Source organism: Loxodonta africana, chromosome 12, assembly GCF_030014295.1.
Source record: "Loxodonta africana isolate mLoxAfr1 chromosome 12, mLoxAfr1.hap2, whole genome shotgun sequence".
NCBI classification, from domain to species: domain Eukaryota; kingdom Metazoa; phylum Chordata; class Mammalia; order Proboscidea; family Elephantidae; genus Loxodonta; species Loxodonta africana.
In genome coordinates, this window is record NC_087353.1 from 22,447,332 (window position 1) to 22,519,420 (window position 72,089).

A 72,089-nucleotide genomic window follows, 5' to 3' on the forward strand; every position below is an offset into this window, starting at 1 on the left:
CAAAGTTGTCAAGGATTTCATTTTACTTGGATCTACAATCAACAGCCATGGAAGCAGCAGTCAAGAAATCAAAAGATGTATTGTACTGGGCAAATCAGCTGCAAAGAACCTTTTTAAAGCATTGAAAAGCAAAGATGTCACCTTGGAGACTAAGGTGTGCCTGACGCAAGCCATGGTATTTTCAATCTCATCATACGTGATTGAAAGCTGGACCATGAATGAGGAAGACTGAAGAAGAATTGATGCCTTTGAATTGTGGTTGTTGGCAAAGAATATTGACTATACCATGGACTGTCAAGAGAATGAGCAAATTTGTCTTGGAAGTACATCCAGAATACTCCTTAGAAACAAGGATGGTGAGACTTCGTCTCACATACTTTGGACATGTTATCAGGAGAGATCGTCCCTGGAGAAAGACATCATGGTTGGTAAAATAGAAGGTCAATGAAGAAAAGGAAGCCCCTCAACGAGATGGATTGATACTGTGGTTGCAACAATGGGCTCAAGCATAACAGCAATTGTGAGAATGACATAGGACTGGGCAGTATTTCCTTCTGTTGTACATAGGGTGGCTATGAGTCAGAATTGACTGGACGGCACCTAACAACAACAAAATTTTATTGAATTTTTACTAGGCACCAGGCATAGTCCTAAGTCCTTTAATCTTCAAACAGTATTATGAGGTGGGCACTATTATTTATCTTTGTCGTACAGATGAGGAAACTGAGGCTAAGAGGTGTTAACAGACAGACAGCAAGCATATTCTCAGTTATGTCAATTCCAGAGAGGAAGATGCCAGAAGGTGACAACCACATTTCCCTGTAACTTTTCCCTGGGGTCTAAGGGTTGGAAGAGATCATTAAGGTTACTTAATACAACCGATTTCTGATTCTGTCCCCAAATTTTGCTTTATGCCTTCTTCTGGGTAAATAACCGCTTCAACTATGACCAGTACAATGACAGACTTCTATGACCTCCTCCTGGACACTAGAATATATTCCCAACTGATGGTTAGATATTTCTACTTAGTATCTAACCTCAAACATAACAAAACTTAAATGTCTTTTCTGTCTTATAAAGCCTCCCCCTTGTGTATTTCTTTTTCTGATTGATGGCACCACTGTCCATCTGGCACTAAAGTCATAAGCCAGAGTCTTCCCGTTTTCCCCTTACTCCCTAAATCAAGCCAATAAAAAGTTTCTCCTTAGCATCTCTCCTCTCCATTCCTTCATCCTGCCCTCCACTTCTCTATACTATGAGGTCGTTATTGTTTCTCCACTGGTCTCTGACAACAGTATCCTCATTGTTCCTTTGTCCCTAATCTTCTGTCCTTTCCATCCCCCCCTCCTACACCGGTCCTGAACAGCAATTCCATCCTATAGTCCAGTGTGGTTCATGGACTAGCAGCATCAGCATCAACTAGAGCTTGTTAGTAATGGAGCATCTTGGGTCTTCCACAAGCCTTCTGAATCAGAATCTCTGGGTGTGGGCTCCAGCAATCTGTGTGTTCCCACTCTCCAGGTCATTCTTTATGCACACTGAAGTTTGAGGAGCCTGCATACAACCCATCCTCCAAAGAGCTGTTGAATGCAATATAGCTAAAGAGTAAATCTTCCCTGTCGCTGCTGGGCATTGGCTCAGTGACTCCTCATTTGCTTTAAGATGAAGCCCAGACACCTTCATGTGGTGATTTTGTATTACTTACCATATAATATTATGCTTATCTCTTACATTACTGTCTTATGCACAAGACCATGACCTTGATGGAAACAGATACCTACTTTATCCTCCTAGATCTTAGTGTCTGAATTACAGCAGACACTTGGAGAGACCTTTGTTTTTCTGTGCCTTTTAATGTTCCCTTTACAAGGCTAAGTTTACACAAACAAATCTGATCAGTGTTGCAGTAGGGAAAGTGGAGAGTTAGTAGGAAATGGGTTTAGGGACCCAGAGAATCTGAGTCCACAATTCCAGGTCTAAAGGTCCTTATGTATAACTGCTTTTCTTATTCCTCCATACAGCCAGACTTCCTGAAAAGTAGCCAAGCACCTTCTTGCCTTTGTGTACTACACCTTGGAGCAGATCAGAGGTTTCATGTATAGCATTCTCGTTCCTTCCTTAATTATAGTACTGAACCTTGCAGGAAGCCTGTTAGTGATTATAAAATTCCTTGGCTGCCCTTGAGGCATGGAGGAAATTAGGCCTAGAGAGAGGTAGTAACTTGATCGAGGTCATTCACCCAGGGATTGGTGGAGGTGGGAGTAGGACCCTGGGACCCTTTCTCTCAGGATGCATTACAGAGGACTTAACTAAGAACCTGAACACTGTGCTAGAGGCCATGGATCTGGCTGGATCCCTTGCATCTCACTGGGTGGCCTGGCCCGTCAGGGAAAGCATCCTTCTCCAAGTGCTGAAGCCAGAGAGACCCTCCTCGCTCATTAGCTCCAGGTGGCTGGGGGCAGAGTCATCTGGGGCAGAAGTAGATGGCATCTGGGAGCAAAGGGACACCAGCTGGTTGATGGTGACCCTGTTCAGGAAAGCAGTTAGAGCCAAGGGGAGCACGGATGGCACCAGTACATTGACCTGTAAAGGCAATTCCAAGGGTTATGGTGGTCCTATAAGGCAACCCAAGGGCTTGTGACTTTCTGGCCATGAAGCTGGGTCCAAGGGCCCAGGAATCTGCAGCAGCAGACTAGGGCCACAGAACGGTTAGAATGAGAAAATCTCAGAAAATAAGAGGAAAGCAATGAAAATAGGAGAGAAAAGATAAAATTTGGGATTAGTCTAGGATTTTTTTTTTTTTTTAAATAATAGTGGTTCCAGAATGAAAATGAATAGAGAAAACAGAGGGGAGCAAGTTATAAATACACACACACATTCAAGAAAATGTCCCCAAAATTGAGGGATATGAGCTTCTAGATTGAAAGCTGTCCCCCCTCCAATGCCCAGAACAACGAATGGAAACAGACTCACGCTAAGGCATGTCCTTGTGACATTACCACCCTGGGGATCAAGAGACAAAAGCTTCCAAAGAGATAAAATAAGTGATATACAAGAATGGGGAACCAGAACGGTATCAGACTTCTTAAAAGCAACAGTGGAAGCTAGAAAATAATGGGGCGATACTTTAAAGTTTTGAGGAAAAAATACTTTCCATCTTAAAACTTTATACCCAGCCATATTATGACAAATGTGAGAATAAAATAAAAAATCTTCGACATAAAAAACTTCCACAGACCTTTCCTTGTGTCTCAGGAGATTACAAGAGCATAGGTTTCATCAAAAATAAGGTGATAAGCCATAACTAGGGAGACCTGGAATTCAAAAACAGGGTTGCCAACAGAGGATTGAAAGGAGGTTTACCAGAGTCAGGGAGGGAATTCCCAAGAAGACAGCTGTGCAGCAGGCCTGGAAAGCAACCAGTCAGATTGGATCAAGGGCTGAGAGGGCTCTGGGAGAAGACTGAAAAACAAAACATGAAATTGGTAGATTGTCTGATGGTTCTGAACACACTGAGATGGTATTTACACTTACGGGAGAGAAGTTGAAAATGAATTAGAAATAGGTACCTAGAAAACTAAGCAAGTGAAAAAAGATTATTATTAACTGCAAAGAAAATAAAAGTTGTATTGGAAAATAAATATAAAAATAAATGACATGGCTGATCTGGGAAGAATGTTTACATAATAAGCACGAGAAGATAAACACTGAACATAAATATGACCAAATACCGTAATATAATCACACTGGAAGGATGGCAAGGGAAGGGTAAGTGTGTGAATATAGTGTGTGGAGGTTTGGGGTGGGAAGGTAAGATAGCCAAGTGCTCATTCTCTACAGTCAGAAGACAGTGGATACAATTTAAAACTTGGAAATAAGAAGCACACATGTTCATTACAAATATGTAGGCAAAGAGTAGCAATAGCTAAGAGTGGGTGGTAGTTGCCTTTATACTAGAAAATATGAATCAATTGCAGAGGAAGGGGACTGCTGTTTTATATTACAAGCTTTGTATTTGACATTTTTTTGATTTATGAAAAACAAGCTTATTATCTAATATTTTAAAAAATATATCATTTAAAAAATTCAGAATATTTGTGTGTTATAGGGCTTTTCCTCATTAGGTCTAAGGCTCTCCTACCCCTTTCCCTTTGCAAACATTTTCTAAAAAAGAAAAACAACTGAACCATGTATTTTTTTTTAATTAATTTTTATTAAGCTTCAAGTGAACATTTACCATTCCATTCAGTCTGTCACATGTAAGTTTACATACATCTTACTCCCTTCTCCCACTTGCTCTCCCCCTATTGAGTCAGCCCTTTCAGTCTCTCGTTTCGTGCCAATTTTGCCATCTTCCCTCTCTATCTTCCCATCCCCCCTCCAGTCAAGAGTTGCCAACACACTCTCCAGTGTCCACCTGATTTAATTAGCTCACTCTTCATCAGCATCTCCCCCCCCCCCCCCCCCCCGCTGACCAGTCCCTCTCATGTCTGATGAGTTGTCTTCGGGAATGGTTCCTGTCCTGTGCGAACAGAAGGTCTGGGGACCATGGCCACCGGGATTCCTCTAGTCGCAGTCAGACCATTAAGTATGGTCTTTTTATGAGAATTTGGGGTCTGCATCCCACTGATCTCCTGCTCCCTCAGGAGTTCTCTGTTGTGCTCCCTGACAGGGCAGTCATCGATTGTGGCCGGGCACCAACTAGTTCTTCTGGTCTCAGGATGATGTAGGTCTCTGGTTCATGTGGCCCTTTCTGTCTCTTGGGTTCTTAGTTGTCGTGTGACCTTGGTGTTCTTCCTTTGCCTTTGCTCCAGGTGGGTTGAGACCAATTGATGTATCTTAGATGGCCGCTTGTTGGCATTTAGGACCCCAGACGCCACATTTCAAAGTGGGATGCAGAATGTTTTCATAATAGAATTGTTTTGCCCATTGACTTAGAAGTCCCCTCAAACCATGTTCCCCAGACCCCAGCCCCTGCTCCGCTGACCTTTGAAGCTTTCATTTTATCCCGGAAACCTCTTTGCTTTTAGTCCAGTCCAATTAGACTGACCTTCCTTGTATTGAGTGTTCTCTTTCCCTTCACCCAAAGCAGTTCTTATCTACTGATTGATCAATAAAAAACCCTCTCCCTCCCTCCCTCCCTCCCTCCCTCCCCCCCTTGTAACCACAAAAGTATGTGTTCTTCTCCGTTTTTTCTATTTCTCAAGATCTTATACTAGAGATCTTATACAATATTTGTCCTTTTGCCTCTGACTCATTTCGCTCAGCATAATGCCTTCCAGATTCCTCCATGTTATGAAATGTTTCAGAGATTCGTCACTGTTCTTTATCGATGCGTAGTATTCCATTGTGTGAATATACCACAATTTATTTACCCATTCATCCGTTGATGGACACCTTGGTTGCTTCCAACTTTTTGCTATTGTAAACAGAGCTGCAATAAACATGGGTGTGCATGTATCTGTTTGTGTGAAGGCTCTTGTATCTCTAGGGTATATTCCGAGGAGTGGGATTTCTGGGTTGTATGGTAGTTCTATTTCTAACTGTTTAAGATAACGCCAGATGGATTTCCAAAGTGGTTGTACCATTTTACAATCCCACCAGCAGTGTATGAGAGTTCCAATCTCTCCGCAGCCTCTCCAACATTTATTATTTTGTGTTTTTTGGATTAATGCCAGTCTAGTTGGTGTGAGATGGAATCTCATCGTAGTTTTAATTTGCATTTCTCTAATGGCTAATGATCGGGAGCATTTTCTCATGTGTCTGTTGGCTGCCTGAATATCTTCTTTAGTGAAATGTGTGTTCATATCCTTTGCCCACTTCTTGATTGGGTTGTTTGTCTTTTTGTGGTTGAGTTTTGACAGAATCATGTAGATTTTAGAGATCAGGCGCTGGTCTGAGATGTCATAGCTGAATATTCTTTCCCAGTCTGTAGGTGGTCTTTTTACTCTTTTGGTGAAGTCTTTAGATGAGCATAGGTGTTTGATTTTTAGGAGCTCCCAGTTATCGGGTTTCTCTTCATCATTTTTGGTAATGTTTTGTATTCTGTTTATGCCCTGTATTGAGGCTCCTAGGGTTGTCCCTATTTTTTCTTCCATGATCTTTATCGTTTTAGTCTTTATGTTTAGGTCTTTGATCCACTTGGAGTTAGTTTTTGTGCATGGTGTGAGGTATGGGTCCTGTTTCATTCTTTTGCAAATGGATATCCAGTTATGCCAGCACCATTTGTTAAAAAGACTATCATTTCCCCAATTGACTGACACTGGTCCTTTGTCAAATATCAGCTGCTCATACATGGATGGATTTATATCTGGGTTCTCAATTCTGTTCCATTGGTCTATGTGCCTGTTGTTGTACCAGTACCAGGCTGTTTTGACTACTGTAGCTGTATAATAGGTTCTGAAATCAGGTAGAGTGAGGCCTCCCACTTTCTTCTTCTTTTTCAGTAATGCTTTACTTATCCGGGGGTTCTTTCCCTTCCATATGAAATTAGTGGTTTGTTTCTCTATCCCCTTAAAATATGACATTTGTATTTGGATTGGAAGTGCGTTATATGTATAGATGGCTTTTGGTAGAATAGACATTTTTACTATGTTAAGTCTTCCTATCCATGAGCAGGGTATGGTTTTCCACTTAAGTATGTCCTTTTGAATTTCTTGTAGCAGAGTTTTATAGTTTTCTTTGTATAGGTCTTTTACATCCTTGGTAAGATTTATTCCTAAGTATTTTATCTTCTTGGGGGCTACTGTGAATGGTATTGATTTGGTTATTTCCTCTTCGGTGTTCTTTTTGTTGATGTAGAGGAATCCAAGTGATTTTTGTATGTTTATTTTATAACCTGAGACTCTTCCAAACTCTTCTATTAGTTTCAGTAGTTTTCTGGAGGATTCCTTAGGGTTTTCCATGTATATGATCATGTCATCTGCAAATTGTGATAGCTTTACTTCCTCCTTGCCAATCTGGATACCCTTTATTTCTTTGTCTAGCCTAATTGCCCTGGCTAGGACTTCAAGTACGATGTTGAATAAGAGTGGTGATAAAGGGCATCCTTGTCTGGTTCCCGTTCTCAAGGGAAATGCTTTCAGGTTCTCTCCATTTAGAGTGATATTGGCTGTTGGCTTCGCATAGATGCCCTTTATTATGTTGAGGAATTTTCCTTCAATTCCTATTTTGGTAAGAGTTTTTATCATAAATGGGTGTTGAACTTTGTCAAATGCCTTTTCTGCATCTATTGATAAGATCATGTGGTTTTTATCTTTTGTTTTATTTATGTGATGGATTACATTAATGGTTTTTCTGATATTAAACCAGCCTTGCATACCTGGTATAAATCCCACTTGATCAGGGTGAATTATTTTTTTGATGTGTTGTTGATGTGTCTACATTCTAATTGCTCGAGTCTGCTCCTCTGACTTCCTATTACGTTGTCTAATTCTGTAATTTTATTGTTAATCTTTGGATTTCTACATGCTGTCTCTCTATGGATTCTTGCAACTTATTAATTTTTCCACTATGTTCTTGAATAATCTTTTTGAGTTCTTCAACAGTTTTATCAGTGTGTTCCTTGGCTTTTTCTGCAGTTAGCCTAATTTCATTTGTGATGTCTTTAAGCATTCTGTAAGTTAGTTTTTTATATTCTGTATCTGATAATTCCAGGATTGTATCTTCATTTGGGAAAGATTTTGATTCTTTTGTTTTGGGGGTTGGAGGAGCTGTCATGGTCTGTTTCTTTATGTGGTTTGATATGGACTGCTGTCTCCGAGCCATCACTGGGAAACTAGTTTTTCCAGGTAATCAGCTAAAAAAAAAATGCAGTCAGATCCCTATCTGAATTCTCCCTCTGGCTCGGGGTATTCAGATGTTAATGGAGCCGCCTGGGGAGGGTGGGGGAGGGATCAGAGAGCTAGGAGTGTAGCACCTCAGAATATAGAGCTGATCCCCGTGTTCACGCGCTGCCCGCGTCCGCCAAAATCCCGGGGAGACGGCTCCCCGGCTGGGACGCTGCTCTCCCCGCTTCGAGACCAGTCACTTCCTCCCAGGGACTTCTCCCTCTGGTGCACCACACCACTCGCGCGAACTGGGTGGGCGTCGCCCTCATGAACAGCTGGGCCTGCCCCCGGGGTCTATTCAGGGGAACGCGCTCACGCCTCGCCCGCGCCCGCCAAAATCCCAGCGGGACGGCTCCCTGGCTGGAACGCTGCTCTCCCCGCTCCGAGACCAGTCACTTCCTCCCGGGGACTTCTCCCTCTGGTGCGCCGCACCGCTCGCGCAAACTGGGTGGGTGTTGCCCGCACGAAGGGCTGGGCCTGCCCCCGGGTCGCTTTAGGGAAATATAGCTGATCCCCACACTCGTGCCACGCCTGCTTCCCGCCAAACCCCCGGCGGGACGGCTCCCCAGCTGGGACGCTGCTGTCCCCGCTCCAAGATCAGTCACTGCCTCCCGAGTGCTTCTCCCACCGGCTGCGCCGCTACGCTGCCTGCGCCAACCGGCTAGGCTCTCTCCTGGGATGAGTTCGGGGGGTAGGGCTGGTCCCCTTGTCTGTGCCGTCTGCCCCCCTGGGCTGTGCCCCAGATCGGGCTCCGAAGGTCACCTGCCTGGTACGCTGGCTCCTGGGTCTGAAAACGATCACTGTCTGCCCGTATTTGTTCGTTCTCCATCTCTAAGTCTGTGTTTGTTGTTCAGAGTTCGTAGATTGTTATGTATGTGATCGATTCACTTGTTTTTCCGAGTCTTTGTTGCAAGAGGGATCTGCGGTAGCGTCCACCTAGTCCGACATCTTGGCCCCGCCTCCTGAACCATATTTTAATAGCGCTTTAAAAACCAACTTTAAAATCAGTAGAAAATATTCTGAATTGGGTGTTGCGCCTTTTAAAGGAGTTACTAGTCTTTTTGGGGGGGGGGTCTTAATTATGTATGTTCACAAATCAGAAGCACCAAGGGAAAACTAAAGCACTCTCCATGAAAATCATTTTCATTTGTTGCTGAACCAAAGTTTTGATCAATGACAGTATACTTAATTACTATCGAATTGTGGCTTCAGTATCAGTCAACAGAGATTGAAAGTAAAAATACATTCATACCTTGATGATTAATCTTTGGAAGTTCTGAAGTCTTTCTGGAAAAACTACATGGCTTTGTGCACTTTAAAAAACTGAACACTTTCTTGGTCTGAGAACACTGATTAATATGGAAAGTGAATCAACGCACTTAATAAGACACTAAAAAAAGATTTCCCAAAAGAATCCTAATCTGAATCTGGTTATTTTGCAGTGTTAACATATATTGTATGTTTCAAGTAAATCATTTTTTTTTTTAATGGGCTGTTTGTCAAATAATGCTTGCCCCTAGCTTATTTCACAGCTTGAACACTACAGACTGTTACTGAAAAAAGGCACTGGTCGGTCCAAACCATGTCAACTAAACTATGCGAGTAGCTTATCTGCAACACAAAACCTTGCTTAGCACGTTTTTTTTTTTCCCCCAAGTCTAACTCCAAAATAGGTACAACCTGGAAGCCACTATCCCAATCTGTGAAGAATGGTGAGACTTGGATACTAGACGGTTTGGACATGTGGTTGCAGGGTTCATTCCCATGGTCCCCACCAGGTCCCAGCAGAGAGCTACAGTCAACCTGAGATGTGAGCAGCAGTGTACTTTCTATTCTGCTGCAGCTCAGAACCCGCGTGGAGGATGTTGGGAGAAGATAAGTATCCCATGCTGCTCTGTGGCTGTGATGTGCAGGGTCCTGAGGGGAGGAGGAGGCTTAGGTTGTGAGGGCTCAGGGACCAGGGCCACAGGCAGGGGTAATTCAGCTTTCCCAGGAGCCGGTCCTGCTCATCCACAACAGCAGGGCATTTACCTGTACTTTCTCTCTTTCAAAGTAATTTCAATTGATTTTTTAAAAATTTTAATTGCTGTTATTTAATTGATGCTACATTCACTCTCATTGAAGTTTGATAAAATTATATTTCCTAAGATTCTGTCCTTCAAATATAGATTATTTTAATATTATTCTTATGATTACATACTTTACACTTCATTGGATCCTCTAGAATTAGATAGTATAAGTATCATATTTTGATCACAATAAAAGATCCACTATTACTTAAACCACAATTGAACCTTGACATGCGCATGTGAAGGCACGTGAAACAAAAATTTTTTTTTCTATATGCTATGGGCTATTTTTGGAGCCTAGGTGCTCTAGTGGTTAAGAGTTTGGCTGCTAACCCAAAGGTCAGTTGTTCAAATCCACCAGCCACTCCTTGGAAACCCTATGCGGCAGCTCTACTCTATCCTATAGGGTGGCTATGAGTCAGAATCGACTTGATGGCAACAGGTTTGGTTTGGGGTTTATGGGCTATTTTTACTGGTTTTTTTAAATAGCATATAACCTCCACCTCCATACCAAAACAACAGTGATACACTCAGTTGAACATTGTAATATGTTGATTGGTTTAAAGTCAGGAAAGGTGTGCATCAGGGTTGTATTCTTTCACCATACCTATTTAATCTGTATGCTGAACAAATAATACGAGAAACTGGACTATATGAAGAACGGGGCATCAGGATTGGAGGAAGACTCATTAACAACCTGCGTTATGCAGATGACACAACCTTGCTTGCTGAAAGTGAAGAGGACCTGAAGCACTCACTAATGAAGATCAAAGACCACAGTCTTCAGTATGGATTACACCTCAGCATAAAGAAAACAAAAATCCTCACAACTGGACCAATGAGCAACATCATGATAAATGGAGAAAAGGTTGAAGTTGTCAAGGATTTCATTTTACTTGGATCCACAATCAACAGCCATGGAAGCAGCAGTCAAGAAATCAAAAGACGCATTGCATTGGGTAAATCTGCTGCAAAGACCTCTTCAAACTGTTGAAGAGCAAAGATGTCACCCTGAAGACTGAGGTGCACCTGACCCAAGCCATGGTATTTTCAATCACATCATATGCATGTGAAAACTGGACAATGAATAGGGAAGACCGAAGAAGAGTTGACACCTTTAAATTGTGGTGTTGGCAAAGAATATTGAATATACCATGGACTGCTGAAAGAACGAACAAATCTGTCTTGGAAGAAGTGCAGCCAGAATGCTCCTTAGAGGCAAGGAGGGATCAGACCCTGGAGAAGGACATCATGCTTGGCAGAATACAGGGTCAGCAGAAAAGAGGAAGACCCTCAACAAGGTGGATTGACACAGTGGCTGCAAGAATGGGCTCAAGCATAACAACGATTGTAAGGATGGCTCAGGACCGGACAGTGTTTCGTTCTGTTGTGCATAGGGTCGCTATGAGTTGGAACCGACTTGAGGGCACCTAACAACAACAGCAACAACAGCCTAAACTCATGGATTAACTTAGAGGAGAGGTGACATTTTTTCAACCATTTACTTCTTGGTTTGTAATTCCTTTTTGACTTTTGTTATTTTGTTTAGTATATTTTTTGTTGTTGGAATGTTTTGAAATTTTTTACAGAAAAATTAATATTTTCCCTTTAAAAAATCAGTGAGAGCAAGGCATTATTATAATTCTCACCCTACAGGTATGGAAACTAAGGTACACAAACCTCCTTCTTCGGCACATCACTGGGCCCGAGCAGCGTCAAGCCCAGGTATGTCTGCTCCCCACCCCACTAGTTCTACCACCCCATGTGGAATCTGAGCTGAACACTAAGAAAAGGTGGGAATCACTTTCAGAAAAGGCTTTCAAAAGGACCATAAAGGCCTCCCATGCTGAGAGAATTCAGAAGAGAGGGGGAGAGAGCCCGGGGTGTTGGGGAGTTAGGAGAAGGCTTTAGGCTAGAGCTTCACTTTGAATGATAAGAGGGTTGGAGTGGGAGAGAGCAGAGGAAAGGCCTTTCAACTTAAACGCCAGAAATATGAGGTTAGGTGTGTGTGGGACAGGAGTTACAGGCCCTGCCTGTGGGAGGCAAGACTGAGAGAGGAAAGACTAGGAGGGTAATAAGGAAATGCGGCTAGAAGCCTGAGCAGGGTCCGGAAAAGAGAGATCAAAAGTGCTTCCACCTCCAAATCTGACCTCTGGAGAGGGCCATAGAAATCCTGCTCCGGATTCATCTGAGGAGCTTGTTTGAACACTGGCATTGGGGCCCACTGATTCAGAAGCCAGTCTGGGTCATGGAATCTGAATTTTTAACAAACCCCCCACGTAATGTTCATACCCAGCAAAGTTTGAGCACCACTCACGTATGAGTGGTAGGAGCATAGAATTTTCAGAGTCAACCTTGAGTTCAAATCTGGACTTCTGTAGTTGTTTCACCTTGGCCAAATCTGTCCCCAAGTCTTCTGTAAAACCAGGCCAATGACACCCAAGTTTGGGGATGGTTGGAGTGAGTATTAGAGGGGAAAACACAGGCCAAGTCCTCCTTCCCTCCCTGCTTCTCCCCAGCCTCAGCTGCCCTGGAGGAGCCGTCCTACTCCGTCTTGCCTTACCTGGGTGAAGACTTGGAGCGTGCACACGCGCGGGGCGGGCTCCAGCTCTCGGCTCACTGTCTCCAGCTCGTGCTCCTGCCCAATGATGACCGCCAAGACCGAATGAGGCGGCCCAGACAAGCAAGAGAAGACTCCCGGGCCTGCGTGGCGTCAGCAGGCGGTGGGCGCGCAGCGGCTGGCACACGGCCAGGCAGCGCTCGGCGCTCTGGCTGGCCAAGCTGAGGAGTGTGGCATAGGCGTACAGCTCGCGCACGAAGTAGTAGCCGCGGCAGTCCCGGGCGCAGAAGACCCTGTGGGTGGTGGAACCACACGAAGTTGTGGAGCTCCACGGGCGCGCTGACCAGTAGAGGCAGCAGCAGCCGCAGGGCGGAGAGCACCAGGCTGAGCACGTTAGCGCCAGAGACCTGGGGTTCGGCCAGCGCCTTCAGCACCACAAGGACGGACAGCTCCTTGCCCTCAGAGCCGAGAGCATAGGTAAGGGAGTAGAGGCAAGAGAAGAGCACGTTGCCCCAGAGGCGCGTGTCCACCCCAGCCGGGTGTCCGGCCTCAGCACTGGCTTAGGTATGGGCCTCGGGGACCCTGGACTGCTAGCCTCAGTCTCATTTCTCCCCATGGTCTGCGCTACCTCCCTCAAACTTGAGTTCTCTCTCACTGCTCCGGAGACCCGGCGAGCTGTCGGGTTAGGGAGCGCGTCCTCTTAGGTAGGAACCTCCAGAACTGGGAAGACACACCCCTGGAAGGATCTCCCTGCGCAAACGCGGGATCACGCCTGTTGGTGGCGTTCACCTTTCTCAGTTCAGTTCAATCCGAGGAAGCAAGCGCTGGGTGGAAAGTGGACTCCTTTTGGGGCCAAATAGACACGAGTTGGGAGGGACTCTACCATTTAGTAGCTCTGTGACTTTGGGCAAGTTTTAAAAAACCGCCTGGAGCTATTTCTGCAACTGTAAAATATCATCCACATTTCAGAACTTCTGCGAAGATTAAATGAGCCAATCTGTGTGCCAGCTCCTGACCTGCAGGGTAACTAGGTGTCCAACGTTGTACTATGTGCCCAGGCCTGTGGGATGCACGCTGCCGCTTGCGATCTGTCCTGTACAGCCTTTCTGTGAGGACTTACCTGCAGTTCCTTGTTTCTCAAGGAAGTTTCCAAGACGACTTGGAAGGAAATTACACAACAACACTGTCAAAGAGCAGGGACTCCTACTCTGGTAAAATAAAACTAAAGAGATTTATTGAAGGCTTGAGACAGTTCAAACCTGGGACACGCTTAGTTCACAAAATGAAACCAAGTTCTCTGCCTTTCTGGAAAAAAAGTTGAGCTTTTATACATAAAAAAGACATGATTAATCCTATGAACATTTCAAAAACAGCTCTTTCTTCATATCATTTCTTATCTCCAGAAGACTATCTGCACAAAACAATTCTTTGTGAAGACATTGCATTTTATTCATATGCTTCCTAGAACATTCTGAGTACGTACTTTCTGTCCCCTTTCCTTGCTTACTCAGAGTGATTTGGATTAACCTCTTTTATTCAGAGCTCTCCCTGAATGCATCTAAGTTTTCTTTTTTTAATTTTTATTGTGCTTTAAGTGAAAGTTTACAAATCAAGTCAGTCTTTCATACAAAAATTTATATACACTTTGCTATATACTCCCAGTCGCTCTCCCTCCCTAATGAGACAGCCCACTCTTTCTCTCCACTCTCTATTTACATGTCCATTCAGCCAGCTTCTGAGCCCCTCTGCCCTCTCATCTCCCCTCCAGACAGGAGCTGCCCACATAGTCTCATGTGTCTGCTTGATCCAAGAAGCTCACTCCTCACCAGTATCATTTTCTATCCTATGGTCCAGTCCAATCCCTGTTTGAAGAGTTGGCTTTGGAAATGGTTCCTGTCTTGGGCTAACAGAAGCTCTGGGGACCATGACCCCCGAGGTCCTTCTAGTCTCAGTCAGACCATTAAGTCTGGTCTTTTTACAAGAATTTGAGGTCTGCATTACACGGCTCTCCTGCTGCCTCAGGGGTTCTCTGTTGTGTTCCCTGTCAGGGCAGTCATCAGTTGTAGCCAGGCACCATCTAGGTCTTCTGGTCTCAGGCTGATGTAGCCTCTGTTTTATATGGCCCTTTCTGTCTCTTGGGCTCATAAATACCTTGTATCTTTGGTGTTCTTCCTTCTCCTTTGCTCCAGGTGGGTTGAGACCAATTGATGCATCTTAGATGGCCGCTTGCTAGTGTTTAAGACCTCAGATGCCACTAACCAAAGTGGAATGCAGAATGTTTTCTTAATAGATTTTATTATGCCAATTGGATTAGATTGCCCTGAAACCATGGTTCCCAGAACCTGCCCCTGCTATTCTGGCTTTCAAAGGAATTGGTTTATTCAGGAAACTTCTTTGCTTTTGGTTTAGTCCAGTTGTGCTGACCTCTCCTGTATTATGTTGTCTTTCCCTTCACCTAAAATAGTTCTTGTCTACTATCTAATTAGTGAATATCTCCTCCCTTCCTCCCTCCCCACCTTCGTAACCATCAAAGAATATTTTCTTCTCTGTTTAAACTATTTCGAGTTCTTATAATAGTGGCCTCATACACTGTCCTTTTGCAGCTGATAAATTTCACTCAGCATAAGCCCTTCCAGATTCCTCCATGTTATGAAAAGTTTCATGGATTCATCATTGTTCTTTATGGATGCGTAGTATTCCATTGTGTGAATATACCATACTTTATTTATCCATTCATCTGTTGATGGGCACCTTGGTTGCTTCCATCTTTTTGCTCTTGTAAACAGTGAAGCAGTGAACATGGGTGTGCATATATCTGACAAACAGGCATTTTGATATTTTTGCTTGCAAAGGAAAATGATCTATCAATAAATTCCATAGCAGCAGATGATGTCTGGCTCCTGTGCCCATAGCATGGTATATTATTTGCTTTGTAAGTCATTAGTAATTTAAAACCTAATGGTGATCTTTTTTCCACACTGTGTGCTCAGCACAATGGGAGGTACTGTTGGTGCTAAACATGAGTGAGCCCTGGAGCCTACCCTTAGGGAGCCCATATGATGAGATAACTAACCCTCCTTGACATACTCTCAGCGTCAAATAAGGGGAGTGGACAGTGAGGGTGATGTCTAAATTCCATTGTCTCCTGGCCAAGTGAGTCTCTCTAAGCCTCAGTTTCCTCTTCTGGGAAATGATAACACCTAACATTGAGGATCACCAACCATCTGTTAATTCTGTAGTGGCTTGCATGTTCCTATGATGCTAGAAGCTATGCCATTGGTATTTCAAATAGCAGCAGGGTTACCCATGGTGGACAGGTTACAGTGGAGCTTCCAGACTAAGACAGGCTGGGAAGAAAGGCCTGGCAATGTATTTCCAAAATTACCCAGTGAAAACCCTATGGATCGCAAGAAAATATTGTCTGATATAGTGCTAGAAGATGAGTCCTGCAAGTTGAAAAGCACTCAAGGTACATGGTGTCTCCATCAGTGTACTCAAGCATAACGACGATCTTGAAGATGGAGTCGGACTGAGCAATGTTTCCTTCATTTGTAAATTGGGGTGCCATGTGTTGGACAGCCGACTTAATGGCAACTAACAACATCTTTGAAAAATATTGTTGGAATTAAAGACGATATGTGTCAGAAAAGCACTTGGCCCACGGAAGGAGCTCAGAAATGTTAGACCCCAACCGCTCACTCTTTTTCCCCAGAGGTCAAAGGGAGGAGGAATCATGACGGAGTGAAGAGATTAGGGAAGATTTCATGGAGGAAGTGTGGTTTGATCTAGGCTTTGCAGGTGGAAGAATTTCAAAAGAAAGAAAGGAGGAGAAAAGGCATTCCAGGAAGAGGTCATAGCATGAAGTAAGGTTTAGAAATGAGAGACTACTCAGTACACTCAGGGGCTTCATAAGTGACTCCCAGGTGTTGAATCTAGTTGCTGAGGGGGAAAGGTGGATCCCCTGTGGATCCGCAGCAGCCATGAATTTATAGTGGGAATGTTTTAGGGAAATTCAGCTTGTTCCTGGCTGTGGTCACAAGGGGCAACGACGCAGTATTCTGGAGCTCTATTGCAGGAAAAGTGGGAGAGTCTATGGCTGATGGTAGTCCAATAAACAGAGGCTGTTTTCTTCATCTGTAAAATGGAGCTATTACTGCCTCCCTCAAGGTTATTTTGACGACTCATTGTTGCTAACATTTATTGAGGGGTCAGTACATGCCAGGATCTCTGGTGGTACAGTGGTTAAGCACTCAGCTGCTAACTGGAAGGTCAGTGATTTGAACCCTCCCATGGCTCCATGAGAGAAAGATGTGGCAATCTGCTTCTGTAAAGATTTACAGTCTTGGAAACCCTGTGGGGCAGTTCTGCTCTATCCTATAGGGTTGCTATGAGTTGGAGTCGACTCAATGGCAATGGGTTTAGTTTTGAGTTTTAACACAGGCCAGGCACCATGTCAAGGATTTAACAGCCTATCATCAAGTGCTCCCCTCAATGACCGTATGAGGGAGATAGTCTATTTTTATGCCCATTTTTCCCAGATATGGAGTTAATTAGATTTGGTCGAGTCATTTGCCCAGAGCCACACCAGCTTCTAAGGGGCAGAGTTGGAGTTTGAGCCCAGGTCACCTGACCCCAGAGCACGAGCTTTAACCACTATACCAAGCTTCTGTTGTTGTTTTTTTTAGGTGCCATCGAGTCGATTCTGAGTCATAGCGACCCTGTGTACAAAGAACAAACCACTGCCTGGTCCTGTGCCATCCTCACAATTGTTACGCTTGAACCCATTGTTGCAGCCACTGTGTCAATCCATCTCGTTGAGGGTCTTCCTCTTTTTTGCTGACCCTCTACCAAACATGATGTCCTTCTCCAGGGACTGTTCCCTTCTGATAACATGTCCAAAGTATGTGAGACAAAGTCTCACCATCCTTAATTCTAACGAGCATTCTAATGAGACAGATTTGTTCATTCTTCTGGCAGTCCATGCTGTATTCAGTATTTTTTTCCAACACCATAATTCAAAGGTGTCGATTCTTCTTCGGTTTTCATTATTTATTGTCCAGCTTTCACATGCATATGAGAAGATTGAAAACACCATGGCTTGGGTCAGGTGGACCTTAGTCTTCAAGATAACATCTTTACTTTTTAACACTTTAAAGAGATCTTTTGCAGCAGATTTGCCTAATGCAGTGGGTCGTTTGATTTCTTGACTGTTGCTTCTGTGGGTGTTGCTTGTGAATCCAGGTAAAATGAAATCCTTAACAACTTCAATGCTTCCTCCATTTACCATGATGTTGCTCATTGGTCCAGTTGTGAGGATTTTTGTTTTCTTTATATGCTGAGCTCCTAGAATTCCATAAATGCTCACTTCTCCACCTCCCTGTTACCCAGATGCACCAGCCAAACTAGTGCTGGCCCTCAGCAGCCTGACGCGGCAGTGTGACACACTTCGAGCCCTGTCTCCAACACTCCCATGAACTTTTCGCTGGACACAGTGCCAACAGGGGTTTGAAATGTCACCTCAGGCTTGGAGCTCTAAGTCACAGAGCCCAGACGCAGCCTGCCCCACCCCACACCTTGTTACTTCTGTTCCTTCCTAATCAAATGCAGTGGCTTCCGTGACTTGCTTGTTTTCAGGGCAACTACCACCAGTACATACATTGTGCTTCTGTAAGATTTCTGGCTAAATGCTAAACATGGCCAGGTATAACTACCACAGTCTTATCACTCAGTCATGAGGTTCTTAAAATATCCTGACAGGACGAGTTAAAAATAGTCCGAGTGGTAGCAGCTCAGCACAGTAGAAGTGTCTTAAAGTGTTGTTACTTTCTCCCTTAAACATAGGATACTTTCCGGGCACTCAGGCTGTGGAAGCTATTCCTGGGGGAGGGGGAGCTACCCAGCACTGTGTTTGTGCACATTGGTCCTTCCCTGGAACTTTCTATGCTTCTCCAGAGTTAGGGCAGGGTCATCAACATCCTAGTGGCCAGGATCATGGTGTAACGACCTGAGAATGTGGAGCCTGGGATCAGGTATCACAATGCCCCTTACCAGATGGATAGCACTGGAGAAGTCACTGACCTCCAACTCTATAAAGTGAGGGTTGCTGTTGTTGTTGTGTGCTGTCAAGTCAATTCTGACTCGTTACGACCCCATGTGACAGAGTAGAACTGCCCCATAGGGTTTCCTAGGATGCAATCTCTATGGGAGCAGATTGCCAGATCTTTCCCTTGCAAAGTGGCTGGTGGGTTTGAATCACTAACCTTTTGGTTAGAAGCCAAGTGCTTAACCATCGTGCCACCAGGTTTCCTATAAAAAAAGAGTAACTATGCTTATTTCATTACATCGAGAAAGCCAAGCACTTTGCATACATTTTCCCATTTAATTCTTACAACAAGCCTAGAGTGACCTTTTTTCCCCTAAACTGTGCTATGTATCTAGATACAATTGAGAAACTTTCCAATGAAAATTGTTTAAAGTGTTATTTTAATCTGAAGAAAATAATGAAACTAAGAATTACTACCGCTGTTAGAAGAGAAAGCAGTGGTTATGGTGTGGGCACTACGGGAGGTGGTGGGCCTCAGCACCCTGGGAAGGCTAGGTGACTCTGAGTAGGGAGCATGTGATTTTCTCTGGTGCCTGCAGCTTTGGGTCCAGTCTCAGGTCAGTGCCTCATTTGGAGGTAATGACGAGGAGTGGAGCTTAAAGAAGTCAGGAGGAAATTGTGGTGTCACAGGCTGCAGGGCCATGGAGGAGGGTGGGGCCTGGAAAAGCATCTGTGGTAAGGGTTGAGTCAGGAGACCAACTTATCACTTCACTGAGTTTTGCTTCCAGCCTCTCTGCCTGACCAGATTCCAGGCCTTTTTCCACTAGCCTCTTCTTCAGCCTCCAACACGCTCGAATTCCAGTATTCTAAAATCCCCTCCCATATCCTTGTCATTCATTTGAAGTACCACCCTTTTACTCTTGTGTTAACTTGCAAAGTCCTCTCCCTCAGTCCCTGTCAAACCAGATCATGGCCTCATGCCCACTTTTGCAGTGTACTCTCTGCTCTGAGCCTGGCCCAGAAACCGCCCTAGTGACGAGCCCTTCTCCCACTGTGGTGTAAGTCTTTTTAAAACTTAAAAACAGAATCCAAAGCTCATGGAAGTTCTAGAATTAGCTTAAGAAATCTAATTAGAAACCAAAAGAGACCTAAGTAAATGGAAACACATACACGCTTATGGATAGGTAGACTCAACTTTGTGAAAATGTCAGTTCTACCCAAAGCAATCTACAAATACAATGCAATCTCGATCCAAATACCAACAGCATTCTTTAAACAGGTGGAAAAACTAATTATTCACTTTATATGGAAAGGAAAGAATACAGCCACGGTAGTCAAAACAGCCGGGTACTGGTACAACAACAGACACATTGACCAATGGAAGAGAATCAAGAATTTAGACATAAATCCATCCACCTATGGTCACCTGATCTTCGACAAAGGCCCAAAGTCCATTAAATGGGGGAAAAGACAGTCTTTTAACAAATGATACTGGCAAAACTGGATGTCCATGTGCAAAAAAATGAAACAGGACCCATACCTTACATCATACACAAAAACTAATTCAAAATGGATCAAAGATCTAAATATAAATCCAAAACTATAAAGATCATGGAAGAAAAACTAGGGTCAACACTAGAGGTTCTAATATACAGCATAAATAGGATGCAAACAATAACTAACAATATACAAACACCAGAAGATAAGCTAGATAACTAGAATCTTCTAAAAATTAAACACATGCTCACCAAAAGACTTCATCAAAAGAGTAAAAAGAGAACCTATAGATTGAGAAAAAATTTTTGTCTGTGACGTATCCAACAAAGGTCTAACCTCTAAACTCTATAGGAAGGTCCAGTACCTCTACAAAAAATAACCCAAATAATCCAATTAAAAAATAGGCAAAGGATATGAACAGACACTTCACCGAAGAAGACATTCAGGCAGCTAACAGACGCATGAGGAAATGCTTGGGATCACTAGCTATTAAAGAAATGCAAATTAAAGCTACAGTGAAATACCATCTCACCCTGGCATTACTGGCATGAATCATAAAAAAAAAAAAAAACAAAAACCGAAAACTACAAATGTTGGAGAGGCTGCGGGGAAATAGGAACCCTTATGCACTGCTGGTGGGAATGCAAAATGGCACAACCATTTTGGAAAACAATATGGAGCTTCCTTAGAAAGCTAGAAATAGAAATACCATACAATCCAGCAGTCTCACTCCTAGGAACATATCCTAGACAAATAAGAGCTGTCACATGAATAGACATATGCACATCCATGTTCACTGCAGCATTATTCACAATAGCAAACAGATGGAAACAACCTAAGTGCCCATCAACAGATGAACGGATAACAAACTATGGTACATACAAACAATGGAGTACAACTCAACAATAAAGAATAATGGTGAATCTGAGAAACATCTTACCACACGGATGAATCTGGAAGGCATTATGGTGAGTAAAAGAAATCAATCACAAAAGGACAAATACTGTATAAGACCACTATTATAAAAACTCATGAAGAGGTTTCCACATAGAAAGAAACAATTTTTGTCGGTTACGAGGGTGGGGAGAGAAAAACACTAACTAGACAATAGACAAGTGGTAAATTTGGTGAAGGGTAAGACAGTACACAATACCGGGGAAGCCAGCACAACTTGACCAAGGCAAAGTCATAGAAGCTTCATAGACACATCCCAAACTCCCACAGGGACAGAGTTACTGGGCTGAGGGCAAGGGACCATGGTCTCAGAGGACATCTAGCTCAATTGGCATAACATAGTTTATAAGGAAAACGTTCTACATCCTACTGTGGTGAGTAGCATGTGAGGTTTTAAAAGCTTGTGAGCAGCCATCTAAGATACGTCTACTGGTCCACCCCATCTGGAACAATGAAGAAAACCAAAGACACAAGGAAAGGATTAGTCCAAAGGACTAATGGACCACAACTACCACATCCTGCACCAGACTGAATCCAGCACAACTAGATGGGGCCCAGCTACCACCAGTAACTGCTTTAACAAGGATCACAATAGAGGGTCTGAGACAGAGCTGCAGAAAAATGTAGAACAAAATTCAAACTCACAAAAAAAGACCAGGCTTACTGGTTTGACAGAGACTGAAGAAACCCCGAGAGTATGGCTCCTGGACATCCCTTTAATTCAGTACCGAAGTCACTCCTGAGGCTCACCCTTTAACCAAAGATTAGATGGGCCCATAAAACAAACAATAATACACGTATACATATGTACGAGACCAAATGGGCACACCAGCCCAAAAGCAAAGACAAGAAGGCAGGAGGGGACAGGAAGGCTGGACAGGAAAGGTTAAGAAGGGGAAAGTGTTGACAAGTCGAGGAGTTGGCAACAAGTGTCAAAATAACATGTGTATCATTTAATGAGACTAATTTGCTCTGTAAACCTTCTCCTAAAGCACAATAAAAAAGAAACCTAATTAGATCTAATTAACTGGCTAATCAGCATTAGATTAAGACATCTCCGAAATCTATTTAGCCATGCTTTGCCACTTTCTGGCTTTGTGACTCACAGCCAATTATTTAAGCTTCTGTTTTCTGTTGGTAACCTTATAGGGTTGTGAAAATTATATAAGATAAAGCATCTTAGATGCTTAGCACAGCTCCTGGTATGGGGTGTACCCATAGGGTGTACTCTGACTCATAGTGACCCTATAGGACAGAGTAGAACTGCCACATTGGGTTTCTAAGGCAATGATCTTTATGGAAGCAGATTGCCACATCTTCCTCCCTCAAAGCAGCTGGTGGGCTTGAACTGCGAATCTTTCAGTTAGCAGCTGAGCGCTTAACTATTACACCACAAGGGCTCCTGGTATGGCGTATAAAAAAAAACCCCAAACCAAACCCACTGCCATTGAGTTGATTCTAACTCATAGTGACCCCACAGGGTTTCTAAGGTTGTAAATCTCTGTGGAAGCAGACTGCCACATCTTTCTCCTGTGGAGCTTTTGGTGGTTTCAAACCTCTGACCTTTTGGTTAGCAGCTAAGCACTTTAACCATTGCGCCACTGAGGCTCTCAGTATGGGGTATATTGGGTAAGTATTCACACAGGGAGAGCTCTAGCAATGACTGATGCTGGGGACCGCAATGAGGATGATGATGATGACACCCTCCCAGGGCAGGAAGCCTCCCCCACCCCAGCAGGGCTGTATTGGGAATGCAGTGCTGCCCACCAACCAGGGCGGATTATCCAATAGGCAAGGTAAGCACAGTGATTACCTTGCTTATCAGATCATCTGTAGTGAACAGTTTCACAGGTTTTCACCACATCTTTGAAATGGTGAAAACCACCACGTGAATGTGGTGAAACCCATGTGAAATTGTTCACTACAGATAGGAAGTAAGCACAAGTAAGCCCATGCTTACCTTGTTTATTGGATAATCGGCCCCTGCCTCAAACCCACTTTCCCTGATTCTCTGAGTGGTACCGAGGCAGAGAGTTGAGGAATAAAGGAAAACGATTCTCAGTAGCTTTGTGGGGAAATAGTAGTGTGGTAAAAAGTGAGCGTTGTTACATGCAAAGCCTTTTGCACAGTTGTGGTACTCAGCATGTGAGGGTGGTCTCTTCCTCAAGGCCTCCTCCAGTCAAATCCTTTATGGAGATAGAACACTGGGTTTGAGTCCCAGTTCTCTCACTCAGAGCTGCGTGACCTTGGGGAAGTTATTTCATCTCTGAGTAGTATTGGTAATACCTGCTTCAGAGAGCTCTTGTGGAGAGATAATGAATATCAAGCACCCAACTGTTGGCCATTGGGTATTTACATCCCCTCACCTAGTTCCTCTTCCACAAATTTTATAGAAAGGGGCATCTTCTGGAAAGCTTTGCATCCCTGAGGCAACTTTTCAACAGACTGTGTGGAGGTGTCTCCTTGTTTGGTGGCCAGCCCCCAGGTGGGAGAGCATTTGCAATTTAACACTCTGCTCTTTTCCTGAACCGTGTGACTTGGCGGAGGCTCCTGCCGGCTCCGCTTGGCTCGGGTGTAAAGCGAAGCGCTGCCTGCCTTGGGCTCCGGTGTCAGCCCAGCCTCCCTACTCATGAGCAGGCGAAATTAGCTGCTCTTTCTCACCTCCAGGACATTCTTCCCCTGGTGCTGGGTGAGGAGACTGCAGGCTCTGCAGAACGGTCGGGCAGAAAGACGGACAGCAGTCAGCATCGCACTACCCTGGCCATGGAGGAACGGGACCGCCTCTGTGGCTCTACCTGGGAATGCCCACAGGGGAAGAGCCCCCCAGATTCGGCGTGGTCATGGGTAAGGTCCACACGTGACCATGTGAAACATGGCCTTTCTTTCCTTCCTTCCACCCCGTGCAGCCTAAGCGCTGAGGGGACCTGTCAGATCACTTGTGCCCAGGGGTCTTTCTGGGATGTCTGTACCCAGAGTCTCACTCAGGACCAGTTCATGCATTCATGTTTCTCCTAATAAATAATGGGACAAACTTGCTCCCCGGGGCTCCTGTTATGGCGGCTGCATTTCTAAAAGAGGTTTTAGAACTTATTCAAGAATTAAAGGCTTTTTTTTTCCCTTTCTTTTCCTTTGATGAGAAATGAATAGACATTGCATTGATCCCCCGAACAGGGACCCAGGGTTTTTGGAGGGCTCCCTGCTTGTCAGGCACAGTGTTGGGAACTTATGTCTTTTGTGCAAGTGAGGAGAGGCTCAGAGTGGCTGTGACTCACCCAATGAGATGGCATGAGGTGAGACTGCATTGGAATCCTAAGTTAGCCACGGCACCATATTGCCTTCCAAGGTCTCATCCTGGATGCCAGGTTTTGGGGTGGTGGTGGTGGAAGAGCAGTTATTTTCACTGAAAACCCCGAAGGAGGCATGGAGGGAGTTCAGATAACCTTAGGTGGCAGTGAGTGCTGAGGGTAAGGCCTGGGCTAGAACTCAGGGCCTTGTTGATTTCTCCAAACAAAAGCTAGGGGATTTGGCTGCCATGAGGCTGTATCAAACCTCTGTCCCAAATGGTGGAGCTGGGACACCATCTGGCCCTCCACCCTCAGCACAGTGCAGAAGGTTCAGCATCTCCGCCTCCCAGCGTGCTGGAGCCTAGAGGGGAATAGAGAAGGGGGTGTGGCATGCTTGTGGCTGACTGAGCCTGGGGCTTGTCACGCTGGTTGGATCCTGAACTGGATCTGTCCTCCTGGCAGCAACTTTTCTTTCAGAAGCATCAGGCCCTACTGGGATGCTGTTGGTGCTCAGGCTGAAATGCAGTGAGGGTGTGGGGGAAAGAAAAGGGGCAACTGGGTTCTGCTCCCACCTCTGCCATGATTCGCCACTTGGCCCTTTGGGCAAGTATTTCCTGAATGAGCCAATGCTTGCGTCAGCTCTGACTCACAGCGTCCCCATGTGTGTCAGAGTCGAACTGTGTTCATTAGGGTTTTCTATGGCTGCTTTTTCGGAAGTAGATTGCCAGGCTTTTCTTCTGAGATACCTCTGGGTGGACTCAAACCTCCAACCTTAGCAGCTGAGCACGTTATCCATTTGCAACACCCAGGGACTCCTGCAGAACAGTTGCCTTGGGCTAATCACTGGCCCTCCCTGAGCTGCACTTCCGTCTCTAAACTGCGGGCAGGATTCGTATCTCCCTCAGGAGTGCTGTGCCGATTAATAACATCCATGCTGACTAAATAGATGCTTGCTTTTTTTTTTTTTTTTTCTGGTTAGTTTGGGATTAAAATGGCTTTGTTCTGTTTCCCTTCCTGGAATGCCTGTCTTAAACGTATCTCACATTACTGCCCTGCACTGATTGAGAATTACACCCATGTCTCCTGTGTGTGCAGGGCTGGGCTCCGTATAAGGTGCCTCCATATCCACTGTCCTGAATGAAGCCGTTGACAGTCCTGAGAAGCAGAGCTGATCATCGTGGTTATTATCTCGTCTTTACCACCCAGGCAGGTGGGCAGCACAGCAACCCACTGCTGTTGGGTCGATTCCAACTCATAGTGACCCTATAGGACAGAGTAGAGCTCTTCCAGAGGGTTTCCAAGAAGTGGCAGGTGGATTCGAACTGCAGACCTTTTGGTTAGCAGCCATAGCTCTTAACCACTATGCCACCAGGGCTCCCCACTGTTATTCCCATGGGACACCTGAGGAAACTAAGGCCATGGAGTTGGGACTTACGCATAGCCCCTTAAGGGATGTAACAACTTTCATTAAATTGTGGAGCCCTGGTGGTGCAGAGGTTAAGAACTATGGCTGCTAACCAAAAGGTCAGCGGTTTGAATCCACCAGCAACTTCTTGGAAACCCTATGGGGAGTTCTGCTCTGTCCTAAAGGGTCACTATGAGTAGGAATCCATTCCATGACAATGGGTTTGGTTTTTTTTTTTGGGGGGGGGGGCGTTACTATAGACACTGCTACCTGTGGAAGCTTAATTTAATATAATCACTTGTTTTCTGCTTATATTTTTTGATTTATCCATTTTTTTTTAAGTATAAAAGCAATACATGTTCATTATAGAAAATCTAGAATATACAGGAAAGTATAAATAAGACAATGAAAACACCTGTAAGTCCACCCCTCAGGGAGCCTGGGAGTTTTGTAAACAGAGGTTGTATTTCACTTCCTTGAAGGCTCGTTATAATTAAGCCCCAGAAAGGACTCCAAATCCGTCTCTTGTCCCCTTCTATTCCATAACTCTTCCAGCCACCTTCCCCCTTCCCCCCCCATCTAATGTGCTTCATAAATGCTTGTTGACCAAATGACTCCTAAAACCCCGGTCTAAAAGCCACACCAGGCCCTTCGCTGTTCCACTGTGACATCATGACTCATCTCAGGCAGTCACCCCCTTTGGCTGCTGCCCTGTACCTGGACTGTCTTCCTTTGGGGAGACAGGCCTCTGTGGCAGGGATGGGGGCGGGGGAGGATTCTCGACTGCTCCTTCTGGAGCCCAGAGCTGGCTTCCTGCAAGGATGTTAGCACCTGGTTGCAGGGTCTGAAAGGCCTGGAGACCTTGGGTATGGCATAGGCTGGTGTCTGCATCTGGGAAAAGCTGACCTGCTGTGCTACAGGGTGGCTGCAAAGCAGTAACACTTGGAGCCCAACCAGCAGCTTCCAATGAGAGCAGCCCCTATCCAGGTTCTGGGGGGGGGGCTGAGTCTTGGACTAGGGGAGGCCTGGGCTCAGAGTAGGAGGCTTCAGCAAAGCAGAGGAAAAAAAAACCCAAAACCAAACCCGCTGCTGGTCAATCCTGACTCATGACAGCCCCTAGTGTTACAGAGTAGAACTGCTCCATAAGGTTTTCTTGGCTGCAGTCTTTGCAGATGCAGATCAATAGGCCCTTCTTCTGTGGTACTGCTGGGTGGGTTTGAACCACGAACCTTTAGGTTCATAGTTGGGCCAAACTGTTTGCACCACCCTAAGCATAGGAGCTGGGGCACAAATCAGTAAACTGAGGCAGAAGCTCAGATGGACTGACTGCAACGGAGGAAAGGTTAGGAGGAGGCTGCGGGAGGTCTGGCTGAGTAGGATGGGGAGGCAGGAGCTGCAGCTGCCCTGGCCAGGTGCCGGGCTGGCTGGCTTCTGGGAAGGGTAAGAGTGGCTCAGCTGCCACAGGGCTGTTTTCATTCCTGGGGCTGGGAAAGGGTAGCTGGCAGCACTGTGGGCCCTCGGAGGCACCTGCAGGGTTGGCAGTTCCCAGAGGACCAGGCTTGATCTCTGGACCATAGCCTTTTCTGAACCCCCAAGTCTAAGCAGAACTCTGTAGGGGCTAGAGAGGTGGGTAACACCGGGTTCTTGCCTACAGGAGGTCAGGGCAACCTGTCAGCCACTGAGTTCACTGGGGCTCAGAGCAGAAGTAATTCTGATGACCAGGGCCTGGCAGAGCGTCTCTGAAAAGATGGCATTTGAGCCACGCCTTTGAGGAGGGGTAGGATTTCAATAAACAGAGCAGAAAGGGGGTGGAGCAGGCGTTCTTGGCTGAGGGCTCAGCTTGAGCAAAGGCTGCTGTATGAAAGTACAGGGTGTTCCCCTACAGCTAAGTCAGCAGGTTTTGTCCCTTAGGCTTTTTGTGACTGTATTTTTTCTTAGCCAACTGGTGCGTCGTGACATTCACCTCTGTCAGACACGCAGCCTGTGAAAACAAGCAAGCATTCTTGTGCCAGATCTGTGAGACCTGGAGAGGAGATGTGTGCTCAGGAGCCAAGAGACCTGTGCTCAAACCCCCATGTCTTCACTTGAAAGTTCTAATTTCCTGGAGCCTTAGTTTCCTCACCTGTAGAATGAGACAATATTTAACTCACAGGTGCTTGATAATAGTAACACCACACCAGTTGTCACTGAGTCAACTCCAACTTATCAGAACCCGACGTGTGTCAGAGTAGAGCTGTGCACCCTGGGTTTTCGATGGCTGATTTTCAGAAGTAGATCACTAGGCCTTTCTTCTGAGGAGCCTCTGGGAGGACTCAACCCTCCAACCTTTCAGTTAGCAGTTGAGCACATTAGCCCTGTGCACCACCCAGGACTCTGTAGAAACACTAGTCCTGAAAAAAGACAGCCTGTTGTTACAGGTTGGGCTATAAATATAACTGTGAAGAGAAATCAAATAAATTTAAACCTGGACTGTTAAAATTAGAGAATACTGTGAAAAGAAAATTCACAGACCCAGATCCTTTTATTTCCTAATATGAATGAGAATTATGAGTTTAGTCTTCAACCAAACATTTTAGCTTGACATTCAAGGCTTTTCAAAATCTGGCCCCACTTCACTTCCCTATGCTCCATGCTTTCCTTCTACCACCGTCATGTGTTGCCTGACTATGCACCTTTCTTCAGAAAAAGCCACTTGTGTTAGCTGGGTCTCCAGCAAGGTGACTGTCTAGGACCCCAGACCCATCCTGCCACCTCTAGCCCATCTAGGCTCAGGGGCTGTAATCGTGGTCCCAATTACCCAGAGCATGTGTTTGCTACCTGAACTCCTTTGTCTTTTCTGATTAGAGGCCTGGACAGAGTTTGGGGGATGGACTCCTGGGCCCACTTCTTCAGGGACCTCAGGGACCCACTACCCTGCTGGTGGTGTGCGTGTGGAAAGGTAAGCTCAGGGAAAGAATCCACTTCTCCCTGGAGCTTGAGCTGACCTGAGTTAACTATCTGGTCCAGGGAAGCTTCTCGAGAGGCCAGCAGCCCCTTGGATGGGGATGGGAATGAGGCAGAGAGAGGGGAAAAAAAGTATGAAACAATTTCATAGGGCTGTCATGGGAACCCAGAGCTTTTGGCCTCTTTGCTCTTCCTGTCTGTGTCCTGGGCCCAGACATTGACCCCTCCATTTGAGGAAGTGGTGGTGAGGGCCTCGAGCTCCACCTGAAGGTTGTAGTCTGTCGCTACAAGTAGGACAACGACCATGTGGTCCAACATGATGTTTATTAGTGACAGGAAGATAGGATGAACACAGTAACTCAATTGTGTACAAGCAACGTCAACGATTACTGAGGGAGCAGCCAGGCCAGTCCTATTTAGAAATCCTCAAACGCCTCCTATTATATTTGATTGTGATTTATCTCCTCACACCATGCTGCTGTCAGAACACATTCTACATCTGGCACAAAGAAGCTTGATTGCAATTCCTTTTTCTCAACTGATCACAGTTCTACCCATCCTTCAGGGTCCAGGTCAAATGCTACCATATCCATAACATTCCAGTTAGTAGTTGAGGATGGGGGCTCCATCCTTGTGTTGGGTAATTTGCCTACATTCTCTATGCTTCACATTCCTTGTTTTTCTGATTGAAACTTGTTTCCCTTTGTGAAACTGGAGTCCCCTGACACTGCTTTGAAACTCTGACTCTTAAGCCAGCACGCTTCCCTCTCTGCCTAGTATGTGCTACTGCTCATTTATATGCCTGCTCCATCTCTTATTGCACTGTGAGCTTCCCAAGGACAGCGATGGTGTTCTTTCATCTTGGTGTCTCCCACAGCACCCCTCGTGCAGCCTCAGACTGCCTGGTCCAAGACAGTCCCTTATCACTGGAGCATGCCCCAGTTTGGTTGGGTCAGTCCGGATTTGCACTTATTTTCCTGATGTAATTATTTATAATACCCCTTTGACTCCTGAAAGGGTCTGCTAAGTCAGAGCACCTGACTTTGGAGGCTTCCCCTCATCTACAGCTTGTTCCTAAAATCCCTTCTCACCAGCTACCTGGGGGAGTCCTAGCAGTCTCTTCCCACCTCTCTGGCCAGGGCCAGGGGTGACGGGCTTCGAATGGTGAAGATGCATTTCATGCAGGGGTGAGGATCAAAAGTCAGTGAGAAGGACAGAAATGTGTGTAGTCAAGTCTCTTGGGAAGCTTCCCATTGCAGACGCCATTCCCTTAATGCTTAGGGAAGTAGATTATATAGATCTGCTATCGGGTTCAAAGCCTAGCTCTCCTACTGGGTAGCTGGTGAATTGACCTTTCTGAGCCTCATTTGTCACCTGTAAAATGGGTGTTGTGAGGATTAGATGAGTTACAACCTGTAATGCACTTGGCATGCACGCACATAGTTCTTACTATTAAACCCAACCGAAGCTAGTTTTCTCCTGTCGTAGGACAGATCTCCATTTCCCTATTGGCATTTTTGTGCACTATGGCCTCTCTCTTTGATCACCATACTGCAGTCAGGACGGGGAGACATTCATTCCTATAAGATCCACGTGAGAAGTGAGACAGAGTTGAGAAAACAGCAGATGCATCTCTTCTATCCCAAGATTTCTCTGGGAATTATTCTCCTGAGTGAAAACAGCAAGTGGAATAGCCTGTGCCATTTGCTTTTTTTTTTTTTTTTAGTTCTTTCCCTCTATCTTGTTAAAAAAAAAAATCTGTGGCCATCAAGTTGATTCCAACTCATAGCAATCCTGTAGGACGGGGTAGAACTGCCCCATATGATTTCCAAGGAGCAGCTGGTAGATTCCAACTGCTGACCTTTTGGTTAGCAGCCAAGTTGCTGTCCAGGTGATTAAGACTAATGGCGACCCCTTGTTTTTCGCTAATGCCTGCAGTACAGCTTGGGCTTCCTCCTTCAGTACCTTCGGTTCCTGATCATTTGCTACCTCTTGAAATGGTTGAACATTGACTAATTCTTTTTGGAGTAATGACTGTGTGTATTCCTTCCATCTTCCTTTGATACTTCCTGTGTTGTTTAATATTTTCCCCATAGAATCCTTCACTACTGCAACTTGAGGCTTGAATTTTTCTTCAGTTCTTTCAGCTTGACAAATGCCGACTGTGTTCTTCCCTTTTGGTTTTCCATCTCCAGCTCTTTGCGCATGTCATTATAATACTTTACTTTGACTTCTCGAGACTCCCTTTGAAATCGTCTGTTGAGTTCTTTTACTTCATCATTTCTTCCTTTTGCTTTAGCTTCTCAATGTTCCAGAGCAAGTTTCAGAGTCTCCTCTGACTTCCATCTTGGCCTTTTCTTTCTTTCCCGTCTTTTCAATGACTTCTTGCCTTCTTCATGGATGATGTCCTTGATGTCATTCCACAATTCGTCTGGTCTTCAGTCGTTAGTGTCCAATGCATCAAATCTATTCTTGAGATGGTCTCTAAATTCAGGGGGGATATACTCAAGGTTGTACTTTGGCTTTCATGGACTTCCTCTGATTTTCTTCAGTTTCAACTTGAACTTGCATAAGAGCAATTGATGGTCTGTTCCACAGTTGGCCCCTGGCCTTGTCCTGACTGATAATATTGAGCTTTTCCATTGTCTCTTTCCACAGGTGTAGTCGATTTGATTTCTGTGTGTTCCATTTGGCAAGGTCCATGTGTATAAATATAGTCACTGTTTATGTTGGTGAAAAAAGATATTTGCAATGAAGTTGTTGGTCTTGCAAAATTCTATCATTTGATCTCCAGCATTGCTTCTGTCACCAAGGCCATATTTTCTAACTACTGATCCTTCTTCTTTGTTTCCACCTTCCATGTTCCAATCACAAGTATTTATCAATGCAGCCTGCCTGCATGTTGGATCAATTTCAGACTGCAGAAGCTGATAAAAATCTTCAATTTCTTCATCTTTGGCCTTAGTGGTGTGTAAATTTGAATAATAGTCATATTAACTGATCTTCCTTGTAGGCATATGGATATTATCCTATCACTGACAGTGTTGTACTTCAGGATAGATCTTGAAATGTTCTTTTTGACAAAGTATGCAACACCATTCCTCTTCAAGTTTTCATCCCCAGCGTAGTATACTATATGATTGTCCAATTCAAAATGATCAATACCAGTCCATTTCAGCTCACTAATGCCTGGGATATCGATGTTTGTGCATTCCATTTTGTTTTTGAGGATTCCTAATATTCCTAGATTCATACTTTGTACATTCCAAGTTCCAATTATTAATGGATGTTTGCAGCTGTTTCTTCTCATTTTGAGTCGTGCCACATCAACAAATGAAGGTCCTGAAAGCTTTACTCCATCCACATCATTAAGATTGACTCCACTTTGAGGAGGCAGGTCTTCCCCATTCTTCTTTTGAGTGCCTTCCAACCTGGGGGGCTCATCTTCCATCACTATATCCGGCAATGTTCTGCTGCTATTCATATGGTTTTCACTGGCTGATTCTTTTCAGAAGTAGACTGCCAGGTTCTTCTTCCTAGTCTGTCTTAGTCTGGAAGCTCAGCTGAAACTTGTCCACCATGGGTGACCCTGCTGGTATCTGAATACTGGTGACATAGCTTCCAGCATCAGAGCAACATGCAAGCCCCCACAGTACAACAAACTAACAGATGCATGGGTGAAAAATAAAGCTCCAGGAATTGACAGAGTATCAATTGAGATGTTTCAACAAACGAATGCAGCACTGGAAGTGCTCAAACATCTATGCCAAGAAATTTGGAAGACAGCTACCTGGCCAATTGACTGGAAGAGACCCATGTTTATGCCTATTCCCAAGAAAGGCGATCCAACCGAATGAGGAGATTATCCAACAATATCATTAATATCACATGCAAGCAAAATTTTGCTGAAGATAATTCAAAAGTGGCTGCAGCAGTATGTCGACAAGGAACTGCCAGAAATTCAGGCCAGATTCAGAAGAGGATGTGGAACTAGGGATATCATTGCTGATGTTAGATGGATCCTGGTTAAAAGCAGAGAATACCAGAAGTATTTTTACCTGTGTTTTATTGACTACGCAAAGGTGGATCATAAGAAATTATGGATAACATTGCAAAGAATGGGAATTCCAGAACAAGGGGATACTGCATGGTTTAAAGTCAGGAAAGGTGTGTGTCAGGTTTGTATCCTTTCACCATACCTATTCAATCTGTATGCTGAGAAAATAATCTGATAAACTGAACTATATGAAGAAGAACGGGGCATCAAGATTGGAGGAAGACTCATTAACAACCTGTGTTATGTAGATGACACAACCTTGCTTGCTGAAAGTGAAGAGGACTTGAAGCACTTACTGATGAAGATCAAAGACCACAGCCTTCAGTACGGATTACACGTCAACATAAAGAAAACAAAAATCCTCACAACTGGACCAGTAAGCCACATCGTAATAAACAGAGAAAAGATTGACATTGTCAAGGATTTCATTTTACTTGGATCTACCATCAACACCCATGGAAGTAGCAGTCAGGAAATCAAAAGATGCGTTGCACTGGGCAAATCAGCTGCAAAGGACCTCTTTAAAGTGTTGAAAAGCAAAGATGTCACCTTGGAGACTAAGGTGTGCCTGACCCATGCCATGGTATTTTCGATCGCATCATATGCATGTGAAAGCTGGACGGTGAATAAGGAAGAGTGAAGAAGAATTGACGCTTTTGAATTGTGGTCATTAGCGAAGAATATTGACTATACCATGGACTGTCCAAAGAATGAGCAAATCTGTCTTGGAAGGAGTATAACCAGAATGCTCCTTAGAAGCAAGGATGGCAAGACTGTGTCTTACATACTTTGGACATGTTGTCAGGAAGGATCAGTCCCTGGAGAAGGACATCATGCTTGGTAAAGTACAGGGTCAGCGGAAAAGAGGAAGACCCTCAAGGAGATGGATTGGCACAGTGGCTGCAACAATGGGCTCAAGCATAACGACAACTGTAAGGATGGCAGGCAGTGTTTTGTTCTGTGGTACATAGGGTCACTGTGAGTCGGAACCAACTTGACAGCACCTAAGAACAACAACAATGGGGACCCCATGTGTGTCAGATTAGAACTGCCTTCCATAGGGTTTTAAGTGGCTGTTTTTTCAGAAGAAGATCACTAGGACTTTCTTCCGAGGCACCTCTGGATGGACTCGAACCTCCAACCTTTTGTTTGGCAGCTGAGCACGTTAACTGTTGCACCACCCAGGTGCAACTGAATATGTAACTGAACATATTTGAGTTAAAAGGGCATGTACAATGAGGACTCTAGTCACTGGAAAATTCATTGATCTGTCAACAAGAAATGTATTGATACATTCATCCATTTACTCCCTCGCTCAGCACTAGTTTTTTTTTTCATGTGTATATGTACAAAATGCTGAGGTGCCCAAGATCTGTGGAGTCAGGGCCTGGAAACTGAAGTTCCAGCTTAGCATTCCAAATGACTAGTTATACCAAAAACCAAACCCGTTGCCATCGAGTCGATTCCAAATCATAGTGATCCTACAGGGCTTCTAAGGAGCAGCTGATGGATTCGAACTGCCGACCTTTTGTTTAGCAGCCAAGTTCTTAACCACTGCACCACCAGGGCTAGTTATGTGCCCTTAGAAATGGTCTAAGACAGGTCTTAGACAAAACTCCTTCTTTTAGGGACTCAATTTCCCTGCCTGTTATTGTGAGGCTCAAATGAGTTCCTGTGAGTAAAAGTACTTTGCAAACTGTAGAGTTGTCTACAAATGTGGTTCAACTAGTCACTGTCTTCTCTGCATCACTCTAGGCCTTGTGGGGTCTTGAGAATGGTCTAGAATTTAAATGGTCTTGACTTTAAATAATAGTGAGCTAAGAAATACATGAAATAATGTAAAATGCATCCTGTATAATTTCGTGGTCTGATATTTCAAAATGCTGAACTGTGTGGAAGATAGCATCTGAGAAGGAGCTGGGTAGGCATGCCTCGGATGATGAGGGGTAGACCTTGGGTCCTGTTTGGGACATGGGAGGAGTCAGCATGTGGCAGCTCCTTAAGTTAAGCTTTTTGTATCATGCAGGTCTGGAGCCGAACCTGAGGGATGAAAACAGGATTGCAAAGAAGGACGAAGGGGGAAAGAGAAAAGAAGAGGTCTGGGATGGCTTTCAGGAATCCCTAGGTAGTGCAAACGTTAAGCATTTGGCTACTTACCAAAAGGTTGGCAGTTCAAACACACCTAGAGATGCCTCAGAAGAACGACCTGATAAACTGCTTCCAAAAGGTCACAGCCATGAAAACCCTATGGGACAGTTCTACTCTGCAACACAAGGGGTTGCCATGAGTCAGAATCAATTCAATGGCAGCTAGTTTGGTTTTTGGTTTGGGGATGGCTTTTGATTTGGAAAGTAACAAGTCCATGCCTTCTCCTCCCTGACTCTCACCTCCTCTGGACTCTGTGCAGAGGAGAGGAGAATGGGGGCAGGGCTGCCCCCTCAGTGCTGTTTGTGGTCAAAGTGACCAGGTTTGCTCGGCCCAGCACTTCCTCTTCAGGTCATTTGGCCTGGTACTTCATGTTAACATCCTGTTGCACCCAGGGAAGGAGTCCAGTGTGGCAGGAGCCCAGGCTTTGAAATCCAAGTGCTCTGGGTTTGAATCCCAGCTCTGCTAATTTATAAGCTGAGCTACTGACTTCAAAGTTGTTTTTGCCTCTCTGAGCCCTGGTTTCTTCATCTTTAGAAGTGAGGCCAATAAACCTGACGGTAAATGAGGTAAGGTTTCTGGAGAGTCTTATTGTTATTATTTTTCTCTTACGAGCTACATGAAAAATGTGTTAGAAGGAAGTCTGAAAAAGTATAAACTTGTTGAAAATGAAAAATGAACCATAGTTGATGGTGGTTGTACAACGTGATTGATGTAATTAATGTCACTGAATTGTACATGTGAAAGTGTTGAGTTGGAAAATGTTGTGTTGTATATATTTTGAAAACAACCCCCCCCCAAACACCAGCCATAGCTAATTATGAAGCATAATGGAAAATAGAGCACTCCCCCCCAAAAAAAATGAACCATAAATTTTGTGAGGCAAAGGCTGATGTCACGCTCACTCTTCCTGATCCAAATGGTAGCCCTGGATCAGAGTCGGCTTCTGGACATGGTACCCCCACCCTTTTCCCGTGATAATTCTGATGTAAGCAGGCTGCATCTATTGGAGCAAAGGCCAGCCAGGGTGGGGTCATGTGTTCCTCTTGTCTTTTCCCTGCACATGTAAGGGAAGAGCCATAGTGTTACAGAGCTAGGGGGTTGGCTGGGGTGGGTGGGGTGGGGCAGAGGGGAATTGGTGCCAGCATTTTCACTGATCCACAGTAAAAAAAAAAAAAAAAAAGGAGACTAAGACAATACTGTGTAGTCTATATGTTGATGCGTCTAGGCTCACAGAACTTTCATGGGAAAGACTGTTATTTATCCTGAGAGTGTACACTTTCCATTTGGGGAAGGTTGAAAAAGCTTTCTTTCATGAAATGATTATACTAGTATTACTTTCCTCCCTTCCTTCCTTTTTTTAAGATAAAAATTAACAGTCCTATGTCAATCAACACCCATGCTCACCCAAGCAAAATAATAAAAGATTGCTGTTTTTTCATTCATCTATTAATTCAAGTAAGAACTATTTCTTAGGCTTCTACTATGTGCCAAGGAGACCTGGTGACACAGGGGTTAAGCATTCAGCTGCTAACAACTGCAGGATTGGCGGTTCAAACCTGCTAGCCATTCCAGGGAGAAAGATGTGGCAGTCTGCTTCCGTAAAGATTGACAGCCTTGGAAGCTGTGTGAGGCAGTTCTACCCTGTCCCATAGGGTCGCTATGAGTCAGAACTGACTTGAGAGCAGTGGGTTTGGTTTTTGGTTTTGCTATGTACCAGGTACCCTTCTAGGCACTGGGGCTAGAACAGTGAATAAAAGAGACCAACATCTCTGCCCTCTTGGAGCTCAGATTCTAGTTGGGGGCCATAAGAATAAACAAACAAGTAAAAAGAATGTTAGATGAGAGAGAAAACCAAAAAAACCCAAACCCATTGCCATCAAGTAGATTCCAGCTCATAGCGACCCTAGACAGAGTAGAACTACCCTGTAGGGTTTCCAACGAGTGGCTGGTGGATTTGAACTGCTGATCTTTTGGTTAGCAGCTGTTATGGATTGAATTTTGTCCCCCAAAAATGTATGTCAACTTCGTTAGGCCATGATTCCTAGCATTGGGTCATTGTCCACCATTTTGTCATCTGATATGATTTTCCTATGTGCTGTAAATTCTACCTCTATGATGTTAATGAGGAAGGATTAGAGGCAATTATGTTAATAAGGCAGGACTCAAAGTTCAAGATTAGGTTTTATCTTGAGTCAACCTCTTTTGAGATATAAAAGAGAGAAGTGAGCAGAGAGACAGGGAAATCTCATGCTACCAATAAAGCATCACCAGGGTCCCTGTGCTAAGAAGCTCCTAGAGCAGAAAATTGATGATAAGGACTTTTCCCCAGAATCAACAGACAGAGAAATCCTTCCCCTGGAGCTGGCATCCTGAATTCAGACTTCTAGCCTCCTAAACTGTGAGAGAATAAATTTCTGTTTGTTAAAACCATCCACTTGTGGTATTTCTGTTATGGCAGCACTAAATGACTAAGACAACAGCGAAGGTCTTAACCACTGCACCAACAGGGCTCAGATGAGAGAGGGTAATGGGAAAAGGCAGAAGAAGAAGACGGGGAGTACAAGCTGGGCAGTCGTGTGGTTTTAAACAGGTAAGTGAGGAAGGCTCACTAAGAAGGCGACGTTTGAACAAAGACTTGAAGGAGGTGAGGCATTAGCCTCTTGAATATGTAGGAGACAAGCATTCTAAGTGGAGGCCTCAGGGGGTGTAAGGCTCTGAGGCAGAAGGGTCCTGGCAAGTTTGAGGAACAGCCTAGAGTCCCGTGTAGCTGAGGGAACAAGGAGAAAGGAGATGATGTCAGAGAGGTATTGGGGTGGTCGGGGTGATGGGGAGAGGAACTGCACGAGGAATCCAGTGGACCGTTGCATGGAGTTTTGCCTTGACTCTGGGTAAGGTGGGAAGTCATGAGAGGATGTCATATGCATGTGTATTGGTCCTCCAGGGCTGCCGTAACCAATTACTACAAAGCTGGTGGCTTATAGAACAGACATTTATTGTCTGACAGCTCTGGGGGCGAGGAGTCTGAATTCAGTGTGTTTGCAAGGCCATGTTCTCTCTGAAGGCACTAGGAGAAAAAAGACCCTTGTTTTTCTAGCCCAGCGTCTGGCATCTCCAGACATTCCTTCACTTGCAGATGCATCATTCGAACCTCTGCCTCCATCTTCACCTGGCTGCCTTCCCTCTGTGCCTCTCTGCCTCTCTTCTATAAGGACGCCAGTCATGTTCGATTACAGCCTACCCAACTCCAGTATGACCTCATGTTAAATAATTGTATCTGCAAAGACCCCATTTCCAAATTAGGTTATGTTCATAGGTTCAGGAGTTAGGACTTCAACATATCTTTTGGGGGAAAACAATTCAACCCATACCACACTGTCTTGTAGTGTGCATTTTTTTTTTTTAATTGTGTTTTAGGGGCAAGTTTACAGCTCAAGTTAGTTTCTCATACAAAAATTTATACACACATTGTTATGTGACACTAGTTGCAATCTCTATAACGTTACACCACATTCCTCTTTCCACCAAAGGTTTCCTGTGTCCATTCAACCAGCTGCTGTCCCTTTCTGCCTTCTTATCCTGCCTCCGGACAGGAGCCACCCATTTGGTCTCGGGTATCTGCTTGAACTAAGAAGCACATTCTTCAAGAATATTATTTTATGTTTTATAGTCCAGTCTAACCTTTGTCTGAAGAGTGGGCTTCGGGAATGGTTTTAGTTCTGGATTAACAGAGCATCTGGGCACCATGGCTTCCGGGTTTCCTATGGTCTCAGTCAGACCATTAAGTCTGGTCTTTCTTATGTGAATTTGAGTTCTGTTCCACACTCTTTCCCCTCTCTGTCAGGGACTTCTTGTTCTGTTCCCTGTCAGGGTGGTCATTGGTGGTAGCCAGGCACAATCTAGTTCTTCTGGTCTCAGGCCGATGGAGTCTCTTGTTTATGTGGGTTTTATGCTCTTGGGATAATATTTTCCTTGCATCTTTGGTGTTCTTCATTCTCCTTTGTTCCAAGTGAGTAAACCAAAACCCAAACCCAGTGCTGTCGAGTCGATTCCAACTCATAACGACCCTATAGGGCAGAGTAGAACTGCCACATAGAGTTTCCAAGGAGCACCTTGGAAACCACTGACTGGATTCAAACTGCTGACCCTTTGGTTAGCAGCAGTAGCACTTAACCACTACGCCACCAGGGTTTCCTCCCAGGGACCAATTAATGCATCTTAGATAGCCACTTGCAACCTTTTAAGACTCAAGACGCCACTCACCAAAGTGGGATGCAGAACTTTTTCTTAATAAACTTTGCTATGCCAATTGACCTAGATATCCTCCAAAACCATAGTCCCTAGACCCCAACCCTAGCTACTCTGTCCCATGAAGTGTTTGGTTGCATTCAGGAAACTTCTTAGCTTTTGGTTTAGCCCACTTGTGCTGACTTCCCCTGTATTGTGTGTTGTCTTTCTCTTTACCTAAGATGATTCTTGTCTACTATCTAGTTAGTAAATTCCCCTCTCCCTCCCTCCCCACCCTCATAACCATCAAAGAATGTTTTCTTCTGTGTTTAAACCTTTTCCTGAGTTCTTGTAATAGTGGTCTCATGTAGTATTTGTCCTTTTGCAACTGACTAATTTCACTCAGCATAATGCCTTCCAGATTCATCCATGTTGTGACATGTTTCTCAGATTCATCATTGTTCTTCATTGTTGCATAGTATTCCGTTGTGTGTATGTACCATAATTTGTTTATCCATTTGTCTGTTGTTGGGCACCTAGGTTGTTTCCATCTTTTTGCTATTGTGAAAAGTGCTGCAATGAACATGGGTGTGCATATATCTATTTGTGTGATGGTTCTTATTTCTCTTAGGATATATTCCAAGGAGTGGAGTTGCTGGGTCATATGGTACTTCTATTTCTAGCTTTTTAAGGAAGTGCCAAATCAATTTCCAAAGTGATGGTACCATTTTACCTTCCCACTATCAATGCATAAGTATTCCAGTCTCTCCACAACCTGTCCAACATTTATTATTTTTGTGTGTTTTTTGGATTAGTGCTAGCTTTGCTGGGGTGAGATGGCATCTCATTGTAGTTTTGATTTGCATTTCTCTAATGGATAATGATCGTGAGCATTTCCTCATGTATCTGTTATCTGTCTGAATGTCTTCTTTGATGAAGTATCTGTTCATATCCTTTGCCCATTTTTTAATTGAGTTATTTGTCTTTTTGTTGTTGAGGTGTTGCAGAGTCTTGTAGATTTTAGAGATTAGATATTTAACAGATATGTCATAGCCAAAAAGTTTTTCCCAGTCTGTAGGTTGTCTTTTTATTTTTTTGGTAAAGTCTTTTGATGAGCATAAGTGTTTGATTTATCTAGTTATCTAGTTTCTCTTCTGGTGTTTGTGCATTGTTAGTTATGGTTTGTATTCTGTTTATGCCATGTGTTAAGACTCCTAGCGTTGTCCCTATTTTTTTTCTTCATTTTAGATTTTATATTTAGGACTTCGATCCATTTCAAGTTAGTTTTTGTACATGGTGTGAGGTATGGGTCTTCTCTCATTTTTTTGCAGGTGAATATCCAGTTATGCCAGCACCATTTGTTAAAGAGGCTGTCTTTTCCCCCATTTAACAGAATTTGGGCTTTTGTCAAATATCAGCTGCTCATAGGTGGATGAATTTACATCTGGATTCTCAATTCTGTCCCGTTGGTCTATGTATCTGTTGTTGTACCGGTATCGGGCTGTTTTGGCTACCATGGAGGTATAATAGGTTCTAAAACCAGGAAGTGTGAGACCTCCCACTTTGTTCTTCTTCTTCAGTAATGCTTTACATATCTGGGGCCTCTTCCCTTTCCATGTGAAGTTGGTGGTTTGTTTCTCCATCTCGTTAAAAAAATGTTATTGGTTTCTACTTTGGTGAGTAGCGACTCGGGTCTTAAAAGTCTATGAACGGCCATCTAAGATACTCCACTGGTCTCACCCCTTTGGGAGGAAGGGAGAATGAAGAAAACTAAAGATACAAGGCAAAGATTTGTCCAAAGGACTAATGGACCACATCTAACACGGCCTCCACCAGACTGAGTCCGGTACAACTAGATGTGCCTGGCTACCACCACTGACTGCTCTGACAAGGATCACGATAGAGGGTCCTGGACAGAGCTGGAGAAAAATGTAGAGCAAAATTCTAACTCACAAAAAAAAAGACCAGACGTACTGGTGTGACAGAGACTGGAGAAGCCCCAAGAGTATGGCCCCTGGACACCCTTTTAGCTCGGTAATGAAGCCACTCCCAAGGTTCACCCTCCAGCCAAATATTAGACAAGCCCATAAAACAAAACAAGACTAAAGGGGCACAACAGCCCAGGGGCAAGGACTAGAAGACAGGAGGGGACAGGAAAGCTGGTAATAGGGAACCTAAGATCGAGAAGGGAGAGTGTTGATAAGTTGTGGGGTTGTTAACCAGTGTCATAAAATGATATGTGTACTAACTGTTTAACCAAAAACTAGTTTGTTCTGTAAACCTTCATCTAAAGTACAATAAAAAAGAAAAAAATACGTTGTTAGAATTTGGATCGGGATTGCATTGTATCTGTGGGTCGCTTTGGGTAGAATTGACATTTTCACAATATTGAGTCTTCCTATCCGTGAGCGTGGTATGTTTTTCCACTTATGTATGTCTCTCTTGATTTCTTGCAGTAATGTCTTGTAGTTTTCTTTGTACAGGTCTTTTATGTTTCTGGTTAGATTTATTCCTAAGTTATTTTATCTTCTGGGGGCTATTGTAAATGGTATTGATTTGGTGATTTCCTTTTTGAAGTTCCCTTTGTTGGTGCAGAGGAATCCAACTCATTTTTGTGTGTTTATCTTGTATGCTGATACTTTGCTGAAATCCCCTGTTAGTTCCAGTAGTTTTCTTGTGGATTCTTTGGGGTTTTCTGTGTCTAAGATTATATCATCTGCAAATAGGGGTACTTTACTTCTTTCTTATCAATTTGGATGCGCTTTATTTATTTTTCTTGCCTTATTGCTCTGGCTAGGACCTCCAGCACAATGTTGAATAAGAGTGGTGATAATGGGCATTCTTGTCTGGTTTCTGTTCTGAAGGGGAATGCTTTCAGACTCTCTCCATCTACGATAATGTTGGCTTTGTATAAATACCCTTTGTTGTGTTGAGGAATTTCCCTTCTAGTCTTATTTTGCTGAGAGTTTTTTTTAAAATCATGAATGGGTGTTGGATTTGTCAAATGCCTTTTCTGCATCAATTGATAAGATCATGTGGTTCTTATCTTTTGTTTTACTTATGTGATTGATTGCATGGATTGTTTTTCTATGTTGAACCACCCCAGCATACCTAGTATGAATCCCACTTGGTCATGATGGATTGTTTTTTTGATATGTTGTTGAATTCTATTGGCTAGAATTTTGTTGAGTATTTTTGCATCTATGTTCATGAGGGATATTGGTCTATAATTTTTTTTTTTTGTGGTATCTTTACCTGGTTTTGGTATCAGGATTATACTGGCTTCATAGAATGAGTTTGGGAGTATTCTAGCCTTTTCTATGCTCTGTAATACCTTTAGTAGTACTGGTGTTAACTCTTCTCAGAATGTTTGGTAGAACTCTGCGGTGAAGGCACCAGGGAGTTTTCTTTGTTGGGAGTTTTTAAAATTACCTCTTCAATTTCTTCTTTTGTTACAGGTTTATTTAGTTGTTCTACCTCTGTTTTTGTTAGTTTAGATAGGTAGTGCGTTTCTAGAAATTTGTCCATTTTCTCTAGATTTTCAAATTTGTTGAAGTATAATTTTTCATAGTATTCTAATAGATTCTTTTAATTTCAGTTGGGCCTGTTGTGGTATTGCCCATTTCATTTCTTATTCAGGTTATTTGCTTCCTCTTCTGCTTTTCTTTTGTCAGTTTGATCAATGGTTTATCAATTTTGTTGATCTTTTCAAAGAACCAGCTTTTGGGTTTGTTGACTCTTTGGATTGTTTTTCTATTCTCTATTTCAGTTATTCCTGAAGAAAAAAAAAAACTTTTTTTCTTTATTTCAGTTATTCCTGCTCTAATTTTTATTATTTCCTTTTTTCTGGTGCCCGAGGGCTTCTTTTGCTGTTCTCTATTTGTTCAAGTTGTTGGGTCAATGTTTTGATTTTGGCCCTTTCTTCTTGTTGGATGTGTGCACTTATGCTATAAATTGACCTCTGAGCACTGCTTTTGCTGTGTCGGAAAGGTTCTGGTAGGATGTGTTTTCATTCTCATTTGATTCTTTGAATTTCTTTATTCAGTTCTTGATTTCTTCTATAACCCAGTAGTTTTTGAGCAAGGTGTTGTTCAGTTTCCATAATTTTGATTTTTTTTCCTTACTTTTTCAATTACTGATTTCTACTTTTATGGCTTTATGGTCAGAAAAGATACTTTGTAATATTCCAATGTTTTGGATTCTGTTAAGGCTTGCTTTGTGGCCTAATATGTGGTCTATTCTGGAGAATGTTCCATGTGTGTTGGAAAAGAAAGTATACTTGGCTGCTGTTGGGTAGCGTGTTCTGTATATGTGTATGAGGTCAAGTTGGTTGATTGTGGCATTTAGATCTTCTGTGTCTTTACTAAGCTTCTTTCTAGATGTTCTGTCCTTCACTGAAAGTGGTGTGTGGAAGTCTCTGACTACTACGGTGGAGCTATTTCTCTTTTCAATGCTGTTAGAGTTTGTTTTATGTATTTTGGAGCCCTGTCATTGGGTGCATAAATATTTGTTATGGTTATATCCTCCTGGTGTATTGAGCCTTTAATCATTATGTAGTGCCCTTCCTTATCCTTTGTGGTGGATTTTGCTTTAGTCTATTTTGTCAAAGATTAATACTGCCACTTTTGCTCTTTTTTGATTGTTGTTTGCTTGATATATTTTTTTCCATCCTTTGAGTTTTAATTTCTTTGTGTCTTTAAGTCTAAGGTGTGTCTCCTGTAGGCAGCATATAAACAGATTGTATTTTTTACCCATTCTACCACTCTCTGTCTCTTTACTGGTGCATTTAGTTCATTTATAGTCAGTGTAATTATTGATAGGTATGATTTTATGCTATCATTTTGATTTTTTTTTGTGGCATTGACGGTTTCTTTGTTTCACTTACTTTTCTGTGCTGAGTCGTTTCTCTTTATGTATTTTCTTTTCATCTTTTTCAGTGTTGTTGATTTTGTATTTGCTGAGTCTTTATATTTTTCTTCTATTTTATTTTAATGTGTAGATTTGTTAGTTTCCTTTGTGGTTACCTTAAAATTTACCTCTATTTTTCTAAGTTTAAACCAAGCTTTTATTTCTTGATATTGCCTTAACTTCCTCTCCATATGAAAGTTCTATGACTACACTATTTAATCTCTCTTTTTTGTTTTAATGTTGTCATCTTTTGCATATTGACGTCTCATTTTCCCTATTTCCAGTGTTTTGGCTTTGACTTATTTTTGTCACTTCCCTATCTAGGTTGATATCTGGTTGTTCTGTCCTGTGTTCTAGTGTTAGGTTGTTGTCTGATATTATTGATTCTCTAACCAAAGGACTCCCTTTAGTATTTCTTGTAATTTTGGTTTGGTTTTTAAAAATACCCTTAATTTCTGTCTATCTGGAAATGCCCTAATTTCACCTTCATATTTGAAAGACAGTTTTGCTGGGTATATAATTCTTGGCTAGCAATTTTTTTCCTTCAAGGCTTTATATATGTCATCCCATTGCCTTCTTCCTTGCATGGTTTCTGCTGAGTAGCCAGAGCTTAATCTTGTTGATTCTCCTTTGTAGATGAATTTTTGTTTACCCCTAGCTACTCTTAAAATTCTCTCTTTATCTTTGGTTTTGGTCAGTTTGATTATAATATATCTTGGTGACTTTCTTTTGGGACCTACTCTGTGTGGGGTTTGTTGAACTTCTTGGATAGACATCTTCTCATCTTTCATATCAGGGAAGTTTTCTGCCAGCAAATTTTCAACAATTCTCTCTGCATTTTCTGTTATACCGTCTGTTCTGGTACTCCAATCATTTGCAGGTTAGTCCTCTTGGTAGATTCCCACATAATTCTTAGGGTTTCTTCATTTTTTTTTTAATTCTTTTATCTGATTTTTCTTCAAATAAATTGGTGTCAGACACTTTATCTTCAATCTCACTAATTCCAGCTTCCATTGTCTCAATTCTGCTCCTATGACTTTCTATTGAGCTATCTAATTCTGAAATCTTATTGTTAATCTTTTGGATTTCTATTTATTATCTCTCTATGGATCCTAGCAGCCTGTTAAATTTGTCATTCTACTTTTGTATAGCTTTCCTAAACTCCTCTATTGCTTTGTCAGTGTGTTCCTTGGCTTGGCCTGAGTTTTGCCTGATCTCCTGAAGAATTCTGTATATTAATCTTTTGAATCCTACTTCTGGTAATTCCAAGACCTTATCTTCCTCTGGGAGGTTTCCTGGTTCTTTGTTTTAGTCACTTGGTGGAGCCATCATAGTCTGCCTTTTTATGTGACTTCATATTGACTGTTGTCTCTGAGCCATTAGTAAGTTATTATATTTATTTATTGTACATTTGCTTACTGTGTCCTAGCTTCTTGTTTTGATATGCCCAGATAGGCTAGTCATGTGAGCTACTTTGATTATTGGCATCTTTGAAGCTCTCATGCCCTTTCACCAGGTGTTTAGAGCTGCTACTAGGTATATGAGCCCAGGAGTCCATTTACTTTTCTTGTGTGGATTCAACTCAGGTGTTCAGGCCATCAGTCACTGAGTGTGTGGTGCAAGCTCTCACCCACAGCCCTAGATGGGTAGAGCTACGTAAGGGTGATTGGAGCAGGCACAGGTATCTGGCTGCAATAGGGGTTATGTGCTCAGCAACGTAGGGGGCTGACGGCTGCCCCTGAGTGCCTAGGTGGAAGACGTGTCCCTGTCCCTTAAAGTGTGTAGGTGGGGGGGTTTTTCAGCCGGACTTTGGGCACCCAGTGCTGTTGGCTGTAAGGACTTGGAGGCACCACTTATTCTCAGACCTCTGTCATGGTGGCTAGGTAGAGTAGGTGGAGTCTCTAGTCCTCAGGCCCCTGATGTGGGTAGGTGACGACCCTTCTTAATGGGCAGGGTGGTGCCAAATGTCATGAATCTGCCATTCCCCCTTAGCTGTTGCAATTGAAAATAGGCTTCAGGTATATACCCTGTTGAACTATGCTAAGAGGGCCTACGCCATTGAATGGGCCCACACAGGTCTAGGCAGGGGTGAAAGGCATTTGAAGTCCATGGACACCTTATGCCGTGCCTAGGCAAAGGGGCAGTGCCTGCCCTGTGTTCTCAGCTAAGGAAGCATGGCAGTTTTTTAAGGCCATGAGACTGGTTTGGGCGTAGTTAGCCCTGAGCATCCAGCTTAGGGGAGCTGGAGGTTTCTTTTTGTTTGTTTGTTCAGTTTATTTATTTGTTCCCTCCCCAAAGCTGGGAAACTGGCTCGGGTGCAACTGGTCCCACTTCTGGCCTAGGGGACACAGCAGCAGCTGAACACGGCACCAGAGCAAAGTGAGGAAAGGGTGAGGGGAAGAAAGGCACTTCCCAGAGGGGGAAGGGTTATTTTGATCCTGAGTGATAGGTTAGATGCTTACACTTAACTTTTGCAGATCCAGCACTGCTTCTCCCTGGTTCTGGAAGATTGTGCAGACTCTCCTTGGTTTCTCTTGAGGTGGTAAAATGAGTCCCGTGCACTACTCCTTGCCTCAGCCCACGTGCACCAAATGATCCAGCCTGCAGGATGCTGGCTAGGTCAGGTCTGACACTTCTTCACTGCTCTCTCCCTCCTCCTGCTGCTCAATCCTACTCCTCAACTTTGTCTTTGATGTTCAGGGCTCCTAGATTGTCATATATAATCAACAAACTTGTCTTTTCAGATCTTTGTGTAAGAGGGACCACAGGAAGTGTCTGACTATTCCTCTGTCTTGGCCCTGTCTTGTAGTACGTATTTTAAAGGGATCAGTCTGGCTGGACTCTAGGATAGTGGGGCATAGGGAGGAAGCAGTGGGGCAAGCTGAGAGGCTATTGCAGTAATCTAAGTGAGAGGTGGTGATGGCTTGGACCAAGGAGGTAGCAGTGGAGGGGTTGAGACGAAGTCTGATTCTGGATATATTTTGAGCTGACAGTATTTGATGACAGATTGAATGTGAGTGGTGAGAGAAAGAGAGGAGTCAAGGATGACTTCAAGATTTTGCCCTGAGCAGCTGGAACTATGGAGTTATCATGACATCAGGTTTGGCTGGATGTGGCTGGGTGGGGGAGGAGATGGGAAGAACAGTGGCTGAGTTCGAATATGGTACCACTGAGATGCATATTGAGAAGGCAGTTGGATATTTGATGATGGGGTTTAGGGGAGAAGTCTAGGCTGGAAATGTAATTTCAGTCTCTGAAATACAGAGTTTGAGAACTTTAGGTCTTGTGCAAGCCCTACTTTTACAGATGAGGAGACTAAGTACCTTAGAAAACCAGTTGTTGTCCAGTTGACTCTTACTCATGGCGACCTCATGAGTGTTAGATTAGAACCGCTCTATGGGGTTTTCAATGGCTCAGTTTTTGGAAGTAGGTTGCCAGACGTTTCTTCCAAGATATCTCTGGCTATTCTCAAACCACCAACCTTTCAGTTAGCAGCCAAGTGCATTATCCACTTGTACCACCCAGAGACTCTGAGTCCCTCAGAAGAATGTGACTTTTCTAGGTATGCTTCTAGAAGAGCTAAGACAAAATTCTAATTTCCTGACCTTTTGTCTAGAAAATATGCACAAACCACTTTAAGCTTATCTTTACAATTAGATTTGGAATCCATTTGGTCTTGTTTCTCTTCCCAAACATTTCCCTCTGTTGCCCTTTTCATGCCTCTCTCATCCCTTCAACTCTCTCCATGTTCTGCTTATCCAGTACCGCTTCTTCTTTTGTGGTTTACATGCACTTGATAGAGCACAAGGGCAAACCTGGGTAGGAACTGCCGCCTGTCAGCAGCCTACTAGCCTTATCCAAATGCACGCTCCTCTGTGAGCACTCCCTGAAACCCCAGCCAGGAATGAGGTCTCCATTCTCAACCACAAACTCTCTTTTGGATCTTTTTTATTACACTGTTTTTATTGTAGTTATTCCAAAATGGATCCTTGGCACATAGCAAGTACTTGGATATTATTAAGGGGACAGAAGAATAAATGAAATGACAAGGTAAGCACACCCGGGTCTTTATCATTTGATGATGAGTTATTGCTTGATCTGTTCCTCATTTATGTACTGAGACCCCACTGACTCAGCTTTTAGCTGGGAAAACACCCACCATGTGATCATTCATAACCATTGGACTGTCCGTTTGGGAAAGCACTGCCCAGTGTGGGTGGGTTGTACTTTTGGAGAGTGAGAATGGGTAACAGGTGCAATCTAGAGGTTGCTGAGGGTCAAACCTATGATGCTGAATCTGTAGTTAGGCCCTAGGATGAAATGGGGGACAAAGACTAGAATGTTAGGACTGGATAGACTCTGGGAAAGAGGAAGACTTGTAGGAAAGGATGGGTGCTAGAAGATCTGGCCCAGATGCACTTACTCTGGAATGCCTGAGGCTAGTGTCTATTGGCCACTGGGCAGATGATGTGTGGTGTGTTTTTTGGGTGGGCTAGACTGTTTTGAAGACACAGGAGTGGGGCAGATAGTCATGGCCTTGATTTGAGTCTTGTGATATACACCAACAAGAAAGAGCACATCCATCACATGTGAGTGACCTAGAAGATACCTCTGCCCTTAGCTCCAATGGGTTCAGATGCTGTCCACTCTGTTACTATGTAAAAAAAAAAAAAGGACCCATAAAATAAATTCTTTCTAGTGTTTGTGGTTGGAATATGTGTCTATGGTGGTGAATTATTATCTGATAAAGACACCCTTGCTACTCATATTTCCTCTCATGCCGTGCTGCCAAGAGGCAGCGTTGTGCTTTCCTGAGTCTAGATTTCAGGTATAATTCTCTGTATCTCTCCCATCCTTCTAAATCCTGCTTCATTTCATGGGTCTTGATCTGTTTGTTTTCAAACAGTTCTTTTGCATGGGTTTCTGGGATTGCATGGTATTTTCTTTCTAAGCTGCTCAAAATCCTTTTTGGATTTGATAAAGCATATAAACAAATCATAACAAAAAGTTTGGAGTAAAATTACCCAATATCTTTTTTTATTTAGACAAGACTGACCAGGAGACAGGGCATTATTGAACATTATGGGAATGAGTACTGAGACCCCTTATTGGATGATCTGTAACCAGGGCTTAGGGAGGGTTAGAGGGTATGGTATTGCCTGCAGCAGGGCCAGCAAGGAGAGGTAGAGAAGGACGGGGGGACTTTGTCTCTCAACTTTAGACCGAGCCTTTCTGTATGGCAGTGGCTGGGAGAATCCTATATTATATTCTTCAAACCCTGCCTGCATTGTAGAGTATATGTTACTAAGATAAAGACATTGTAATTCTCTGGAGGAAAGAATCTTATTCAGCATTCCCCATTGCTGTCTAGTCGATTCCAACTCATACTGACCCTATAGGACAGAGTAGAACTGCCCTCATAGGGTTTGTAAGGCTGTGGAAACCCTGGTGGCGTAGTGGTTAGGAGCTACGGGTGCTAACCGAAAGTTTGGTGGCTCAAATCCACCAGGCACTCCTTCGAAACCCTATAGGGCAGTTCTACTCTGTCCTATAGGGTTGCTATGATTTGAAATAGACTCGATGGCAACGGGTTTGGTTTTGGTTCATCTTTACAGAAGCACAATGCCACATCTTTCTCCTGGGGAACAGCTGGTGGGTTTGAACCATCAACCTTTTGGTTAGCAGCCCAGTACTTTAACCACTGAGCCACCAGGGCTGCAGACTTTGAATTGTCTGGAGTGCTAGATCGCCTTTTACTTCCAGTGTGGCTTTGAGCAGGCCTGCTATAAGTTTGGAGCAATGACACGTCCCCCATAGGATTGTTATCTGAATTGCATGAGACTATGCAGATGCAATGGCAAGCGCAGGAGTGCCCACTCAAAGGTACCAGTTGCCGTAGAGTTGATTTCCACTCATGCTGACCTCATGTATGTGTCAGAGTAAAACCGCTCCATAGGGTTTTCAGTGGCTGATTTTTTGGAAGTAGATCACAAGGCCTTTCTTTCAAGGTACCTCTGGGTGGACTCAAACCTCCATCCTTTCAGTTGGTAGCTAAGGGGTTTACTGTTTTCACCACCCAGGGACTCCACTCAAAGATAGCTAAGCTCATTATTATTGATAGATGAGGTAGCATGTGAGACAAGCCTTATAAGATGGGTGGGCTTTTGACAGGCACTTTCGTGAAATGAGGGAATGGCAATGCTCCAACTTAAGCTTTGCTGTGTGTGAACTACACAGAGCGCTGGCCAAAGGAGAAATTCAGGGCTGAAATCCAGCCCAGGCTCTACTCACCAAGCCTGCAGGCTCTAGCACTGAGGCTGGCTAGGCAAGTCAGAAAGTAGGTCACACCTTTTTTGAAACATGTCCTTCCAGAGAGGGTTCTCTCTGTTATTCTGCACAGAGGGGCCCAATATGCCAACAGTGGCCCAGGGAGTTGAGCCTGATCCATGATTTTCAGTGCCTGCACTGCCCAACATAGTACCTTTGTTATAACTGAAAACGTCTGCAGGTCCCTCTCTATAAATGGAGTAAAAATGGAGCAACTCCAGAAGATGGAAGGGTGTTGAGCTTAGTTCTCTCCCTTCTCAAGCTCTCTTTCCTTTATCCACATCATCCCTGCCACCTCTTTGCTAACTCCCACTCTCCCTTTCCCCAGGGTAACCCCAGGGCTCCATGCGGCATAGTTTGAAACCACTGGAGGCTCCATGCACCATAGTTTGAAGCCATTGGAGGCTCCATGCACCATGATTTGAACACCAGCCCCACTCTCAGAGGCCTTCCAGCTCTAACACTGAGATCGCAGGCCAGAAATCTTTTTGGAGCAATATAGAGCAACAGTCTCCAGACTTCAGATTGGAGGACTGAGGCTTTCTGTATGGCAGTGGCTGGGAGGACCCTGTTTCCACAGCCTGTTACATCCTCCAGGCCCTGACTGCTCCCTCATTTAACCCACAAAAATGCAGCCCTTCATAGAAATGATCTGGGACCATCCCATCATTAGGTCCTGGCGTCCTGGCCCATAAATACCCTCTTGAGGGAGATGTCACATCGGGACCCAAGTTGGGGGACTTGCCAAACTGTGGCAAGTGGAAAATAAGTTAATATGTAAAAATGTTTTCAGCCAACAGTAAAGGGAAAAAAAACCATCGCCGTCGATTCGCTTCCAACTCCTAGTGACCCTGTAAGACAGAGTAGAACTGCCCCATAGAGTTTCCAAGGAGCGCCTGGTGCATTTGAACTGCCGACCTTTTGGTTAGTAGCTGTAGAACTTAACCACTACACCATCAGGGTTTCCACAGTAAGGGACTTCTGTTGAAATTCTTATCTGATTCTACTCATTCAAGGACAAAGTGATTTGAATTTCAAAGTAGTCCCAGGTAAAGAAAAAAGGGACTTGGCAAGTTGATGTCTTTACCTGATTTGACCTAGGCAGAAATTGAGTTTATTAATAACCATTTGATAGACACTTGGCAGTTAACAGTGAAGCAAGATGGCATCAAGTTTCTAGTTTTTATCCAATTAGAAATGCCCAGTGGGTGATAGGTCATCAAATGGAAAGAGAAAGAACAAGAAATCTTACACATAGGACATTGAGTCTGAACAGCCAACTTTTAGAATATGTTTGCAAACATATGAGCTATTCCCAATTTATGGATGATTTAAAATACTTTCAAAATCATGAATATCCAGGCTTATTATTATGGTATTATTGCTGTCATTTGCTAAATGCTTTCTATATGCCAGGCACCCTACTAGGCATTTTTCACATTTATCATCTAATAATCAAAAGAATTATGTGAGCGAATTATTAATCTCAGTTTCTACACGAGGAGGCTTAGAGAGATTATTTCACAGGCATGAAGTCCTACAATGGAGCCCTGATGGCATGGTGATTAAGAGCTCAGCTGCTAACAAAAAGGTCAGCACTTTGAATCCACCAGCCACTCCTTGGAAACCCTCTGGGGCCTTTCTACTCTGTTCTGCGGGGTACTGATGACTTGGAATCGACTCTATGGCAATGGGTTTGGTTTTTTGGTTTTGAGATATGACACCTAGTAAGTGGTGAAGCCATGATTTCAGTGCAGCTTACTGCTTCCAAAGTCCCTGCTCTCTCCGTCAGAAATGCTGCCTTCCTATTGTTCTCTGAGAGTGCTTAGAGAGTACTCTGGGCACTAACTTTCATGGGAGCCAGTTCTCCTAGCATGCATGTATCTGCTCAGCCCTGATGCACAGGGTTAGAGATTTGATTCTTCAGCAAGGACCATCTCACTTGACTGATGGTCATTTTCCAATTGATCCTAGTAAACATTATAAACGAGGGGCAAAGACGTGAGGGGACCTTTTGGTGAAACCTTCTGGTGAAGCCCAGTGTGATTAGAATTGAATTTTCTACACTGACCAGGGATTGCCAGCGGAGCTTTTAGAAAACGGAGGTGCCTGGACCGGTAAATTCTGATTCTGTATTATTTGGAAACCCCACAGGCGATTCTGATATTTAAGACTGAGAGCTACTGCAGTGTTCCCGTGGAACTGGACATTGCAACTAACAAGGCCCCTTCCAATGACAACATTCTAGGATCCCATATATATTGTTAGGAGCCCTGGTGGCACAGTGGTCAAGAGCTCAGCTGCTAACCAAAAGGTTGGCAGTTCGAATCCACCAACCGCTCCTTGGAAACCCCGTGCGGCAGTTCTACGCTGTCCTATAGGGTCGCTATGAGTCAGAATTGCCTCAACAGCAACAGGGGATTTTGTTGTTGTGGTTATATCGTTAAGTCTTCTTTCACCCAGGAAGTTTCCAAAGGCTTGGGAATCCATGGAAAATAGTGACCATCCTGCCACCCCCTTCCCAACCACCATCTTTAAAGAAGAGCAATCCTGGCAAACATGGCCTAGACTTTAGTTCCCATTAACAACCATTGAATACATCTCCATCTTGTTACCCTTGTCTAGAGTTTTAGTTTAAAAGAAAACCTAAAAAGTTAGGTATTTTTCAGTGAAAATTTTAATAATTTAATTATCCAACCTTTTGTATCCATATCTGTACTTACTGCTGTTTCTTGTATCCAATACTTCCCATCTAGATTTGCTCTTCTTCTTGATGATGTACATTGCTTGATAGGTATTTTAGTGAGGGTCTATGGGAAATAAATGCCTTTAAGCCTCTGTATATTTGAAAGTGTTTTTCTTTTCAATGATGGTTTAGCTGAGTATAAAATGCTAGGTTGACAGTCATTTTCCCTCAGTATTTAAAAAATATTAGTCCTTGTGAGACTAATTCCTTCTGGGGGCTTTTAAATGTTCTCCTTTTCCTTTTACATCCTGTGCGTAGGTGTATAATTATTTTTATTTACCCTTCTCAGTGCTCAGAGTCTACTTTTACTCATCATTCACACCTTTCATTGATTTTGGAAAACTCTCTCTTCTAAAGCTTCTTCTTTGTGATTTTCTTAATTCTCTTTTATGCAATACTTATTAGACACAAATTTTAGCCTCTCATTGTATGCATCATGTCTCCTGTATTTTCTTTCTTCTTTTGTTCTGCTTTTCTTTCTTTCATTCCTTCTTCCTTCCTTCCTTTCTTTCTTTCTTTTACCTGCTGTACTGGGTGAATTCTTCCTTACTATCTTCTAATTCATTAAATCTCTTTTTGTTGATTTCTGGTTACATTTTATCCAGTCTATTGATATTTATTTTTAATATCAATGATTATGCTTTTTATTTCCAAGATTTCCAATTGGTTCTTTACCCTAGCTACTGCCTATTGTTTTATTTTTTAAATGTTTCTCTTTCATAATTTCTTTTAATGGAAGTTATTCTTTAATTTATCTCTTTAAGCATTTTAATCATACTTATTTAAGAATCCTTGTCAGACTCTTCAGTAAAATGATTTTAGTGTGAATCTATATTCCAAATGTTTATTTTGCTTGCTGTCTTTCTTAGCATTAATTTCTTCATCAATTTAAGTTTTGCTTAAAAGCTCATTTTCAGTGCATTTTTTAAATTTGTGTTTTTTTCCCTCCTCTAACAATCCCACCCCAGTCCTCGTTCTCCAATATTAAGGCTGAATGATTTGAGAGACACACTTTTCACTCGAGCAGTTATGCAGTTGGGGCCACAGTCCAGAACTAGGCCTTACAACAGCATTTCAGAGCTCCTTTCCTGTAGTGACATTTGGGAAATTTCAGATATGGAGTCTGAAACAGACAGCAGCTCAGTTTGGTTCCTAATTGAAAGGTTGAGTTATTGTCCTCACACCACCCTCTATAGCATAAGCCCCAAGGAGGCAGGCTGCAACAAATCCACTTCTACAAGCAGTGGAAACCCTCCCCAAGATTGGCTTCAGTGTTGTCTGGTTCCTGTGCCCCATCTCAAGTGTTCCTCTGCAGGTGCTGACCCCCAAACCACAACCTCTTCTTTGAACCAGAGTCTAATAGGCCTTGGCTTCACCCCCATTGACCAATTTGCATTTCTAATCTGTCTTTGGTTCATGAACACACTTACCTTGGTTTTTGAGCCTGGCTATGTCATTTTTGTTCTATTGTTTATATCCTATGCTTTTGTATCAGAGGGGGTGATTTTAAAATATGAATTCATGACACCACCTTGACCATAAGCCATAAACATGCTTTCTATCGCAACCCAAGATTAATAAAATGTTTAAGAGGGAAAGAACAAGAATAGAGCCAGTGGCGTAACAGTTGAGGCCTCCCTCCAAGCTGATTTCCACATTCCTTATCATGTTAGTTTAACTAGTTGTACTTCCTATAATATACCCAATTACCCTTTAGGACATCAAGAAAAATTTTATCTAATGCCTTGTTGAAACCATTACATACTTGTGTGTGTGATATTCCCCTGATATACTAATCTAAGTGTTCTATGAAAAAGAAAACGTGTTTTCTTTGCCACAGTTGTTCCCGCAAATTCTGATGGTTGTCACCTTCTATCTTACATGTCGTTAATGTCCCTTGCTTTTCAATACTAAGAATGGTTCACTTGGAAGCATACAAGGTGAAATCTGCACACCGAACATGCTTTAAATCAGCATATTCCCTCACTGTGTATACCAGGGATATGCTGGTATATTCAAAGCAAAGAGTCTTCAGCTATTACTCCCCTTGGGTGCTCAAAGGTTTTTGCTTCTTTTAGAAATGCCACTTTAAAGTTTGGTCCATTTCTTTCTCCTTGCTTTGGTTCTAGCACACAGGGGCTGTGTGACTTTAGGTAGGTTACTCTGCATTTGGGTAGCTGTGAGGATTAAGCGATATAATGCCTTGGGTCCCAAATACCAGAATCACTTGCGAGCTTTGAAAAATCCCTGGGTTCTACTCCTAGATATTTTAATTCAGCAGATTAAGGTGGAGCCTGGGAATAGGTAATGTTTATGAATTCTCCAGTTGGTTCTCATGAGCAGCCAGGTTTAGATACCATGATGTTGTGTTTGTAAAGTGCTTCGCAAATAGTGTTTGGAGCATACCGCCTGTTACGGTTGTGTCCGTTTGGACTCATGGTGACCCCATGTGTTTTCTTGGTTGTAATCTTTACAGAAACAGTTCACCAGATCTTTCTTCAGCAGAGCCGCTGGGTGGGTTCAAACCGCCAGCCTTAGGTTCGTAGCTGATGACTGCAAACTGTTTGAACCACCCAGGGGGGACCTTTGCAGGATAGTAAGCGCTCTAAAAATGCCTCTGTCTCAGGCTTCCTTTCTCTCACATTTCATTCTTTTCCTTTTTCTAGGTACATAGTAAAACTTGCTTAAACTGCCTGTATCCAGGCTTTTTTCCTTTGGTAAATATATTTAGAAGGAAGGGCAATGCTTAACTCAAAGTTTCCATTTAAATTCTGCCAACAATTATTGAGCCCGTGTTCTGTACCTTTTGTTAAACCCTGCAATACAGAGATAAATAAAATTCTGGCCTTGCGCTTCAGATTCGGGGAATAAATTGCAGCCTGAGAAATGTAAGGCACTGATACCAGCTAAATAAGTGGGGGGAAGGTATTATTTTGGGGAGGGGGCTGGACTTCTTTATACACTTGAAATCATACCCCAGAGGCTTTCTCTGGACTTGTGTCCAGTTGTGATTAGAAGCTTCAAGGTCATAGTGACATACACGATGGATACAGTAGGTGGAGCTAGAGAGTCAAAGAAATAGAAGGAGAAAAGGCAGCAAGAGCTTGATCCTCGAGGGTCTCAGGGTCAGGTAAGGCAGTTGTTGTCTGAAAGTGTTGTGCATCAGAATCACCTGAGCAACTTGTCAACAAAAAAGAGGAAGACTACAGATTCCATACCTAGGGAATCAAAATTTCTGGCGTTGAGGCTTTGGTGTGTTGAACAAGTTGCGAAGGTGATTCTGACCTGCAGCCAGGCTTGGGAAGCACTTATCTAGAGTTTCTGGAGTGATTTAAATGTGGTCCAGGCACTCTGCTGTATGGTCTAGTCAGCAGTCTGAGCTGGTGTGAACCTAGAACCCTTTGCTATTCAAAGGGTGGTCTTCAGACCAGCAGCAGTGACAGCATCATTTGGGAACTGAATAGAAATACAGAAGTTCAGACACCATCCTAGATCTACTGAATCAGAGTCTGCATTTTTTTTTTTGTATTAGTATTATTTATCGGATTGAATAACTTTTCATCACACGCAGCATAGGCTCCTTATCTGTAAAATTGATGTGGACTTGTATTAGATGATTTTTTTTTTAATCCAGCTCCAAAAGCTCTTTATGATCGTTATCTAAAAATAGCAAAATTATTTGTTCTGAAGAAGATTAGTCTAGAGCACTCTTTAAATTTTTTTCTACAGAGCAGTGGTGGCACAGTGGTTAAGAGCTCGGCTGCTAACCAAAAGGTCAGCAGTTCAAATATACCATCCACTCCTTGGAAACGCTATGAAGCAGTTCTACTCTGTCCTATAGGATCGCAATAAGTTGGAATTGACTCGATGGCAACAGGATTTTTGTTTTTTGATTTATCTTCCTCCACTGTTCTGTGAGTGTGGCAATTTGGTCCAGTGTAAAAAAAACCCATCTCTGTGAAGTCAATTCCAACTCATAGCAACTCTATAGGACAGAGTAGAACTGCCCCATAGGGATTCCAAGGAACACCTGGTGGATTTGAACTGCCAAACTTTCGGTTAGCAGCCGTAGCTCTTACCCACTATACCACCAGGGTTTCCTTGGTCAAGTGTAGCTCTGCCAATTCTTAACAAGACCCTCCTATGGTGATTCACAGGTATACTAACACGTGAGAGGTCACCCAGAGTAGTACTTCTTGAATGGGAGGGAGTGCATTGAGATAGGGATTATGTTTTATCCTGGCACCTCTTTGAGCCTCAGTTTTCTCATCTTTAAATGGGGATGATAGTAATCCCTGTTGTACCTCCTTTTCAAGGTTGTTAGTGGCACTAATATCTGACTCCCATATTAGATTGTGAATTATTTGAGGCAAGGGACATAGTTTTAAAAATTTCTGCATGTCCAATAAAAAAAAGAAAAAGTGTTAATTAGCCATTTTGGCTCAGAGTGCTTAAGACAAAAAAAGGAACCTTGGTGGTGCAGTGGTTAAGCATTTGGCTGCTAACCAAAAGGTTGGAGATTTGAACCCACCAGCTGCTCTGGGAGAAAGACGTGGCAATCTGCTTCTGCAAAGATTACAGCCTTGGAAGCCTTATGGGACAGTTCTACTCTGTCGTATAGGGTTGCTATAGCGTCACTATGAATTGGAATTGACTTAACGACAAACTTTTTTTTTTTGGCGAGACAAAAGATTTCATAGGTGCTATAGAACAAGCCACTCAGTGAATAGGTGAACACATTAAGGCCTGGTGTGGTTAAGCAGCACTTCCAGGATCAGATGGGCTTGTGTGAGGATTCAGTGGGAACACGTTGTGATGGCTCCCACTCCCCACAAAGACCCTTCTTTCCTTTGCTGTTCAGAGATGAGCTCAGCTCCACTGTCTGTGAAGTTCCTCTGACCCTACTGACCACAGCTGTCTATGTTCTCTGAATTTTTGTAGCTTCTGTGTCACTTGTTTGCCCATGAATCCCGGGCTGGCTTCTTCTCTTTGTTCCATTTTTGTTGTTCCATATGTTCCATGGTTCTTGAAGTTGCAGTGTTCCTTTGCACTATACGTGCTAAGCAATTTGAGGACAGCACCATGGTTCTTTGAGCTCTCTATCTGCTTCTCAGCCCAAAACCTAGGGCAGGGTTCAGCACACAAGAGACATGGGTAGCTTTCTGAATGTCTGTTCATTTTTTATAAAATATGAAATCCTTCGTATATACAAAAATCATGGAGAATAATATAATGAACACCTGATACCCACTACTACCTAAGAAGTAAAAAAAGAATTATTGTTACAGGTGGAGGGCTCTATGTACCACTCTGCAGTCATTTTCCCAGCATCTGTGAATCTTGATGATAGTCCAGTATCTGTGACATCGTATAGTTTGTTTGATCTTCCTGCCCATAAAATAAGAAACTTAGAGCCAAGGCCTAAGGCTAAAGTGAGGCTTTTCAATTCACTCAGTTCAGTCACTTAGGAATATTTATTTAGAGTCTATTGGCCCTGGTGGTGAAGTGGTTAAAAGCTCACCTGCTAACCAAAGGGTCAGCAGTTTGAATCCACCAGCCACTCCTTGGAAACCCTATGGGGCAGTTCACCTCTGTTCTATGGGGTCACGATGAGTCGGAATCAACTCCACGGCAATGGGTTTGGTTTTGGTGTCTATTAAGTGGGGAGCCCTGGTGGTGCAGTGGTTAAGAGCTTGGCTGCTAACCAAAAGGTCGGCAGTTCAAATCCATTAGCCGCTCCTTGGAAACCCTACGGGACAGTTCTATTCTATCTTACAGGATTACTTTGGGTCAGAATAGACTTGACAGCAAGGGGTTTGGTTTTTTGGGTTTTATATTTCAAGTGGAGCCCTTGTCGCACAGTGATTCAGAGCTACAACTACTAACCAAAAGGTTGACAGTTTGAATCCACCAGCCGCTCCTTGGAAACCCTATGAGGCAGTTCTACTCTGTCCTATAGGGTCGCTATGAGTTGGAATCGACTCAATGACAAAGGGGTCGGGGGTATATCAAGTACTGTTCTAGAAACTTGGAATACAGCAGTTAATAAATCTGTTGAAAGAAAAACCAAACCAAAAATAAAATCCTGCCCTTATGGAGTTCACATTCAGGACAGTTCATAAACAATAAATATCATAAGTATGCAAGTTAAAAGGGCATTGGAAAAAATGAAACAAGGTACAAGGAAAAGGGATTCTGAGGCGGGAGAGCAGTCCATGCTTTAAAAAAAGGTATGGCCTTATTGAGAAGGTGATATCTGAGGAAAGACTTTAATGGGATAGGGGTGTCAACCATTTGATTTTGGAGGGAAGGGGCTTCCAGGTAGAGAGCACTGCTGGTGTGAAGACCTTCAGGTAGAGTGTTTGAGGAATAGCAGAGAGGTCAGCATGGCTGGAGTGGAGTACAAGGGGAAAGAATCAGGAAATCGAGTCCGAGAGTAAAGAGGTGGGGGAAGAAGCACGTAGGGCTTTGTAGGCTATCGTGAAGACTGGCTTTTACTTTGAGCTGGGGAGTGATGCTTGGCTGCAGTGTGAAGAGTGGTTTGTAAGGACGAGAGAAGAAACATGAAGTCCTACAATAATTAAAAAGAGAGATGAAGGGGGCTCAGACAGACTAGGGTGAAAGTAGAGGAGTTGATAAGTGTCAGATTATGGCTATATAATGAAGATTTATGAGTCAGGATATCATAATGTTTTAGATGTTGGGTGTGAGAGAAGGAGAGAAGTCAAGAATGGCTCCAAGGTTTTTGTTCTGAGTAACTAGAAGGGTGGAGTTACCATCAACCAAGATGGGGAGAGGCTGCAGTTACAACACGCATGGGGGTCAATTGAGTTTTAGACTTGCTAAGTTTGAGATGTCTACTAGATTTTACAAATGAAAATGCTCAGTAAGCAGCTGGACATATGAATTTGGAGTTCAGAGAGAGATTGAGGCTGGAAATATTAAATTGGGAGTCCTGAGCATATGGGTGGCGTTTGAAGCCACAGGACTTGATGAAATCACTAAGGGAATCAGTGTAGGTAGAGAAGAGGAATGAAGGCTGTTCCTGGGCCACAGATGAGAAACCTACAGAAAACTGGGAGCCATCATGGGAATAGGAGGGCAAATCAAGAACTCAGTATGCTGGAAGCCAGGCAAAGAAAGCATTTCAAGGAAGACGCAGTGAGAAATGTCGTCAAATGCTGTTGGTGGTTCAAAAACAAGATCATCACGGGGAGGTGCCCATTGGATTTGGCAACGTGAGTGTCAGTGGTAATCTTGATGAGAACAGGTCTGGTGAAGTAGTGGCAGCAAAGCCTGACTGAAGTGTGTTTAAGAGAGTACGAGAAGAGTAGAATTGAAGAAAGCAAGAATAGACAACTCTTTAGAGGAGTTTGCTGCAAAGGGAAATGGAAAAATGGGACAGTAGATGGCAGGGGAAATGGGGCCAAGGAAAGGTATTGTAATATGCAAAAAAATATTTTGTTGTTGATGGGATTGATCCCACAGAGATGGAAATATGGATGATATATTAAGAAAGGAGAGAGTGGCTGGAATGGAGCCGTTGAGTGCACAAAGGGAAGGATTGGCATTAGAAAGGAGCAGTGACAATTCATCTGTAGTGACATATAGGAAGGTAGGGTTTATGATGGATGGGAAAGCAGAGGATGAAAGGTGAGTAAATGTGTTGTGGAAATCTATGAAAGTTTTTTTCTGGTTGTTTCATTTTTCTCATTGAAGTAGGAAGCAAGATTATCAGCTGAGAGTCTAGATGAGGAGAAAGCCAGTGATGTTTTAAGAGAGGAGCAGGTATGAGATAGTTGTCTGGGAAGGGGAAGATTGAATAGACTGTGGAAATTCAGTGTGATTTCTGGTCACCACTGTGGGCCATTTAAGGTTTGTGGTTATGAATTTAAAGTGAAACTAGTCAGTGTAACTATGTGTTTTTCTCAGCCATGTTCAGCTACATAGATGCAGGCCGGAAGTAGGAGAAAAGGTGAGTTTAAACAGCGTTGTCTTACCATGCCAATACCTCATAAGGAAAGAAGCAAAGGGCTTGTGGGTATATTCTATAGAGTGAGAATAATGATTAGCTATGTAATTTTTATGTAATTTAAAGCAAGAGAAGGAGGGAAGATAGGCTATCAAGGGAGTACGGGACAGCGAAAATCAGAGAGGATCTGATTTAAGGGAAACATATCATTGGATGATGGCAATTCTTCAGAATCCTCTGTACATTTTGTTCTAATTTTGGAGCTGAGATCCTAAACCCTGAATAGGAACTGATGGGCAGCAGCTTCTCCAAGGCATTATCAGATGTAGAAATTGACAAGGCTTGAAAGTGGCTGAAGTCTTCTCTGATTTCATGACCCTGCATCCTGCTTCTCACATGGGACCGACATTATGTGCACATCTAGAATGCCTGAGTTTAGCAAGAACGTGTTCGGTGCAGACAGGTTCTCCTTTCCTGCTCCTTCTCCTCCTCCCTCTGCCCTTACTTTCTTCCTGCTTATTCCCCTTCTCATCTCCTCCTCGCCTTGTATTCACTTAATCAATTTTTATTTCCCCTCAAGGTGGTTTCCTACATCTTATTTCATCAGGTGCTCACCTTTTCCCTGACGGTAATTATTATCTCCATTTGATTGATGAAGAAATGGAAGCACAGGTTCGTAACTTACCTGTAGGCTCATAGCGAGTCAATGGCACCATTTTCTAGCCAATAATAATTGAATTTTGACTCAAATTCAGAGTGTTGCGTGCCCTTAAGTTGGTTGTAAAATAGATGTGATAGTTGAAGGTTCTTAGAAATGATGCCCATGTTCAGGGTAACCTTGAGCAGCGACTGCTGGCTGGAAGAGCCTGTTGGTCAGCCTCTGCCTTTTAGAGCATTCTGGTTCTCTTTGGACTAAGCCCAGGGTGGGAGACAGAACTGGCCCTGAGAGCAGGCATCTGGATTTATGCAGGTCTTGTGTTGGGGGTGGCACCAACAGTTAAACACTCAGCTACTAACCAAAAGATTGGTGGTTCAAATCTACTCAGAGGTGCCTCAGCAGAAAGGCCTGGAGATCTACTTTCCAAAGGTCACGGCCATTGGAAACCCTGTGGACCATAGTTCTACTCTAACACACATGTGGTTGCTATGGGTCAGAATCTATATGACGGCAATTTTTTTTTTTCAGTTGTGGGAGAGTGAGTAGAATTATGTATAACCCAGTGCCGTCGAGTTGATTCCCACTCATAGCGACCCTGTAGGACAGAGTAGAACTGCCCCATAGAGTTTCCAAGGAGCACCTGGCGGATTCGAACTGCCAACCCCTTGGTTAGCAGCCATAGCACTTAACCACTACGCCACCAGGGTTTCCCTAGAATTATGTATACTGTGGCATATTTCTGTCATCGGTGTGAGCAAAAAACAATGACCAAAATCGGCTTAGTTTGAACAGGTGGTATTAGCCTTAACTTAAACAGTGCTCTAGGTCTGAAAACTTTTTTAAATACCTTGGCTTAAAAAAAAAAAGTTTTATTATTTGTTGCTGCCTTTTAAATGTGATAAGTTGCTTGAGTTAGATTCTTGTCTATAAATGCGATCTGACCTTTTAAATTTCACTTAATAAAATATGTTCCCTTCCTCATCTCCCTATTGGGCAACCTCTTTCCTACGGCTTTGAGACCTGCGGTGGCATCGGCCATCGTGTGACTTCAATGACTAATATGACTCTGGAATGAGCTTCTCAAGGGCAGGGTAGTGTATAAGTCATGTCTGTACCCCTGGCCTCCCACTCAGGACTTGGAACGTAGGGGGTGCTTGTTATATATATATACATGTTATACACATACACACACACACACCCCACATGTATTTGCTGTTGTTGTTAGTTGCTCTCCAGTCAGCCCTGACTCATGGTGATCCCACGTACAATAGAATGAGATGTCAGCTGATCCTATACCACCTTTACAGGCGTTGCTGTGCTCAGGTCCATTGTTGCAGCCGCTGTATACTCTGAGTGCCTTCCAACGTTGGCGGTTCATCTTCCAGCACTGTGTCGGACAATATTCTGTTGTGATCCCTAGGGTATTTGTTGTCTAATTTTAAGAAGTAGATTGCTAGACCTTTCTTCCTGGTCTGTCTTAGTCTGAAAGCTCTGCTGAAACCTGCCCACCATGGGTGACCCTGCTGGTATTTGAAATACCAGCGGCATAGCTTCCAGCATCATAGCAACACACAAGCCACCACAGTACCACAAACTGACAAACTCTGGTAGCATAGTGGTTAAGAGCTACAGCTGGTAACCAAAAGTTCGGCAGTTCGAATCTACTAGGTACTCCTTGGAAACCATATGGGGCAGCTCTACTCTGTCCCATAGGGTCACTATGAGTTGAAATCAACTCTACGGCAACAGGTTTTATATATATATATATATATAATTTACCAACAGGCTATAGGTGTATATAGCTCATATATTAAAAAGACAATGGATTTTTTTTTATTGTACTTTAGATTAAGGTTTACAGAGCAAACAAGTTTCTTATTAAACAATACACACATTGTTTTGTGACATGGTTGCCAATCCCGTGACATGTCAACCTCTCCCCTTCTCGACCTTGGGTTCCCTATTACCGGCTTTCCTGTCTCCTCCTGCCTTCTCGTCCTTTCCCCTGGGCTGGCGTGCCCATTTAGTCTCGTTTTATGGGTCTGTCTAATTTTTGGCTGAAGGGTGAACCTCAGGAGTGACTTCATTACTGAGCTATAAGGGTGTCCTGGGGCCATACTCTTGGGGTTTCCCCAGTCTCTCTCAAACCAGTAAGCCTGGTCTTTTTTTTTTTTTTTTGAGTTAGAATCTTGTTCTACGTTTTTCTTCAACTCTGTCCAGGACCGTTTACTGTGATCCCTGAAAAAGACACTGGATTTTGATCCAAATGATATGCTTCGCAAGGAACACTGTGCTGGAGCTTGGAATCAGCCCGAGTTAGGTCCCAGTCAGAACTGTGTGACAATAACTGGCAGGCAAGAGAAGGAGTCAGCAGTCAGCTAGACTCACAAACACTTACTGAGCTTCCACTGGGCCCCTAGTGCTGGGAGTCATAATACACAGATTGGAACAGACTTTTGATTTCAGGGCAAAGCAGAGAAGCCAAAGCCCAACTCCTACCTTCATCTTCACCTCTATTCAGCCCAGCAGTGGCCCAGGCTGCTCTTCCCTGCCCCCTGCATCAGGTGACTGGCCCCCAGTGGCTGCTCATCTGTACCTGTGTGTACCTTTCTCTACTACATTCCTACATTTTCCCCATTTCAGCCTTGAAAGTACTATCAGAGTGAGCTCTGATGTCATTCCATCTGAGGCCTCATTGGCCCTCTACATAAGAGGTATCCTGTGCCTCTCCTCGGCTCCTGCCACTCTTGGCTCTTTTCTTGCAGCAGTTCTCCAGGCCAGCGGGCATGAGTAGTGTGTGCCTCTGGCCCCTTCAGAACAAAGACCCCTGGTCTGCCTCTGGGTCCCCAGTACCTAGCCCAGGACGTGGTACGGAGAAAGTTGTTTGTCCCCAAGAATGGAGCTGTACCTTGTCAGAACAGACTCATACTCTGCACAGTTCTGAGAAGTTCTGAGGACAACACCCATTCCTGTGCTGCTCTGCGCTTGTTCCCACGTTGTTTTTAAGCAGCACTGTCATTCAAATAAGCAGCTCTGAAACCAGAGGCCCTGCGTGTTCCCCATGGCCAGCTTCTACTGGAAAGAACTGCACATTCCAGACACAGTGCTCAGCTCATGGGTGTTCGCTGCAGCTCTGAGCTCTGAGCTGAGCTCTTCAATGGGACAGCAGCAGCTACTGGTCCCCTGTGTCCTGATGGAGGACAAGAAAGGGACAGAGAGAGGTACCCTTAGGCCACTGCTGGGCTAAAGTAGGGGTTGGACTTTGGCTCTTTTGTCCTGAAAATAGAAGCTGGCCTGATTCTGTGTATAACGACCTAGCAACCCCTTCCTATACCCCGGCACCAGGAGCGTAGTGGAAGCTTAGCCTTTGTGAACCTAGCTGACTGCTGACTCCTTCCTTTGTCTGCCCCTGTGGTGATGAGGCCTGGCCCTGGGTCAGGGAAGGGACACCCGTTCCTATGCAGGGTGAGTGGGAGAAGTGCTTGGTAGGCTGGCTTTGTAGCCATTGAAAACTCTGAATGACACCTTAAGCCTGTTGGCCTGGCCAGTGTGTGGCACTGTCAGAGCCTGTGTACCACGTCCCTTCTCTCCTGTGTTCCCTCCCCATTTGCAGCTCCCTCCTCCCAAGCTGACCAGGTTAAAGAACAAGCCATACCCCCAGATTAAATTAGTTGCCATCAAGTCAACTCTGACTCATGGCGACCTCATGTATGTCAGAGTAGAACTGTGCTGCATAGGGTTTTCAATGCCTGATTTTTTGGAAGCAAATTGCCAGGTGTTTCTTCTGTGGCATCTCTGGGTGGGTTCGAACCTCCAACCTTTGTGTTAGCAGCTGAGCATGTTAACTTTTTGTACCACCCCAGGACCCCAGATCACACAAAGTCTAGTATTCTCAGAAACACAGATTCTCCCTAGGGGCACCCTCTGGGAGGAGGAGAGGACAGACCCAGCACGGCACGGTTCCCTCCACTCTGGGTGATTTCCTAACCCACGAGTGCCTGGCTTTCCTCACCATCCCAGGGGGTCTGGTGGAACTGTGCCGTGTTCAGCACTGGCTGTGTTGTAATTTTTCCCAAGAAATGAAAAACCTTCCTCTTCAGTGCCCCTTATATCACGTCCTGATTCTGCCAGAAAGTGGATCTGTGTTCTGTCAGTTCAGCCTGTGGTGCACTGGGGGGAAGCTGAGCCCTGGAGATGAGGGGCAGCTGGCAGCATCTTGTTCCCCCGTCTTGTCCTGGGATGTCCCAACTGTGTCCTGTGAGGTGGTTTCATGCCTGTTGTCTACTCGCGCACCTGGCAGGAGCCCAGCTAACCGCATCACCCTCCTTCCTGATAGCCTCAACTGCAGCTGTCTCAGGGGTGCTTTCAAGCATGCTTTCGTAGAACGTGCCGAAGGTCAAAGGACCTTTCTTTAAGTCCTCCTCAGATTCAGGGCTGCTGTGATTTGCTCCTGTATCACCCGCCTCTTCTGAGAAATACGGGAACGGTAGCACAGTTGCTGGAACAGCGTCAAGTGAATCTGAGGTCTTCACAAACAGCGATTTCTTCATGTTCTTGGTTGTTTTTTTTCCATAGACAAACCCACCCACTTTTGAGCTGGTGGGTCAGGGCCAGATGTTTTGAAAGCACAGCTTTTCAATTGCCCTGTAACATGCACCCAAACTTGTTAAGAGAGACTGGATTTCTCTGGCAGTTATGAAACACACAGTGTTTTCCACAGGAAGCTGCTGGGCTCTTCTTTTTAAACAGAAGGCATTTTGTTTGTCAGGATCCTTCTTGTTAGAACCTGTGGGATTCTGGACAAGGTCAAGGCTTTGTTCATTCTGTGAGCAGAAGGTTTGCCATGAAAATTGAAAGTATAAATGATGTATAATAGCTGCCACCTTTGGAGTGTCAACTATATGCCTGCGACTTTAAACCAAAAAACCAAAACCATTGCTGTTGAGTCAATTCTGACTCATAGCTACCCTATGGTACTCAGGTTTATTTTCCAGGTCATACTCTTCCCTGTATAGTTCCTGTCTCTTTTAAGTTACTCTCCCCTTGGAAAAATATTTGTTGTTGGTTGTTACTGCCGTCGAGTTGGCCCCCAACGTGTGGCGACCTCACGCATAATGGAATGAAGCACTGTCCGGTCCTGCACCAACCCCGTGATTGATTGCGAATCGCACAGTTGTGATCTATAGAGTTTCTTTGGCTGATTTTCAGAAGTAGATCACCAGGCCTTTCTTCCTAGTCTGTCTTAAGTCTGGAAGCTCCACTGAAACCTGTTCAGCATCATAGAAATAATTAAGCCTCCGCCGACAGACAGGTATTGGCTGTGCATGAGATGCCGTGGCTGGGAATTGATTCCGGGTCTCCCACATGGAAGGTGAGAATTCTACCACTGAACCACCAGTGTCCCCTGGGGAGATATTGAACACTATAAATTAATAAAGGGTCCTCAAGCACTTTAAAGCCCTCATTTACACACAAAATATTGTGTTATTTGTATCTCGTTGTTAAAATACATCCATATAAAGACCTTTCAAGGAAACTTTTCTTACAGAGGGGAAATCATAATATACACTGGAAGAGAATAAACTATGATATCTCTGAGATGATTACTTATAAATCAGAATTTTTGTTTATCCAAGTTGACTTTAGCTCTGCTTGGTACGAGTTAACAAAGCTTTCCTAATGGGCCATGTGGTTTCCAACCCCTTTGGGAAGAGCTGCCCTGGTTGGACCACATCTCAGGTCTGACTGCCTCCATAATTTAAGGGGGGTATAGGGTCCCTGAAGGATGTTCAGGAGAAAGACAACAGAATAAGGAAGAAACAAAAAGCAAATCTCCACTCCTGCCTTACTGATGCCAGCATTCAGTCAGAAAAACTGTCCTTCTCATCAAGGCTTTGACTCCCGTTCAAATGAAAGCCCTTCAGATAGAGCCACTCTTAAATGTTGAGAAGTTGTAAATACAGTCTTGTGTGCTGGATGACCACACATGCAGCTATACCAACCAGTCATTCTTTCACTCACATCTTTATCACTCAGCAAACAGTCATGAATAACTATGATGTGCTGGGCCCTAAAGAACAAGAAGAGTGGGGCCACTTATGTTCTTGTGGGGCTCCTAGTCTAGTGGCGGATAGACAGGCAAAGGTAACATGACAAGTGCTAGAATTAAGGTATGCAACCCGATGCTATGGAAACACAGATATGGAAGTGGTTGATTCCACCTACAGGAGTTGAGATAGTCTTCATGAAGGAGGTGATATTTGAGTAGGGACATGGAGGGTGAGTAGGAGGTGACCAGCTGGACGAAAGTGTGCAGCACAGATTAGAGTGGAAAGAGCTTGTTAGTTGTGTGGCCTTGGGTGAGTTACTCAACCATTCTGAAATTCAGTTTCTCCAATATAAAATGGGTAGGCATTACGGATTGAATTGTGTCCTCCCCCCAAAATGTGTGTCAACTTGGCTAGTCCATGATTCTTAGTATTGTGTGATTGTCCACCATTTTGCCATCTGATGTGGTTTTCCTATATGTTGTAAATTCTACCTCTATGATGTTAATGAGGTGGGATTAGCAGCAGTTAAATTAATTAGGCAGGACTCAATCTACAAGATTAGGTTGTGTCTTAAGCCAATCTCTTTTGAAATATAAAAGAGAGAAGCAAGCAGAGAGACATGGGGACTTCATACCATCGAGAGAGTAGTGCCGGGAGAAGCGTGCGTCCTTTGGACCCCAGGGCTCCTGCTCTGAGAAGCTCCTAGGCCAGGGGAAGATTGATGACAAGGACCTTCCTCCAGAGCCAACAGAAGGAGAAAGCCTTCCCTTGGAGCTACACCCTGAATTTGGACTTCTAGCATCCTAAACTGAGAAAATAAATTTCTCTTTGTTAAAACCATACACTTGTGGTATTTCTGTTACAGCAGCACTAAATAACTAAGACAGTAAGTGATATCCACAATGTTTAGAGAATTAAATTAATTATATATGAACTGAACCTGGCTCATAAGAGGTGAACATCTTGGGGATTATCATTCTAGGCAGAGAATGCTTCATACAGGACCTTTCTGTCTGCTTTGTGCATGGGTCGAGGTCCCTCTAAGTTCACCCTAATGTTTTCTAATGGCTGTGTGTGTGTCAGATGTGACTTGGCTGTTGGGGGCATCGTGTTCATCGTCTGTAGTCACCGAAGTTCAAGAAACTACCCTTCACAAAGGTAGCTCTAAGAGTGTGCCCAAGTGCAGAAACACAGCCCTGCCTCCCAGGATACCTTTAGCTTTGACCAGCCTCAGTCAGGTGGAAAAATGCCAATGGGGACATCTCCCATCCGGAATGGGCTGTGCACCAAGGCTTCTCAGAATCTCAGATGGCTTATACGGCTGTCACAACCTCTCTCATCCTTATCTCTGCCCTATTGCCTCCTCTCTCCTTTTCTCTCCAGGCTCACTGCTTCCCTTTGGGCTATTGCAACAGCCTAGGTGCCAAACTCCTTGCTGCTCTGGAGGCAAATGGTAGAGAGGGAAGAGCAAAGGCTTTGGAATTGGACAGACCTGGACCTTAGCTAATTAAACTACATATGAAAATGGCCAGTACATCATGTAGCACTTGGTTAGTACTCACTAAATGGTCATTATTAGCTATAGTCTTCCTCCTTCCCAGAGCCATTCCACACACCAGAGCTTCCAGACTGGCCCTCTGAAACCATGGCTGGCATCACGTTGTCACTATCCTGGGCAACATGCCCCATTGGTGCCCTAATTCCTCAGTTCTCAACTCCTTTTCCTGAATTGCAGAGTCCTTTCTCTTCCTCAGCACTGCTTTCCACGCTCACATTTGCATTCCAGTCTCTTCACTGGTTTATAACAATGTCAAGATTCTTCTTGTCTCCTTGATGCATGTGCGTTTGCTTCAGCTTGGCATATCTTCCTTGACCTGGCCAACTCCTACTCGATCTTCAATACCCAGCTCTTTGGTGAAATCTTCCTAACCCCTCCTCCACCTTTCCCGGGAGATTTTTCTTCCTCTGGGCTACCCCAAAGCCAAAAAAAAAAAACAAAACCCCACTGCCGTTGAATCGATTCCAGCTCATAGTGAGTGACCCTATAGGACAAAGTAGAACTGCCCCATAGGGTTTCCAAGGCTGTAAATCTTACAGAAGTAGACTGCCACATCCCTCCTGTGGAGTGCCTGGTAGGTTCAAACTGCTGGGTTTTCAGTTAGCAGCCAGCCACTGTGCTACCAAGGCTCCTTGGGCTACCCCAGCATTTTATGTCTCCATGATAGCTCGCATTATGGTATTATTTATAGGTATTATTTTATGCTTCTTTTTTTCCTGCTAGACTATGAATCACTGGAATGATCATGTCTTAGTCATCTTTGTAATTACCCCAGTGATGAACTCAGTACTTAGTATTAGGCTATTAGGCATGGCAGATAGTAGATGCTCAATTAATGTGTTACTGGACGTGCTAGATCCATTCCTCATTCATCCCTCTGCTCTGAACTCCAACCACACTCAACAGTAGTTCACAGTACCTAACCCAGGACAGCACACATAGTAGACTCTCAGTAATGAAGGAGTGACTGCACCATATTGTTGCCATGTGATTATATGTAGTAGTAATAATAATAACAACAGCAATAAAAGGTAACATTTATTTATCGCGTGTATACTACGTACCAGTTTCTGTGCTAAGTGCTTTAAATTCATTCTCACTTAATTCTTACAAAACAATATAAAGTATATATTATCATTATTATCCCCATTATTTTAAAGATGTGGATATTGAAACACAGAAAAGCTAAAATGATTAGACCAAAGTCACACAGATGGTTTATATGGGTCTAGCCTGTCAGATTCTAAGAGTATAAACTTTAATTACCCTGTAAAAAGCTGTTTATATTACTTATTGGTGTCTCCAGGACTGATATGTTCTTTCCCATCGGTTGGGTGCCTGTTCGACTTGGTCAGCGCCTGTGCTAAAACTGTTCCTTAGCTATTTTGTATAATTCCTCCTGGGCATATCAACATCTTGATCCTATAGTGGCTGTGTCTGCGGAGCTCCATCTTCTGGCCTTGCCACTCCAGGGAAGCTGAGTAACTTGGATGCTTGAGAAAGACGAACCTTGACTTACTTGGCATAGGCCAACTAAGAAGGAAAGCTTCATGTGTGCCCAGGGGTCTTCATGCAATGAGAATTTCATGAAGAGCATGCCACAATATTAGCAGAGAAGGCTGGTGCCAGCTTCCCCTTATTCTGGTCTCAATTTGTTCTCTCTTTCATCAGTGTGACACAAATATCTACTCCTGTCTTGCCATTCATTTTTACTGCTCTTCTTCTTTTCCAACCTTCACATCACTTCTTCCATGAGTCTCCCCATACTGATCTGATTTCCATGAAACTGCTACCTTGTCTTTCCCTGATGAAGAGATGGAGATGTGAAGCTTAGATGACTAGCCTTCAGGCTTGAACATGATAGCTGCTATTTCTGCAGCAGAACTTCCCCAAAATAAATTACATGGCACACAAATACCACCATATGTTGAGTTAAAGGAGTTTCAAGATTATGTGATTTTGGGAAATGCTGCATTCTATATTTCTTCCCGGAGATTGACAACATATACCGATACTGTGAAGGCTCTGAGAAGCTACGCAGGAAAAGAACCTTTATCTCATTTGACCCACTGTGGGCCTTGTTTTTGTGGAACACTTATCAACAGCCCATGAGAAATCCTCTAGAAACTGCTGCCCTGCTGTGGGGGACTGGAGTAGGAGAAAGGCTAGCACTGAGCTGTCCACTCACAGGCTTGTAGTGACCACTCTTGCAGGCTTAGAGGCCAGGGCTTCAGGGTGCCCAAGGAGCTGAGGGTAACAGCCTGGAGAGCCGGGGCTCTATCCTTGGCCTGATCCTCCGTGGATTCTCTGCTGTGCTCCTTCATTGCCCAGGGCATTGTACCAGCATCCTTGTGGTTATTGGGGAGAGTTAGAAGTCCCCTCATAGCAACATTTAGTTTACAGCCTAGGATATTGGGGAATCTCCAGCCTCTAGACTAAATATACTGTTGTGTCATATACTTAAAGGCAGAGACCAGGTCTTGCTCACCCCTGGAGTCCTAGCTCTTGGTATAGTGCCTGAGAAACAATAGGCACTATTTGCCTGTTTTGAATGAATTCTCCATTAGGATCCACTAATGACAGGCTAGATTCTTGTTTTCCAATCAAACTTCATTCTTCTATAGACTCATACTATAAAAAAATTTTTTTTTTATACTATACATTGCATAAATTTATGGGTTTTTGTAGGTTCTTTTCGTAAACAGGCAAGGTGGTACACCAGTAATGGTGTTAGATTCCACACAGGAGAATCTGTTTCATCATTTTATCCTAAACACACCACACAGAATGCCTACAGAAACACAAACTCTATAGACATAAGCATGCACGCAGACACGCTTGCGTTCCCTCACCACCA

General features: G+C 43.7%; 1 protein-coding gene across 1 annotated transcript; it reads right to left on the minus strand.

Annotated features, from left to right (window-relative positions):
* Positions 1-2,305: 2,305 nt before the first annotated feature.
* Positions 2,306-24,817, minus strand: NTSR2 (neurotensin receptor 2). The gene is given in 9 exon segments (XM_064294931.1): positions 2,306-2,370; positions 2,373-2,583; positions 12,462-12,555; positions 12,557-12,750; positions 12,752-13,013; positions 13,114-13,208; positions 23,614-23,747; positions 24,531-24,597; positions 24,809-24,817. Coding segments are annotated over 9 exon segments (1,131 nt in total).
* Positions 24,818-72,089: the final 47,272 nt, after the last annotated feature.